The sequence below is a fragment of the Micromys minutus genome, assembly GCF_963924665.1.
Source record: "Micromys minutus genome assembly, chromosome: 11".
Taxonomy (NCBI): Eukaryota; Metazoa; Chordata; class Mammalia; order Rodentia; family Muridae; genus Micromys; species Micromys minutus.
The window spans coordinates 30,544,161-30,616,249 of NC_137980.1; the positions used below are offsets into that span (position 1 = coordinate 30,544,161).

The window sequence follows — 72,089 nt, forward strand, 5'->3', positions numbered from 1 at the left end:
TAATTACAGTCAATATTTGATAATATTTATGGCCCCACCTCAGACATTTTGTGACTCATTTACATATTTAAAATCAGACTTCTCTAGGGGGAAACCCCCCAAAAGCAGATTTCCGTAGCTCTGGTCATTTTGTCATGGCTGGGTTACAGAGCTGCCCTGGCCTTGCTGTGAAAACCTCTGAGCTGTGCGTAGGTCTTATAATAATAATATGCACAGCCTCCTGCTCTGATAAAACTCACAAGGACTGGGAAGATGCTTTAAATGGAAAGACAGTGGAGTCATTTCTCCTTATTGGACGGATGCATTTTTATCCTTTAAGGTCAGTTGGTATCCAATTGCCCTCTAATTAAAAAACAAAACACTCTTAGAGGACAAAATAGTAATATGGAATTTAAAAACTGAGACTTGTTCCAGGTTTTCTAAGGATAATCATACTGTAAGTATTTTTTTAAAGTCAAACTGGAGATGACTAGAAGCCACACATTTTAGGACAGTTTCTATAATTATCACTCAAAACATTTAGTTTTCTAAATAGCAAGATAAATCTCCAACGAATCCCCTTCTCCCTGATGGTCCCATCAGAAATCATTTTACCATTAGCCTGGAAATGTTCCAAAATACAACAGTGTGGTGGCTGCTGGGTGGCCTTGAGGGAGCCGTCAGTTGTCAGTTCAAATGTGACTCTTGTGCTCTTGAGCCTGTGTCTGAAAGTAACGGTGCGGTGTGCATCTGAAAGGGAGGTGCTGAACAGGGGTGCTCTGTCTCTGTCAACCCAGCAGCCTCTGGGGAAGTGCAATCCAATCAGTGGGTTCCTGGGCATTGCCTTTAATCCAGGTCTTTCTGAGGGTCATGAAACATAGCGGGAATAACCAACTCGAAGCAAGCAAACTGTGCGAGCGACTGTCAAGCAGGGACTTGGAGAAAAAAGAAAAAACAAAACCACTTTGCAAGACGTTGTTATCAATCTTCACCACGGCTCTCTAGTATCCTAAGTATCCATTACTGCTCAACTGGGAAATCAGGAGTGTGCCAGAGCCTCAGTGGATCCTGTAATCTAAACTGGGATCAGACCACCAAGATTTGGAAACGATACATCATAATGAGCTTCGAGCCGGGCCATGTTTGGGGCTGTGAAGATGCTGGTCCTATCTGGACGCCCTCGGGGTTCTGTGTCATCTGATTGATGTTGGTGGAAAACTGAACTGTTATTTATGGCTCTGGTCTTTTCTTTCTCTGGCTACAGAGCTCTCTTTCCCGGAATTACTTTTTCTTTCGAGATGGAATCTGACTCTGTGGTACAGGATGGTTTAGAACTCACTGTGTAGCACAGGCTGAGCTCAAACTCATAACTGTCCTTCCTCATCTTCTCTAGCGTTGGGGTCACAGGTATATGTCACCACACCCAGCTTATAATTATTATCAATTCGATCTCCTGAGCTTAGAATACAGAAGCACAGCACTTTAAATCTCTCCATGAAGTTTGCTAATCTCGGCAGCGGGAGGCATTTTTTTTTTGTCAAATTTCCCAACAGTGAAGACAGTCATTTAAGGCAAATGCTCTTTCTTTGTTTTTGTCCTGAAAATTCCGGGCTCCAAAGGGCTTCCCAAATGAATATACGGGCAGAGAAAATGGTGCTAAAAGTCAGGATGGGCGGAGAAGGGTTGTGGCAGTGCCAACGCCCCGTGCAGTAGTGGGGAAGGCTCAGGGATCTCTATGGCCTCTACTTGCTGCTATGTCAGTGACCGGGCACCTTTGACGGGCACCTGTGACTACTCCTCTTCTTCACAGAACAAAACACTGAAGATCATGGTACACTTAAATAACATTCACGAAGTCTCATAATTCTTAAAAGTGCAATCGCATAATAGGACACGACAAACCCTGGACTCTCCTTTCTTACACAGAGTCTGGAAGTAATTGGAGTAATGCCACTTGATAAGTGGGTCAAATTCCCCGGCCTATCTCTTATTATCTTCAGTCAAGGCCACTTAATATTAATTATTAATACAGTTATAAATGTTTTTAATCTGTGAAATCCTAATAATGCCGCTAACCTCACAAGGACTAAATGAGACATTGAATATGTACATGGTTGGTCCATGGCCGAGTGTTGCTAGTCAGCAGGAATTTCACACTTTTAGTAAATATGAGACTTTTCTTATTGAATCACATATAGTAACTTAGCATAGCAAGACTTCTAGATAAGGATGGTAGCCACTGATCAAAAGGGTGTAACATCTTGGGATGGCAGTAAATGTGACTGGGTAATGGAAACTATTTTTTTTTGGGGGGGGTAGGCTTTGCATTGGCATGAATTAGGGAATCTGCTGCAGGAAGGCTCCAGGAAGTCTTCTGTGTGTCAGAGAAATGAGGTGGGCTGGGGAGAAGGCTCAGTCAGTGAGGTGGACCAGAAACCACATGAAACAGCTGGGCCTGGCCACATATCCCAGTGCCAGAGAGTCAGAGACACAACGGTCTTGAAGCTTGCAGGTCAGCCAGTGTAGTTGAATTGGTGAGGTTCAGGTTCAGGTGACTGTGCTGGAACGAGACATCCTACCCTGACCTCTGCGCTCCACACATGGAGATATACAAGGGTGCACACACAGAGAAAGGGGTGAAAAAGAATGCATATGCTATGAGTCTTTTGGATGCATAGGTGAATGACGTATTGAATGCAAAATTAGGTTTAAAAAAGAGCATAGGCTTAATTTAGTGCGTACACACTGATAAGTCTAATTGTCCGGAACCTCGCTCCATCCTGTCCGTATGGACCCTTGGTCGTCTAGTCCGTTCGCACAGTGCATGTGGTTCCACGGAACACGGGGTTTCTCTTCCATCGGGAAATCTACTTCTCTGACTAAAAGGCTCTTTAAAAAAAGATTTATTATCTCTCTCTAATCAGGGGTTCCAAATTTCTTAGCTAGACTGTTATCCAGCAAGCCCCAGCACTCCTGCTGCCCGGAGCTGGGGAGACTCGCAGGGAGTTAGAGGCAGCAGGGACGCCGGGCTTGTCTGGATGCTGAGACCGGAACTCTGATCCTCATGGTTTCAGAGCAAGCGCTGTCACCCACGGAGCCATCTCTTCAGCGAGCCTCAGTGCACTTACAGTCCGTGCTATTCGGTAAAGGTCAGTTTTGGACAAGGAGATGTAAAATAATCTACTGCAGGTTTTTGAGGCTTTTCCTGTCTTAAACAGATTTATAAAGCCATTTCCTTCTATTTTTATGCACCGTGGCACGGAAGCATAGGTTAAGTTAATGGTAGTGTTCTTATGACTGTGAAGAAACCAGTCAGAGAGAAAAATCTCGCGTGCGGAGTGGAGCATCGTAAAAAGGTGGGGGGACCCCGGGTCCTGAAAGATGGTGCTAACCACATGACCTTGGACTTCCGGTTACTTGAAACAATTGATGTGTTTATTATTTAAGCCGCTCTAAGTTGGGCATTTTGCTTACCTCAGTCAAAATATATGAATGGTCTCTTAATTAATCCTTGTCCTCCATTGCCTCAGAAAGGGTTTAAGGCCCCTTGCTATGGGACTAAAGAAAAACGAAGGCGAGTCACTAGACAAATAAGGAAAAGAAAGGGAAACGGAAGGAGGGTTGTCGCTATTACATAGAAGCACGTCATAAAACCCTCCGTGCAGTTTTCAGAAGAAAGTAAAACCTTATCTTGTGATAAGAGACACGCCTCACACAACCCTAGGAGTTGGGGCTGGAGAGACGGCTCTGAGGTTTAGAGCACTGGTTACTCTTCCAGAGGTTCTGAGTTCAGTTCCCAGCACCCACACGGTGGCTCAGAACCATGTTCTGATGAGCAGGCACATGCGCAGGCAGAACACTAGATACATAACAAACAGAATTGGGTCAGAAGCAGACCCTCTCCCTCCCTCCCTCGCTCGAGTAATATCCTGCAAAAAATGAACGATGTTTTAAAGCTAACCACATCTATATTTTATATAATGTCAGAAAAAGCAGACCGGTGAAGGTATAGCTCAAAAGCAGGAGAAAATGTCTTTATTGGCACAACTGGCCGTAAGATGGGAGTCAGTGGTTAGAATTCTGCCAGCCAGTCCCTCAGCAAAGTGTGGTTCCTCTGCTTGCTGGGAAACCTATGCTTCCCTTTGAGTTGACTCTGTAGTTGTGCTGAAAGTCTTAAGTACCTTAGTTTTAATTTTCTTTTTTAATCAAGGGAGATGGAGCTATCAGTAAATTGGTCTCTAAAACAATTGCATTAACCTACATAGAGTTAGCAGTGTCCGAGAGCTCTGTCTTCTGACAGTGGGTTGTTTTCCTAAAGGAATTTTGTTAATTTGATGGGCAAATTGTGGTTTTGTTTTTCCTTTAACACATCCATCTCTAAACACTAGTACATAGAAATATTTTTGCATTTATTACTCCCCCCCATCTTCTCTCTGTGTAAGCTAACATATCCCTTGTCTGTTTCCTCCTGGCATATTTAAGTTTTCCTATACTGTAAAGTGCAGGTATTTCCTCCCAGTTTGTCTTTCTATCTGTCTTTCAGCACTGTTCATGGAATCTTTTGATGTATGGAATGAGATTTACCAATGTCAGATTTGGAAATAGTTTCTGTCATGCTCAGCAAAGCCTTTGCTACCCCAGGGAAGAGCTGTGCTGGGGGCTTGGCCACCTTCAGGGACAAAGGGAGCAGGCAGGGAGGAGCTGAGGAAGCCTGCAGTTAATTCCTGAGTGCTAACACCTCGGAATCCCATTTTCTATCCCCTTCATTTTACAGATGAAGGAGCAGTGGTCCAAGGAGAATAAAAAACCAGTCTGAAGCTGCAGATGACAACATCTCCTTGTGACGTGCTGTCTGTGAGAGGGTGGGTCATACTTTTATAAAGAAACAATTTAGTGGTGGGAAAGGAAAAAGAAAATTTCTCTTCTGTTCTTGTGCTGGCTCTGGCATTGAAATAAGGAATTAAACATGCCTCAGAATGCTGATTACATCTTTACGCCCAGAATTGATGGCTCTAATTTCTTTTTATTGATTGTGTAGCATTTTATAAAAGCTATATGGATGTCATGGTGCTTACCCAAAACAAACTCACCGCAGCCTCCAGCATCCGTCTATAACTGTTAATGGCATCCACAAATTAACCAGAGGCCCTGGCAACATGAGACCAAGAATAACTGTATAGTATTCAAAATGTGGTAGTTTGTTTATTGGCTCAAGGACAGAATCACATAGCAAATAGCTGAATATTCAGAAGAGGGGTGTCTTGCATTTATGAGGGAGAAGATATCGTTGCCAAATTTAACAAGTAAAAATGTGAGCTATCTAGTTAAATTTGAGTTTTAGATAAATAGCAACTATTTTCAATGTAATTATATCCTATGCATCATTTGAGACACACTTGTATTAAAAATTATTCACTTATCTGAAATTCAAATTTAACAAGGCAATCTGTGTTTGATCCAGCAACCTAACAAGAGAGACCATTTGTAATGAATATTAAACACTAATTCCATTCATTGCATCTGTTGGACAGGTTGTTCCCTTTCACTCCAGTGAATGAATGTACGAAGCTGTGGAGAATCTCATGTGGATGTGGAAGTCACTGACCACACACAGGAAGATTTTATGAGGGGCTGGGAGATCCTCAGAGGGCACTTGTTCTGCCGTTAGGACCTGAATCTGAATCCTCGGCTCCATGGAAAAAGCTGTGCAGGCGTTTGAATGTCTGTGACCCAGCACTGTCAGACAGACGAGATACTAATTGTTGCTCATCACTGACCCGAGTTGTGCTTTTAAAGAAAAAATTCACTGTAGTCAGTCAGGGATTCTCAAATGTAACTGATGGTCAGCTCAAGGTTTCTCTGCAGGTCAAGAGGGGTTCTTTGAAGTTCTTTGAGTAATTTCTTGTAAAATTGTCTCAATAAGGTTGAGGGAGAGGTAAAACTTGCAGGAACTTTTACTCTAGAAAATTACACAGTGTTCTTATTTTGTTCTTATTTCTGACGGGACCTTTAGACTTCTTAGTGGTAGACAACTTGTAGAAGAGAACTCAAGGGTCTGAAGAGGTGGCTTAGTGGGTTACAAGCATTTGTTGCTCTTTCAGAGAACCTGAGCTAGGTTCTCAGCATGTATGTTGGGAGGTGCAGCTGCCTAAAGCTACAGAGATTCCTGTGCTTTATTCTGGAATCTGTGGGCACCACACACTTGTGGCATACATTCTCACCCACACACATGTGGCACAATTCTCTAAAAACAACAACAGCAACAAAAAAACCCAAAAAACAAAAAACGAAATAGCCCATTTAGGGAGGATATTAAAATACCTAACTATGAGGCTGGAGAGATGGCTCAGTGGTTAAAAGCCCTGCTGTTCTTCCAGAGGTCCTGGGTTCCATTCCCAATAACCACATAGTGCCTCAAAACCATCTATGGAGTGATCTAATGCCCTCTCCTGGTATGTAGCTATATATGGACACAAAGTACCATAAATAAATAAATAAATAAATAAATAAATAAATAAATAAATACCTATCCATTATCTAATCCATTATTATCTATCTCTCTCCATCTCTATCTATCCATTATCTATAACCTATTATCTACCAATCTTCTTTCTTTCCTCCATTTCTCTACATTATTCATTCATTCATCCTTACAAAAAGATGTTGTGATGGCATTAACGTAAAATTTGGCTTTCTGCCCTAATCTCAGAAACCATCTACATATCACATTTACAATGTAGAATTTAAGGTTAGTCATTTCCTTATGAGAGTAAACATTTTAATAGCTTAAATGCATTTCCTTTGAAAAATACCAGCTAGTCAACTTTAAAAGACATTTTTTTTTGACTTGGGCCTGTCAAGAAAAGAGTTATCAGAAAACATTAGAAAATTGATGAGGTAAATCATGTTGGCTTATTATTGTGAGGGCGTAGGTTTGTTTGGGCAGGGCTGTACTAGTTTCTGACTCATGTGTTACAGGTTTCACTGAAGCTGCTCCCCATGATTTTATTTATTTAAGTAGAAATTGCTTCTTGAAGTAGGTGTGCTGTCAAGATATTATTCTTGGGCAGTGTCTGCTGGTCCCTGGCAGAAGCTATCTCTGAGAGCTGAAGATGGTGTCTTAATTAGGGTTTACTGATAGGAACAGACACCATGACCAAGGCAACTCTTATAAGGACAACATTTAATTGGGGCTGACTTACTGGTTCAGAGGTTCAGTCCATTATCATCAAGACAAGAGCATGGCAGCATCCAGGCAGGCATGGTGCAGGCAGAGCTGAGAGTTCTACATCTTTATCCGAAGGAAACTGGAACAGACTGGGCATCCTCAGGCAGCTAGGAGAAGGGTCTCCAAGCTCACCCCCAGAGTAATACACTTCCTTCAACAAGGCCACGCCTTCTAATAGTGCCACTCCCTGGGCTGAGCATATGCAAACCATCTCATATAGTGAACCCTAGCCCTGTAGGCCTTTAGGTGCTTGGACAGTCACAAGGAGGGAGTTACAGCAGCACATGGCTTTTCTGACTCTGAGGCAAGCCCTGGTTCCTGTATTCTTACCGACCTTCCTTTGGGGGGCTGCGGCGGCTGCCAGCTTGGTCCTGGAGGCTCTGCTACCCACTGGGTGAATATTATAATACCACTCTCGAGTACTTTAAAAATGCCAGGCATATATATTTTAGTTCAATAAACAATACAAATACTGAGGAATTAGTACCTCACTCTCAGTCTTTCTTGACTCTAGATTTCTGGCTGTAGAGTCTTTATGGGTACTATCCTTGATCTTGGATTTGTCTACTGCTCTTTGTCTTGACAGATGATGCTGTTACCACTGTACCCAGCCTGTGTTCCTGTGCTGGCCAGGTCTCTCTGGCTTCAGGTGTCAGTCCTTCCCTAATTCTGATCCAGGCTGCTAGAACCTTAAGTCTCTCTCCACTCTCTGCCGGGCTGCTGGGAAATCCTCATTTGCTTTATAGTGTTCTGGGACGTAAAGTGGGTTATTTCTAAACCACCATGAGTTTCGCCTTAGACTCTTTTCTTTCTGCTTTACAAAGGACTCTGACAGAGACAGCAGTGTCTACAAGGATTTGTTGTCTAGCTAGTGCTGAATAACTGAGAGCACATCTCCGCAACGGTTGGTCAGGTGGAAAAATCCAGCGTCCCAGATGCTGTCTGTCTGAGGTTACCACAGTGGAAGGCTGAAGAGCCAAATGGAAACCTTTAGTTTGACTTCAACGTCCAGAGGAAAATACCAGAGGGACAGCTGTTTGTGCATGGAAGAAATGAGGATTTCTTTCTAGCCAGGCACTGTTTCAACAGTTACACTGATGGGTTTAGACCTTCCTTGTGGGCTTTGCTGTCATTGACTGTCTTAGAAGGATGACTGGGGCCTAGTACATTGCTTCAGATTATGTTGAAAGAGTAATGATTGATTTGTGTGTCACCCAGGCAGCGTGTCAGACGCCCTGCGTGCACACTGAGAGCAGCGAGTGTGAACCCAAGAAGGAGAAAAGTCCTGAGTGAAGGTTTGAGGCCAGATTTATCTCAGGCTTGTGTTGGGTCATGGGGAAGACACAGTGCTTATCAATGGGTCTGATGATTTCTGGTTGAACACCAGGGTGGGCCCAGAATGCAAGTGTATTTTCTCCATCCTACTGAAGGCCTCCGTTTTGGAGGCTGCTTTAGATCCCCTAGTGTTTGAGATACTCTGTGCGGAAATTCTAAATCCAATTTTGTTGCTGATTTTGTGCTCGGAATCCCCGTTGGACTCTAGAATAATGTTTTGGAACACACGAGATGAAATATATAGACTTATGAAGCAAACCAATTTCATCAAAATCCAGTTATCACAATGCGGTAAGATGGATAGCTGCCTCAATTATAAGGTAGTGATGTGTATAACAGTTTGGCAAGGAACCTGTAGCAATATGACAGGTACACAAACACCACAGTTCACAAACACCCAATTGAAGGCAAATTTATAAATGCCGATAGTGCACTGCCCTTTGCATCTTGAGTTTAAATGGAAAAAAAACCCCAGAATTTGGTGAAGAAAAGGTAAGTTTTCCCCAATCCAAGTTTATAGTGCACTCCAAGAGGAACCTGTTATTTCTTTTTGTGGGCGGATGTAGGAGCTGTCTGCAGAGCAGCTGCCGAACACCCATCAACCAGACCTCCCCTAGGTGACAGACGGATCTATAAGGCGATTACTCTGTGACTTGTGAGCTTTCTCCTGTGCCACTGAATGAGACGTGCTAGCCTCATCCTTAGCCGGAGGTTAAATGTAGTGATCCATGTCAAATAAAATATGTCACATGCCTTCAGGTTCTGAGAGGTAAAGTCAATATTTAGTAGGTGTAATTTCATCTAGACAGATGTAGGGGAAATTAAATGGGAGAGATTAGTTTTCATTATTCATGATTTTTTGTTATAATCTAGTTTTTTTCCTCTTCAATTCTCTTCCTAATAAATATTGCCTCATGATGATCATTTGTAGGATTGTAATAAAAATGCTCAGATCAGCTCTATTTCTTCCTTTAATATGATTTGACTTATTAATAATTTCTCCAGAACTAGAGAAATGACTAAGCCATTAAAAGTGTTCATTTTATACTCCTGCAGAGGACCTGAGTTCGGTTCCCAGCACCCACGTCCGGCAGCTGACAGCCACCTGTGACCTCAGCTTTAGTGCCTCTGGTGACTTTGGTGACTGAGAGCATCTGATTACACAGATACACCCCAGCTACATCATTAACTAACACAATAAGTCCCAAAGATACTTTCTTAGATAAGAAACCTAAAAATCAAACAAGTTTACATAAAGTATATGCTTGCATGTGTGTGTGTGTGTGTGTGTGTGTGTGTGTGTGTGTGTGTGTGTGTGTGCTGGACAGAGGCTGAAATACAGAAAGTAATCCTGGCTGCTTGTGGCAAGTCATTGTTTTCAGGGACAGAAATTAGAAGCTCGTTATCTAGGTCGAGCTTCCTAACAATCTTTGATATTCACTTTCTTTGCTCTTTATCTGGGCTGCCAAATTTCCTGAGATTCACTTGCAGTGGGAACGCTTTGGGATACTGTTTGTTTGCAGCAAAAAGTGACTAGAGAAAACCCAGCTACTCAAAATGTGCAGAATGACTGTTTATGAGGTGTCCAACCTCGGTGGATACATCCAAACACATCTCTGGCATCCAAAGCTAAGGGAATCCCCGGGAAGAGGGGCAGAAGGACGGTAATAGCCAGGGGACAGGAAGTCAGCTGTTCAGACTGTGCCTCCCAGCAATGACAGGGAAGCCACCGTGATAACAGTGTGGCTGCCCAAATAAGACCTGAACAACGACAACACAAACAGACATACTAACCAAATTGGGACAGGGGGAAACATCACAGGGCCCTGCCCTAGACAAAGAACTGCAGACAATTAGTGGCCATGGAGAGGGAAACGTACTCTTTCCTAAGCATGGTCCCTAATTGGTCAAGCAACACCAAGAGGCCAGCCCTGAAATAATATTCAAACAACACTAAATGGAATAATCAGGTTGTATGTATAAGAGACCATCTTTTTGAGATGGAGTTGGGAGAATATGGGAAAGGAAAGAGAAGAGGTAAATGATGTGCTACATTTTAATCAAATTAAGTCTAAATAAAAATAAACATTAAAAATATCCTTTAAAGAAAGCAAATAGAAGCCTGCCAAGAGTTTTTCCTACTCTGCTTATTTTTTTTAATACTTTTGTTCAGTTGTAACATGTCTTCTAGGTCCAATTATTTTAGAATTCAAACTTATTAAAATGCAATTTTTCAAAAATAGTCCCCAGTGACCTGATGGATATCGGTGGTATCTGACTTGATCTCTGTCTGTCTGTTTTCTTTCTCTGCTTGCCCGAGGGTTTAACTTTCAGAAGCAAACTCTGTTTGCTGGTGATTTCCACTGTTATTTTAGTTTCCACGTCAGCTCTGGTATTTATCATTTCTTTCCTTTACTGACTTCGGGCTCAGCTTATTCTTTATGTTTTTTTTTTTTCCTCTAAAACTTTGAGGTATATTATCAGATGAGTGATTTGATATAGTTTCTCTGTCACAGAATGCCATTTATGATAGGAAGCCTCAACTACTGAATTATGTTCCCCACTCTGATTTGTTTTTTTTGTTTTTTTTTTTTTTTTTTTTTTTTTTTTTTTTTTTTTTTTTTTTTTGTTTTTGTGTTAGACAAGTTCTCATGTAGCCCAGGCTGGCCTTAAACTCCCGATATAGCAGAGGATAACTCCGAACTTCTGACCCTCCGGTCTCTTTCTCCCACGTGCTGGTATTATAGGTGTACATCAGGATGCCTGTTTTTTCTTTTGTCTGCCTTCACCCCTCCCTCCCTCCTTCCCTCCCCCCTCCCTTCCAGATTTGGAGATATAGATATCGCAGGACTGGTTTTGCTCACCAGCTGCCCAAGTAATAACACAGAGACCTTTAATTAATTATGAAAGCTTGGCTGTAGCTGGCTTGTTCACAGCTTGTATAACTTAAATTAACCCATTTATACTAATGTTCTGTCACGTGGCTTGTTACTTCTCCCCAGTTTTATAGGTCCGAGTTCCTCTGGGTCTGGCTGGTGAAACCCTAGACCTGATTTTCTCCAGAGTTCCTATGCCTGCCTGACGTCCATCCTCTCCTGTCTAGTGATTGGCTATCAGATCTTTATTAAACCAATCGGAAGGTGCCTTAGGAAGGTAAGGAAAGGCAGACTCATCTTCAAACAGAAGACTATCCCAACATAACGATGCAGGGACCCTCTGGACGTCAGGTTATATGTTAAGGCCTTCTTATGATGGCTCCCTGATTATAGCATCTCTGTCTGAGGCGGAAGGGATAGTCAGAGTCTGCTGTCTTAGCGTGAGTGGGAGCAACATGCCCGCGATAGGGAGACTGTGGGCACTTCCCTTCCGTCCTGCGTCTGTTGCCCTGCTAAAGAGCATCCACTCCTCTAGGAGTGCGGCAGAGCAGTGGCTCTTCTGTGTTCCTTCTATAGTTCTGAAGTGTGCGATTCCCGAGTTTCACTTACGTGTGTTGGCTTCAGAGTGAGGTGGGTTCCTTTAGTACAAACTCTTCTGTTACATAAGTTCAGGTGTCTTACCTGAGTTACTTTCTCACTGCCGTGACAAAACCTAACAAGACAACTCAATGCAAGGAAATTTTACTTTAGCTCCTGGTTTGAGGGCACAGGCCATCCTGGCAGAAAAAAATCATGGTTGTAGGAGGAGCTTGGGGCTGTGGGAAGCAGGCTCACATCTGGGCACATCAAGAATCTCTGGCCTTCTCTCTCTTCCTTTTTATTCAGACTGAACCCCAGCCCATAGGATGGTACTACCCATATTTAAGGTCATCTTTTCTTGGCTAAACCTCTTTGAGACAGCCTGACAGACACACCCAATGGAATGGTTCACCAACTAAGCCCTAGGTGTTGCTTACTATAAATTGACAATGGATGGTAACTATAACACGTCCCTTCCTTTTGCTTCCAGAAAAAACCTTACAATGCCTAGGGGCATTCCAGACTATCCCTTTAACCTCTTAACCAGTAACTCTAAGACATAGAGCTAATCAGCTTCAAAAGCAAGTCTATTGTCTTTTTCTTTTTCTTGAACTGCGATCTTGAACTGAACATGGTCAGGAACACATTCCTTACCTGAGAATGCTCTGGAATGTGTCTACCCCTAAGGTTCACTCCTGAGTATGCAGGAGGTTCTTTTGTTGAGGAAGACATTGCTTTGGAAATGACTCCCACCTTTTCTTTGCCTTCCTCCATCCCTTTGTGGTTTGGTGCTTGTTTTGGTTTTGCATTTATTACTGTGGAAACCAGTTCGTATCTGCCCACTGCTCCTGGGTGTAAGACCTGCCCTGGGATATGGTTTATGTTCCATGTATGTACCTACTGTGTCAGCCATTCTAACTGACTTTCCCTTTACACAGCGGGGGTCAAATGCCAATGGGCTTCTTGGCCAGGGGAGGGACTTGTGCCCACCTCCCCTCTAAAAATGTCTTAAAAAAAGAACTTTATATTAAAAGTTTTTTTTCTTCCTACTAAGCTCGTCTGTTTGAAACCAACCAAACCTTTTTGCAGGAACACAAAGTTAGCAGGACACAGTGGCACCTGCCTGTAAACCTATTCCGGAGGCAGAGGCAAGAAATTGAGAGTTCAAGGCTGGCCTAGGGTTCAGAGTGAGATCCTGCATCAAAAAACAAACCAACAAATAAAAGCCAGTTGAGTGTGGTGCACATCTGTGGCCCAGGGTGAAATGAAGTGTTGTTTGAACCTGTCTGAGCTCAGAGCCAGTCTGAGCATCATAGCAAGGTCTCATCTCTTAAAAAAAAGAATGACCACACCCCCCATCAGATACGAGAAACCTGTTCACTGTAAGAAGAGGACTGACGGAGATCACCCACAGCCACTTCCGTGGTCGTGTGTGTGAAAATTATCTTTCTACCACAACCAGGCTGAAGGTATTGGAGCGATTGCTCAGCAGGTAAGTGCCTGCTAAGGACCCGAGTTCAGTTCCCACCTGTCTGGGTAGCACATAGCTCTCTGCTGGTCCTGTTGGGTACTGTACACACATGCATACAATCCCCAATCCCTGAATGCTCGCACCTGTGTGTGCACAAATGTACACATGGTTAAAAAAAACCCTATGGCACTGAGCAATCAGGTGTGTTTTGGAACCTGTGCTTTGTACGTAGTATGTTATGACTGTTTTTCATCCCAGAGGTTCTACAATCACTCATTAACCCGGCTACATGACATCTAATAATTGGGATAGTATAATCTAACATTAAGTATCATATTGTAGAGATTAGATACAGAATAACATATTTGGTACCTTTAGTTAGCTGTAAAGCTCAATGTTTTTAAAATGTGAGTCATAATAATTATTTTTACCTGTTGAGCAGAATTATGAAGTCTGTGGTTAGTTTTCCTGTGTGATCTATTATTTTAGTCTCTCTTTTTTTCCCCCTGACTCATCTTTTCATAAAAGGTTAAGATAGTAGTAATTTAAACTAGTGAAACTTTTTCTGCCTCAGTGCGTGGATTTTGACTCCTGCTGCATGCATCAAGTACAGGAAAAGGGTTGTGCGCATTAATTCCTCTTGTCTCGTTGGAGGGCTGGCGAGGGTGGTTAATCAGTCAGCTTACTTTGGGTAGCTTCTGTATGCATCTTCTCTTCCACAGCCGATGCCTGGCTGCTGCGGGCTCCTAGGGAGCCAGTGTGCAGTGTGGCTTCAGAGTGAGGGTTTCTGACACTGCCTGGTGATTCTGCTGCATAAAGAACGATATCACCTTGAGGGGTCATATTAATGAGAGACTCCTTTATCAATAATAGATAGAACTCGTCAGTGCCAGCTTTCACATTTGTAAGTAAATTGAGCCCCGGTCCCTGGTGGTCACTGTTGTTTCTCAGGATTGTTAGGGAAGAGTTTGGAGTTTAACTCACAGTGTGGACAGAAACCAGGCCAGGCGCTCAGGTTTGGGTAGGAAGCAAGAATCCTTACACGAATCTCCATGTCACTAGGGTGTAGCTGAGAGGACTTGCACACAGGCACACACACACACACACATGCATGCACACACACGTGTGTGTGTGTGTGTGTGTGTGTGTGTGTGTGTGTGTGTGCATGCATGTGTGCTCACCCTTCTCATCAAGAGCTAGATAACATGAGACATTAACTGTTTGGTAGTTTAATGGCTGGTTTCATTTGACTCAAATATTTGATTATGATTTCATAATAGTTGAGGCATTTTAACTGTGAAGATCCTCTGAGAATTTTGACTGAGTGTGAGACATCCCTGAAGAAAACAAAATGTGTTCCTTACAATTAAGTACTTCTAACCTTGGCTCAGAACAGTGTGGATCTTTCTGTAACAGCATATATCTTTCCTTTCTCCCTCCCTCCCTCCCTTCCTTTTTTCTTTTCTTCTTTAAAAGGCATGTTTAATAATGATCTCTATTTTATTCATACTGTTACCTAGAGAAAATGCAAGGCTCTTGTTTCAGAAATATGTCCGAGGAGTCATAAAAAGTAGTCTCTTGTTCCAGCTGACGCAGGCGTAGAAAGACCCCCGAAGGCTTCCAGCCTCTCTCACTTTCCAAGCTGTCCTGGAGAATTGCCGCAGCCAGACACCTACTCTGACCCAGCCTCATCAGATGTTACGGTGGAAAAATCCATGTGTGAAGCTAAAACTCCTACCAATTCTATGGTGTTCTAAATATAGACAGACCCTCAGCAACATGCAGTGAAGTCAGGAGGCAAGGAGGCACATGGGCTGATAGGACTCCAAGAATTCCTGTAGCAAAACACGAATCTGCATCCTGTGGTGCTGAGTAGATTGTTCACGTTTTTATTAATCCGTCAAGTACATCTTACTCACTTTACAGGAGAGAAGAGATGTTAGGAGATGGGGGAAGAATGGTGGTGTCTGTTTCAGGTAATAGTGGGTAGTATGTTGAATTTGACTCTGGAGTTCCATCCTCTTGGGAATGAAATTCTTGGAACCTTGATGGCTCGTGCTCCTGCGTGACACTCACTGAGGTCGTCACCAGCAAAGCTGCTTTTGGTGTAGTTTACAGTGACCCTTCACACCCCTTCCTCTGTGAGCCTCAGAGAAAGCACGGTTCTTTCTGCTGTCTGTCCAGTGAGGCCCTTAGGAGACCGAGAGGCAACATAAGGGGTGCCTATGCAGACACATCACCGTTATCGCACCCCCATATCCCAGCTAGCCATTTTCGCTACCCCTTTGGCTTTTGTGTTTCTGTTTCACACCATCGCCATGTTCTCGCTGTGACCAGTTACCAACCTACAAGACACAAGGAAGCGTTATTTCTCTGTTCTCTTTGACGGTGAGCTGTTGCTTCTGTTCTTTCTTGATTTGACGTGAGTCCTAGCATACTAAAGCAAAAAAGAAATGCTCTCTAGTTAATTTTATGTTTTGGAAATAATGCCACAGTTTTGCCTCCACTGACCCCGAACTCATAAGTTCAAGTAATTGTCGGCCAGCTAGGTACAGGGGCTACAGGGGTGGGACTCCACACCCTGACTCTTCAGCTGTAGGGAATGGTGTATATCATGCCAGGCACATGGTAGTTGCTGAGAAATACTTGTTAAATTGTTCAAGATAATACTGAGCTTTGTGTAGTACTTATGACACGCTGGGTACTTAAGCACTAGATGCACAGTTGACACAGAAAGCTCAACTAAAGAAAGAAGGTAAGAAGTTGTCAGCGTCCTGACAGTCTTAAAAGTACATTCTGAAGGCTGAACAGTGTTGGTAAATGCCTTTCATCCCAGCACTTGGGAGGCAGAGGCAGGCAGATCTCTGTGAGTTCCAGGCCAGCCAGAGCTACAGGAAGAAGCCTTGTCTTAGAAAAAAGAAAGTCATTCTAGATTCCTAGCCTCATTTTTAGTTAATGGAGGGTAATAAAAAATATTTCCTAAATGTAGCTTTGTATCACTAAAAAAAAAAAAAAAAACTTCACTGTCATAAGACAGGTTTGATGATCTAGAGATCTGAGGGAACAAAGACATTTTTTATCTCTCTTTTTCTCATATTTGATATTTAGAAGTTGTTATCAGAACCTGAGATCACTGAGTGCTAATCATCATATTTTCTTCTTCAGACTTAAGAATGGATTTTTCCATTTTATAAACAAGAGCACGCACAATAGCAAACTCCAAAAGAAAGGTTTGTGATGTATCATACAGACCTCCCTGAGAAGTCTTCCCGGCAGAAAATAACCATTTAGGTGAGGAAATGCTGGCAGCCCATGTCTACTAGGAGAAGGAGTGTCATTCTTTGGTGCGTGACCACTGGTGGGTTGTCCATCATGCCGAGGCTAGCCCTTTATCCCGAGGCTAGCCCTTTCTCCATGTGTATATGAACAGTACTGATAGGGTTCAGTGGATTTCTTTTTTTTTTTTTTAAAGCAGGAGACATGATGCCTGAGGGCGTGTCCTGGGATAAGCGGAAGTGAGGGCGTGTCCTGGGGAAGCGGAAGTGAGGCGTGAGAATGGTCAAATATATTCTATTCATGCTTGGAATCTCCGAGAGCAAGCACAAAGCATCGTGTAAAATATATCCGCACACATTTGTGAGCGCCATGCCATCCCCTTGTACGTCTTTGCCCTGACTCAGGATCTGAGTAAACGTTCGCTGAGTTCACTAGAAGTAATTTACAAAAAGAACAAAAAGCCCTCTGTAGTCTGTCTGATCGCCCTCACTGCTGCTGCCTGGGTTATTTCATTCAGGTATCCCCCAAAGGACAGCATGCTTACTCTCCCACAGGCATGAGCCCTTTTCAAAATGGAACAACTTTCATATCTTCTCTCCCATTACAATAGTAAAGCTAGCAGCCCATCCTACCTTTCAAAGTTCTTTAAACACCCAATGAAAATGCTTTATACGTTTCTACGTCCCAGACTCTAATGTGTTGAACTATTTTGTCCTAAATACTTATTTGGCTCCCAATACTGATTGGCAGAACCACAGCTTATTTTGAGAGTTTTCATTATTACTGACCATTTAAAAGTTTTCATCTAGTTTTTCTGTTACAAATCACATGCCACCAAGTGTCAGTCCAATGAAGCTTAGCCTTTTTAAAGGGAAGCAGAACGGAGTCTGTGGATCAGAGCTGTGAATGAACTTAAGGCATCTTAGAACAGTTTAAAGTTCTCTGATGTTCAGAACGAACGGGCCAAGCTCGTAATACTTGGGATGGAAAACTGTCTCGCAGCAAGGCACTCCCCAGTTTCGTCATCACAAGACTAACCCATTTACTGTGTTTTATTTTGCATTTCTTTCATTTCCATGGGAACATATTCCAATGTTTGTCGGTTGTGTTTTCTTTGGTGGATTAGGCCGTAATAGCGTAATTGCCGACAATTTGCATAAATGATGCAACACCCTAATTGTACATAAACATTGCTAGTATAGAAAATCATTTATCTACTGCATAAACAAAATGCTAACAGTTTATACATTTTACTTTCTTAATTTGGAGAAATTTCAAACTTATAGTAAACTGTTGCTATTTTGTTCATTTTATTGGTTTTTAATGTAGTGACTCCCCTTTTCCACAGAGGCTTTCTCGTTCCCTATACAGTGGATTTGTGTATGTGTATAAATGCAGGTGCCCGTGTGTGTTCTTGCACACACATGTAGAGGTCAAAAGACAACCTTGACTCTTCTTTCTCAGGCACTGTCAAGTCGGCTCGAAACTTACTAAAAGGCCGGGATATTCTTGTTCCTGGGTTCTGAGATTTCATATTCAGCTTTAAACTCATTTAAAAAGTATTTTCATTAATTCTCTGAAAACTGAAAGCATGCATAAAATGTATTTTAATAATATCCACCCACCCCTCCCCCAAACACCTTCCAAATCTATCTCCCATCCCTAACTTCATGTCATCGTGATTTAAAAAAAACCTCACCAGCTACAATTTATGTTGATCGTTGTTCATATACACAGACATACAGAATATCAAATATTAAATTAGAAAAGGAGCTGCTTACATCTATGAACACAATGTCATTGCCCTTCACTTTTTTGTCTTAGTTCAGGTTATTTAACGGAGGTGTCAAAGCTCCTGAGCCAGGGGTAGGGACTTGGGAGCCCTCGCCCTCTCATTCCCGAATACTGTGCAGGTGGGCACAGGGATATGGGTTCCTGGGTGCAGGGATTTTTTCTTGTCCAGGAGCAGGTTTCACTCCGATCCTTAACAACGTCTTTCTTCCCACTCTGCTGAGATGGTCACCGAGCCCCACACTGACATACAGATGTTTCATTTGTGGATGAGTGTCAGATATTTATTCTGTACAATTTTGGCCAACTGTCAGCTTCTTCACCAACTACTATCCACAGGATAAGGAAGCGTTTCAGATGAGAGCTTTCTAATCTATGGTATAGAGATAAGAATTTAGAGAGCAGTTTGGTTTTATGTGTATTTAGCAAAGCAACAGAAGCATGTCCACCTTGGGGCCTAGAAGCCTCCCACCCATGGGCCCCTGGCCAGATTTATAGCACACGTATTTCCTCCTGGAGAGCATGTCTTAAATCCAACCAGGAGGTGGTTTGTTATCCCTATAACATGCATGCTACTTCTGTTGGTGTATCTTTTGTGTATGTGTGTGCACGTACACATGCATATATGTGTGTTTGTGGAGGTCAGAGGGCAACTTTTGGGAACTGTTTCTTTGCTCTACTATGTGTAATTCAGGTATTAATCTTAGGTCATTGACAAACACCTTTAAATTTTTTTAATTAATTTTTTGAGAATGCCATACATGTAAATAGCATGTTTTGATCATAAGTACCCTTTTCAGTTCTTTCTCTCCAAACTTTCTCTCTCTCTCTCTCTCTCTCTCTCTCTCTCTCTCTCTCTCTCATCTCTATCTCTATCTCTCACCCCCCACCCTGCCAAGTCCTATTTGTTCTGCTTAGATGCTCATAGGTGTAAAGTTACCATTGGGGCATGGTTGACCTATCTGGGGTCACCGTTACAGAACCCTGGTTTCTTTTGAAAAGGCTGTATGGAATCCTACTACTATAGAAGATTCCTAAAGCACACACACACACACACACACACACACACACACACAAACAAACACACATACATGCAGACAAACACACACACACACATGCACATTTTTTATGGAGTTATTCTACACTGAAGAGAGATACCTCACATAGATATCCCAAGCACCAGGAATGGGTTTGCCTGCTGCTAGGGCTTTAACTTAGAGTTTAACTTAGAGCTTTATTCATTCGAGGCAAGTACTTTACCAACGAGTTATGCCTCTAGTCTATCTTTGTTTCATCCTATTTGCTAACCTCATATAATATTTTGTTGAATTATATTTACTAATTGCTATTTGCAATTTAATTATTTTGTTCTTAGACTCGATTTTTTTTTCTACAATACCCTCTCTTCTCTGCATCTATGCATTTCTTCCACACATACAGGTGTTTGTTTATTTGTTTATCTATTTTTGGGTAATGTCTCTTTTAGTTTTTCATATTTGGGGTATGCTTGCTTTTCTAGAATTAATTAGGTTGTTTTATTTGGTTGTGTTCTGGAGCAGAATCCACTCAATGTGAGATTGAATGTGTGTAAGAATTCACTTATAAAACGTTGGCAGAGAACACAGACATTGTGGCAGTAAAGCCAAGTGGAAGAACAGCAGCCCATGGATCTTCTCCGCCAATGCCGGATCTTCTTTGTAAGTTAATTTCTCTTCACAAGTGAGTAATAGCAAGGACCTTTGTATCTTTGAGATTAATCAGTATCTTAAACTGAAATTGTCCTGGTTCAATAATTACATTTGCTGCTCCATCGGTTCGGATTTGATAGTCTGTTGACATTAGTGGTTCCTGAAAAGCCTGATGATTTATTATCATGTTCCCATTTGCCCAAGTGACAAATCCACTTATTTCTCCCTTTTCTGCCGTCTTGTTAGGAATATTTCATTGTATTAGAGGAATAATGGCTTCCTACGCTGGGGAAGGCACAGCGCAATGCTGAGAGCATCAGGCTAGTTTGAAGACAGATGGGTCTGACTTTTAAAGTCAATTATGCTACATATTACTGTCCAAATTTCCAAGTCTTAACTTCTTCATCTGTAAAGTGGGGCTGGGGATAATGGCCAGGCCATTGGTTTTGGGGGTAAATGAAGTGAAGTTCTTTTAAAATGCGGAGTGTAGGTAGATTCTAGCATAAAAATCAAATATTTTCTCTGTGTTTGCTGAGATGACCACAAGGGCATCGCTCCTTACTTGTTAACACAGTGAATTGCACTGGTTGATTTTCTCATGTTCTGAAACAAACCCAGCTGGCCCATGACAGTTTACTTTAGGTTTACACATGGGTTTAATTCTGCCAATTGTTTATTGGGTGGAGGTCACAGCTCACATGAGCACTGCTGAGATCAAGCATGAGGCAGGGTGCCGGGCAGAGCAGCGCCTTCTCTACAGTGAGCTGGGAGCCACAGACCCGTAGGTGCTTTCTTTGTTCTATTGTCATAGTATTGAGTGACGTGAACCCAAGCTTCCTGGTTTTTTTTTTTTTTTTTTTTTTTTTGATAGATTTTTATAAGCATAGGAAGTGCATAGTGAATAGAACGTCAGGAGAATTCTCCCTTTCCAGTTGATGCTGTCAGTTGGTATTGCAGCTCTTGGGACACAGAAGCTTTATAAATGGACTTCAATTATCCTGCCTTCCCCGAGAGCTGACAAACTCAATAGCCCCGATGTTTTATGTGAGATCTACAATCCAACATCAAGGCCTTGCTTCCCAGTAGAATTTAAGCAATGAAAACACAACAGGAACTGGGGAGGAATGAGAATAAGTGGAGCCGTGTCCTTAGGAGTGAGTCGGTTCTGAGTGACGATCCAAGGGTTAGGCTTATGACACCGCCGGGGATTGTTCTGAACTGTGCTATCTGCTGCAGAACTGTAAAGAGGCCTTTATGGTTGTCACTGGATTTCTCACAGCAGAATCTCCCTGCTTCCGGTAAGTGATATAGCCTAGCTGTAGCCTCTAGGACAAATGTGTCGGGAATAAGTATCAATATACACAGCAGACCTCTTATCTCAGTGTGGCATGCTTGCCTAGAATCCTGGCACCCAGGGGCTTGAGGCAGGGTCGCTAGAATTTAGAGGCCAGTCTGGGCTGCACAGTGGGATTTTGTTCTGAGTTGCCCACCCCCATGACTTATATTCACACAAAAATCTATATAGTCGTCTTTTTGGGGTACCGTTGTCCTTTCCCAAGGAACTTCAGCCTCTTCTAGTGCTCTGTGCTGCATATGTTTATGGGAACTGACAGCAATTCTAACCAAGCAAAAGTCCTGTAAGCATCTTGTGACCAGAGATTAGTAGTGACGGGTCCTGCATGAGTAAGAATCTGGCAAGTGCTTATCTGAGCCTTTGGAGGTAGCTGTGCACAGGGTTCAGCATCTAAAGCATTTAGGGGCTCAGCTCAGGCTTCTGATGCATGAATAGTTATTTACTGTCTTAATTTAAAAACTATTATCATTCATTTATCTTCTCAATGGCATTTTTGAGGTTACAATATTACTGCATCATTTTTGCCTTCCACTCTCTCCTCCAGATCCTCCACGCCTTGCTTTCTCTCAAATTCATGGCCTCTTTTTTCTTCTATTGTTGCTGCATATATATGTGTGTATATGCAATAAAGACTTTCCTTTTGAAATGAAATATTTAGAATTTACACATGTGTATAATGTGTTCGGATCCATACCACCTCTATCATCTCCCCTCCAGTTCCTTCCTTAACTTTTAACTTTCCCTCTCAATCTCTCTCTTTTAATACCTACTGAGTTCTTGTCATGCCGCCTGTATGTGCATGGGTGTAGGGCCATCTCCTGAAGCATGTGAGGTCCACATCTCTGGAGAAAAGCAACTCTCTATCTTTCAGGGGACACCAGCTGTCAATAGCTCCTCAGATACGGATGGATTATCATCCTTACAAACTCTTTTTCATCCACAATGTGTATGTGAATATTTAAGCAACAGAATGTTTGACCACCACTATCTGTATGTTATAAAAGCAGACTTAGTCCAGTCATTTCTGGACTATGGACTTTAAATGTGTGAGAACCTTTAAATCAGGGACAGAAAGAACTAAATGTAACAAATTTAGGCTCACAAGAAAGCCAACAAAGGCCAGGGTTTCTCAGAATGTGACTCTGTTGATTAACCACATTGGCAGGACTCTGGATGCAGAAGTACAGACTCAGACCCTCTGAGTGGCCCAATCACCGGTGTTTTAACCAAGTGTCCAAATAAAACAGAGCATTCATTAGCTCTTAGCTCTGGCGGAAAAGGACTTATCAACATGAAGATTTTTTAAACATGTGGATGGCCCCTGACATGCAGTGGTTCTGTTTAGAAATTTTTGTCTTTATGATGCTGAGAAAGCAATAAGTAGCCTGCAGTTAACCTTATGCCAAATTCTGACTTTGATTGTTTCCTAGACTATAGTAGGATATCCTTCCTTCCTTCCTTCCTTCCTTCCTTCCTTCCTTTCTTTCTTTTCTTTCTTCTTTTGTATAAAACTGCATCTTCTTTATTTTTTTATACTTTTAATTTCAGAACAAAATAAAACAAACAAACAAAAAACCCTACAATACACAACACCCAACCCTGCTATTTTGTAGGAGGGGATCTTCCTGCCTTAAGGCACAAGGACAGGATAGAAGAGATTCTTGTAGACATGAGCAGACCCAGGTGGGTCAGGGCCAGTCAAGGCTGTTGGGGGAGCCACAGGGATATTATACAGAGGGCACAGGCTTCCTAGGAGCCTTTAATCCACTTCTTCCATGCAAGAGGCATCCTCATTAGGGAGATCTCATCAGGAACAGCAGCACTGGGCTCTTCTGTGGTGACCTCATCTTCATCAATGCCCAGGCCTAGTTTAATCATGTGGTTGATACAGTTGGAGTGAGTTTGGGGATCCTCAAGTGAGAAACCAGAGGAGAGCAGAGCAGTTTTGAACAGCAGCACTACCAGGTCCTTAACAGATTTGTCGTTTTTGTCTGCCTCAGCCTTCTGCCTCAGGGTCTCCACAATGGGATGGTCGGGGTTGATCTCTAGGTGTTTCTTGGCCATCATGTAGCCCATTGTAGAGTTGTCTTGAAGTGCTTGGGCCTTCATGATCTGTTACATGTTGGCTGACCAGCCATGGGTGCTTGTCACAATGCAGCAGGGTGAAGACACAAGCCTATTGGAGATTGTCACTTTTTCAAATTTCTTGTCCAAGATCTTCTTCATAAGCTTGCAGAGACTCTCAAACTTTGCCTTGCTATCTTCCATTTTCTTCTTCTCTTCCTCATCCTCTGGTAGCTCCAGGCCCTCCTTAGTCACTGAGACCATCAAATTCCTTGAGCTGCTGCACGCAGTACTCATCAATAGGCTCAGTCATATACACCACCCCAAAGCCTCGTTTCTACACACGCCCCACAAAGGCAGAGTTGGCCATTTGCTCTTGGCTCTCACCAGTGATATAATAGATGGACTTCTGGGTCTCCTTCATCTGAGACACATACTCTGACAGGGAGGTCATCTCATCTCCAGACTGAGAAGTAAAATAGCGAAGGAGCTCAGAGAGGCGGTGACGGTTAGCTTTAAATTCTTGGAGAACGTCTCATAAAATTTCTTGTAGTTCTCTTTGTCTTCAGGCAACTCGGAGAAGAGCTCAAGGCACTTCTTCACAATGTATTTGCAGGATCTTGTTCTGCTGGAGCGTTTCTCGGGGGATGTTCAGGGGCAGGTCCTCAGAATCAACCGCACCATGGATAAAATTGGGGTACTCAGGTTATCAGCTCATCACAGCTGTCCATGATGAACACACAACGGACATACAATTTTATGTTGTTTTTCTTCTTCTTGGTCTCAAAAAAGTCAAAGAAAGCTCACCAGGGAATGAAGAGCAATGTCCCGAATTCCAAATGACCTTCTGCAGAGAAGTGCCTGACTGCCAAGTGGTCTCCCCAATCATTGGTGAGGCTCTTGTAGAATTCTCCATATTCATCTTGAGTGATGTCATCTGGATTTCTGGTCCAGATAGGCTTCGTCTTATCCAGCTCTTCCTGGTCAATGTACTTCTCCTTTATCTTCTTTGTTTTCTTTTTCTTATCTTAGTCGCTGTCATCCTCCTCATCAGATCCCACATCCTCAAACTTAGGCTTCTCCTCATCTTCCTTATCTTCCTCCTCTTTCTCACCTTCCTCTTCCTCATCATCACTGATTTCCTTCTCTTGTTCCTTCTCCAAGTAGAGGGTGATGGGATAGCCTATGAACTGCGAGTGCTTCTTCACCACTTCCTTGCCCCCTCTCTCCTCCAAGTACTCTGTCTGGTCTTCTTTGAGGTGAAGGATCACTTTGGTACCCTGCCCAATGGGCTCACTGTGGTCTGCAGGGACGGTGAAGAATCCACCAGCAGAAGACTCCCAGGCACACTGCCATTGTGCTTCGTGATCACGACCAGGTTCTCCGCCACTAGATAGGCCGAGTAGAACCCGACACCAAACTGCCCAGCCATGGAGATGTCTGCACCAGCCTGGAAAGCCTCCACGAACGCATTCGTACCAGACTGAGCAATGGTTCCCAAGTTATTTATCATGTCAGCCTTGGTCATGCCAATGCCTGTGCTCACCCAAGTCAGCATGCACTCCTGAGGTTTGGGATGAAGTCAATTTTCAGCTCTTTCTCACTGTCCAACTTGGAAGGGTTCATCATACCAAATCTTGTCCAGGTCATCAGAAGCATTAGAGATGAACTCCTGGAAGAAAATCTCCTTGTTTGAGTAGAAAGTATTGATGATGAGGGACATGAGCCGGGTAATTTCTGCCTGAAAGGCGAAGGTCTCCACCTCTTCCTCTCCATGGTGCACTTCCTCAGGCACCTTGATGGGAAAACCAAGTAGTAGTACAGAGCAGGGTGTGCATGGGAAGCCTAGTCTGTGCGGGGGTGACTCAAGAGCAGGATATTCTTTCTTGATACAGAATATTGTGTTGTCATTACTTTTTAGGAGAAGGCTAGTTGTGATTTGATTTTCTGTTGCCGTAATAAAACTGATCAAAACAGACTTTGGAAGGAAAGAGTTTCTTTGGGTTCGAGGGTACAATCTGTTCTTGAGGCAAGCCAAGAAAGGAACTCTATGCAGTCGCTGAAACAGAGATCATGGAAAAATGCCACATTTTTTTTTAAGAACAGGAGTTAGTGAATTACAGGCTCTTTTGCACTTCATATTTAATCCTGGAGCTAGGAATAGTTTTTACAGTTTATAATGTAAAGACAAAAAAACAAAAAAACAAAAAAACAAACAAACAAAAAAAAACCAAACCAAAAAAACAAACTCTTCTGGCTTTTCTATTACAGCATTTATTAAAAAAAACAATGGACATTTGACTTTTGGTATGTGTGTGGCATATATGTTTACATGCATGCATGTGTGTGTGTGTGTGTGTGTCTTCTCATATATACACTAGGGTGTCTTCCTCTATTGCTCTCCAACCTTATTTGTTGAGACAGAATTCTTATTGAACCTGAAGCTTGACAGCAGGAATGGCTAGTCAGTGAACTCTCAGTATCAGCTTGTCTCTGCCCTTCAGTGCTAGATATCAATGATGTTTATGCAGGAGTCAAACTCCATTCCTATTGCATAGCAGGTACTCTTACTCAGAGAGCCATCTCCGCAGCCCTAGACACCTTGTTTCTTTGCTAGCAAAGCCTGAAGTGCCTACTGTCTAGTCCTCTACAGAAGACTTGACTCTTTGTTTAGGAGATAATTGTGATGCTGCACAGGTTCCCCATCAGGCTGATAGGCTAGCATCCTCCATAGCAACACATGTGCATTTCCAAGGGCCTGTTTATTTCCTCCTGGAGAGATCTTACCAGCATTCAATAATTACTCATAACTATTCTATGAAATCCAGTGTAAGACTCTGTTGCCCTATCTCAGGAAAGCCTGGAGCTTGTTGGAAGAAATAAACTTTTCTAAATTACTTGCGCTACATGTTATCTAACTTAATCCTCTCAACTTCCCTGTGAGGCATTGTTACCTTCCTTCTGCAGATGAAATAAATGCAAGACACAGAGGCTTTCCACATAGGGCTTGCCTTGGGGTCCCGGACACGTGATTCGGGGATAAGGGAGCCAAACAGGTGTAGGCAGAAACAGAGGCAATCTCCACATTGAATAATGAGCCAAGAGAGCATTATTATCATAATGTTTGATTAATCTATAAGTAGGAAACCTTTCTTTCCTTGGGAGTGTGCAAGCAAATTAAAAACCATCCTTTATGCACAGCAGAATTTCAGGAGCACATGCATGCGCTGCTGCTTGCTGCTCATGTTCAATTTGTTCTGCAGGTCATGGCCACAGGCCAGCACTGTATTTAGGTGAAATAAGAAAGTGCCTGAGTGCCCAAATTTTCTGCAGCTCCAATGTGGGATTTAAAGATTTGGGGGAGGAAGCTTCTTTCCATCCCCCAGTCCCTCCTATTTACTCACTGATGCTTAAAATACATTGAACAAGACACAAAGGTTTTCTTTCATTCACTATTGAAGATCTGCTTCTCTTCAGTAAGTTCCCAAAGCTCTCTTACTATGCTGTATGTCTTAATCACCACACTTATGACATCTTACAAACAGGGGCTGAGTTGTATTTTTATATCCCCATATCTACATAATGACAGGCTTAAAACAAGCCACTCACCAGGCATTTCTTAAGTGAATGAAATCTTTTGTTTTCTTAGTGGCTATTGTGTAACATTGTATAAAGTAGTGTAACATTGTAATATTAAAACATTCTATCAAGCAGGGAAGCTACTTAATCAGGAAGGTAAACAATTCAAAATCAGGAAGTCCCTGAAACTGACCAGATTCACCCTCCCTGCTATAGTAAGCAATAAAAGCTGAGAGTCCCTCTCAGGTAAAGCAAAACTGAGCTACAGAAGACTTTGAGACAAGCCAGGCTGCAAAGAAGACTCTGAGACCAGACCAGCTTTCTGGAAGAAATAGAAACCAGCCTAGCTGCATGGAAGAGGTTTAGACCAACTGAGGCACCTGGAAAGACACTCTTTGATCTTTTGAGCTGCCTACACGAAGCACAGTATGCACCAGGTTCTCAGCTTTGTGAGTTGTCCTGTCAAAATGTCTTTGAGTAATTTCTGCTCCTGTAACCCCACACTCATATTGCTGTAAGTGGCCCTTAACCCACATTCCCATAAATAACCTCACCAGAACTTATTTGTTTACCAACTGAAACTTTGATGGTATCTGTTATGGGTTGTCTACTTGGGATGTGTTGGGGCTCCTCAGGAAAAGTTTTGTCGCATAACAGTGGGAAATGACCAATATCAGAAAATTCTCTAAAAGACCTGTCTGGTGCTGAATTGGCGAAGAAAGGAAAGATCCAGAGAGTTTACAGAAGAAGCACATTCATCTCTTTCATACTTGTCCTTGTAGTCATTCTCTAATTTGGTTAGCTGAAAACAGAGCTTTGAACAACAGAGGAACAATATTTTCAGTTATTCCCATGCAAAATGTAGGCAGGTGGATATGGTCCTTCTTGTGTCCAAAGTGTAGAGTGTGCTGTGTAGTTCTACAGTAGGGCCACCAAGGGAACGTGTGCCACCTCTATTAGACAACATTGAGTCCTAAGACAGTTTCTAAGGTGTGTAACTCTGTGTGTGCCCCTATTGATCCAGGACCATCTGGTAGAATGGAGATAAGGCTGTGTCCCAATTTTTCCACAGAATTAGGGCCTAGTCACCTGCCCCTTCATAGTCATAGGGGTAATGATATGTTATGGTAAAACATCTTTTACATTCTAGGAGACTGGAACATTTGCTGGACCACACAGTTAATAACACCTTGAAGTCACTTAAGATTGCTATCCTACTGTGTACTCAGACTATTTCCTTAACTTGCCTTTGAAAGAGTTAAAATTTCAAGTTGGCCCCACTGACCTTGCCTTGAGGACAAGTATGCTTCAAGGCTAAGAACAAAATAACTTGTTTAAAGAAATGTCCCAAACCCAGACCGACTAGACTTGATAAGGTCTGGGCTGGCCTTGCAGTCCTGAGAGAAACAAAGTATGAAGGTCAGTGTGCCCCAAAATAGAGTGGCCTAGAGTTGAATTGTGTACAAAATGGACAGAGTGTGCCGATTTGAAAAAAAAAAAAACAATGAAATTGCTATGTGCTCGTTGCTAACTGCCTATGTAATTTTCCCTATATGTCCCCCCAATTGAGTTCAGGGTCAACTCCTCTATCTCCTGTGTGAGATATGTGTTGTCCCCAGAGCTCTGGTCTACCCCCTTCCCCTCAATAAACCTCTTGCCTGATTGCAGCAAGATAGGCTTTCCGTGAGTTCTTGGGTTCGAGTATCCTGGTACTTGAGTGAGGGCCTTCCCCAGTCCGGGGGTCTTTCACCTTTATGAGAAGAACATAACGCCCACCCTTCTTTGCCCTGGATTTCCCAGGTAATCAACTTTTCAACCTAAGGTAATACACAGCTGTAACGGGGGCGGGGGGGAGAGGTGGAATACTTATTCACTTTCCATAGCAAAAATAGAGTCTGAAAGCATCTTATAAAGTGAATGTTCACAAGAAATGCTGAATATTGCTTGACAAATGCTGCTGTAAGTTGTTTGTTTGCCATTTGTTATCTGAGTCAGAGCCTGTGACTTAATCTCTTAAGAGAGGGGTAGAGGCCAGCCATGAGCACGTGAAAGGAGAGAGGGGAAGGGAAGGGGAAGAGGAGGGATAGGGGTGAGAGCAAGGCTGCAAGAGGCCAAGAGGTCTAGAGAGGCAAGAGAGGCCAAGAGAGAGAGGAGGGGGCAAGCAGCCTCTTTTATGGTGTCAGGTCACTGGGGCAGAGCATACCTGGCTACTGCCAGGTAATTGAGGGGTGGGGTTTACAGAGTCCCAACAGGCACAAATGTGTGGCTACAAACCAGGGAGAGAAAGGAAGGAAGTATATAGGTTTCTCTTGACACTTGACTGTGGCTCACCTTGGGCTTTTGATTCTTTGGAGTTTAGGCTGAGAGTCATTCAGGTTTCCAAGTAATTGCATCATTCAGGAAAATGTCCCTGGCTTCAGAGTCTTTCACAACTATCCCATATATCAGACTGGACACTGCTGATGTGGAGGGCACAATGTAGCAGTGTCTCTTCAGAAAAGCCAGGGAGAGCATCCATTCATTTAACCTCCATTTCAGCCAGGCACCAGCTCCCTTTACCCGCATCCTTGTGCATAGACCCCCCCCCCTTTTTTAACAGGAGGACTGTTTATTTAGCAGCAACAGCATGTGGCAGAGCAGAGGCTTAGGCGAGGCTGCTCTGCTCAATGCCATATGTCTCCTTGAGGTACACAGCAGAAGCTGCAAACCTGTAGTAGCGAGGGACACAATCAGACAGCAGTGTCGGAGCATTATGAACGTGTCAGGATGATGAATTTTCTATAACAATGTCACCGTTGGCAGCACATGTAATGTGCTGTATCTCAATCAGTCATCTCTCATGATTTTGCATTGTGTAGAATCAAGCCCCCGTCACCCCCTGCCCTTTTCGGTCTGGGGGATGCTTATGATGGTGGTTGTTAAAGAAGCAGGAGTCTGCGATAATTTGAGTAAGCTCATTTGAGTTAACTATTGGCAGGAGGGAAGGGCGTATGTATGCAGGACAAGCACGTAGAGACAGAGGAACATGGGAGTGGGGGCTGGAGAGGGAAGGAGGCTGGAAGAACTAGAACGTTTACATCTTGGAATCTTTCTTACACCATCTAGGAAATGTATACAATTTACCCACAATCCTTTCCCAGGGTCAGCTAGCTCAAAGCTGGAATCTATTTGTAGCCCCTAAAGGCCCAACAGCTTGCAAGACAATCATTAGTCTCTCGAGTCCTTCTCTATTGTTTTCAAGTATACCACAAAACCCCCACTTAGCCTGCATCTGTTGGTCACTTCCTAGAACTAAGACACATCTCACTAATAAAAGGGTGTGTCCCTCCAGGTGACATTCAGAGTTTGCCTGGACAAAGCACCCTTCTCTATTCTGTTTACTGCTTCATGTAGATGAGTGTCCAGCCATCTCGGCTCAAGGTGGGAGCCCATTAAAGGGAATTAAGATGTATGAGTTGAAGATTTACATCTGTGAAATAAATGCTACCCTGTTGAGAGATTACAAGGAAGATGGATAAGAAATGGAATCAATCCTTCATCAGAGCAGTCATCAGCAGGCTGAGGGATGGTCGTGGAAACATATCAGGTCTCAATTTCTAGAATCTATAAATGTTACTTTATGAATAGAAAGATAGCAACCACGAGATGAGACCAGGAGCTATGCTGGGGAGCTTTACTAGGGAGCCACGTTCTGAGCCCGTTGCCTGTGGATATCGGCATGTGGAGATTATCTTGGCACACCCAGGAGGGCTCTGAACCTACTTACAAGTATCTTGAAAGAGAGTTGGAGGATTACACACCAGAGTAAAGGGGTAAGGCAGAAGCAGAGACTGGAATGGTGGGGGTGGTGTGTGAGGTTTCAATTTTATTGTAACTGAATTGGTTAGTCTTTCTTAAGTCTTATTTTTTGTATCTTATTTAAGAAGTGTTTGTTTTACGCTTAGATCATAATGATATGTTCTATACTTTTCAGCAAAAATATCTAGATTTTTTTCATATTTAAGTTGGTCATATGTATTGTAGAATTTAAACACGATGTAAGTAGACAACTAAATTATGCATCTTACATTATGCATCGATTATAAGTATATTTGAAGCTTGTTGTCTTAATGTTATTTGGTATTTCATTTGTTTGCATATATAAATATACATGTGTATATGTGTATATATGTGTATATAATCGTATTGTACATGAAGTATCTATTCTAGTCCATTGGTCTGTCTGCCTCAGCCATACTACTCACACATTAATAATTAAATAGTAGAAAGATGATACTTAGAAAGGGTACAGTCCCCCTCCTTCTTACCCATTGCTATCTTTGATCAGTGCACTGGTCAGTTCTTGTCAAATTTGCACAAACTAAAGACATCTGGGAAGTGAGAGCATCAGCAGTGGAACTGCCTCTATCAGACTGTCCTGTGGGCATGTCTGTTGGGTATTGTCTTGATTTTTGATTGATGTGGGGGTGGTACATTGAGTGGTACCACCCTTGGACAGGTGGTCCTGCCATGCATAGGAAACTGGTTTAGTACCTACAGGGGAGCAAGCCAGTAAGCAGCGCTCCTCCATCCATCAGCTCTGCTTTAGCTCCTGCCTCCAGGTTCTGCCTTGAGCTCCTGCTCTAGCTGTTCTACATGACTGCCTATAGCTCTTATGCTGAAATGAAGCCTTTCCTCCATTATGCAGCTTCTGGTCCTGTGCTCAGCACAGCAATACAGAACAAACTAGGAGCAAAAACTACATATTTGCATGATTGTAATTGGGAATGTAATACGCACAAATTTTATAACCTACTATTTTTATATAACGTGATACCATAAACACTTCATAGCCCAACCCTGAACATCACAAATGCTAGGTGATTTAGCACTGAGCCACACTTCAGCCAACACAAAACTTTAAATAGTCTTAAAGCTCTTGAATTTTAAGATGGGTCATAGCATTTTCTTGTGTCCTGTATCATATTAACCAAAACTATACCCATACTGCATGGTATTTACTCTATTTTCAGGTTTTTCTATTACAAACAACAGTAGCATAATTATATTTTTAGGATTATTGCCCTAGTATATGCTCTCAGAAACAGAAGGTAATTGATTGTATTGGCAATAGAACTTCGCATATTCTCCAGTACTTTTTGGAAGTGTTCATAAATTTAATTAGTTCTTCATTAGCAATAGCTACTCCCATTTTAAAAATGAAAGACAAGCTCATTATATTTAATAATTTGGCCTCCAGTAGGCTCTGTAAAATGAGGTTTAAGTATTCGTAAGTCATGAGGTAGGGAAGGACAGCATTTGGAGAAAAAGAAAGAGGAAGGATGAGCTTAGAGAATTTGTCCTAAAGCACTTCTGATTTTGTGTCAGGACAGAGGCTATTTCTGTGGACTCTGCTCACTGTACCCTTGTTTTCCTACAGGTCCCCCTCCCCCACACTGCATACGGATTTTTAGGAGATGCTGTTTTTTACAGATTGTTTAAATGCCTGTGAGGTGGAACCACCACCACATTGTTTATAAGGACCATCATCAGTCTCATTAGTTTAGCCTGTCTCCCTTTATTCTTTTTGACAGCTTCATGTTTATTTCACATCACAGAGGCTGAAAAGGGAAGCATGCAGAGGCAATTTGTTTTATTATAAATCAGTCACATACATTCGAGCTTGGTCAGGAATGTGCTTAGGATACTCTTCTCAACACTGCAAAAGGAAGTCAAGCCTGAAAGACAAAGCTAATTAGTATATACATTATAGTAATATAACAATTATATTAATGACATATAATATATTAATATTATAATTGATACAATAATATCTTATATTAACAATAGAATATATTAATATAAATATATTTAAATACCTATGTATATGAGTACACCAGAGCTGTCTTCAGACTCACCAGAAGAGGGCATCCGATCTCATTACAGATGGTTGCTGGGAATTGAACTCAGGACCTCTGGAAGAGCAGTCAGTGCTTTTAACCGCTGAGCCATCTCTCCAGCCATATACATTGTTTTCCTATGTTTATTTCCCACATGCTGGTTTCTTCTCTTTATTGACTTCTCTTTATATTTGTATAAAAGGAAAATGAAGAAAAAGATAAGTCCTGGTTATTGCAAACCATCCACAATTGCTTTGCATTTAGAATCCACTGCCTGAGTCCCTGGCATTCTAGCAGTGAGCGAGCTTTAGTAACTGATGAGCCTTTATCTATTGCTTACTGCTACTACAAGGCTAAGAGTAATTTTAACTTGGGCTGGAAAGATGGCTCAGTGGTTAAAAGCACAGTCTGCTCTTGCTGAGGATCCAGGTTCAATTCCCAGTCCCCACATGGTGACTGACAACCATGTGTAACTCCAGCAGAGGGGATCCCACACAGTTTTCTGACCTGTGAGGACACAGGCATACAAATGGCACACAGATGTACATATAGACAAAATGCTCATACAAAATACAGTAAGAAAATTTATAAACTAAATCACCTGAGTGTGCTGCCTTTGTATTACATCCCGACAGACATTTCCTTAAGACCCTGTCTCACTAGCTGGCCAGCATTTCTGAGGAATGCACAGGAATGTTGGTAGTATGAACTGAACACAATCAGCAGGAGGGAAATCTGCTAGTAGGAAACATGCTATAATTCCATCCCAGTAATCTGGCCCCACAAAGGGAAGTCCAGTCCCTACCTCGGGATCTACCCTCACCAACCCAGAAACACAGCCATCACCGAGCTTACATGCACAGGGAAAGGTGGAGAAAAGAAACCAAGATCTTTTCCACCGAAGACTGCCTTACCTTGAGTTCTGGCATTACTATGTACTAGCTGTTTCCTGGTCTACACTTTCAATTTGAAAGGTTAATTTAGTCAATGTATAATTTTTGAGGGAGGGCACAATTAGATAGATACTCAGTAACGGAAGGTTTGTATCTGGGACTTCGAACAGAGCCTAAAGGCTGCGACCATGTTGAGTATTATGAAGATGTCTCTGGCTTGTTCTTTTTGAAAGAATTCTATTCAAGAGTTTCAAGTTGGATTCTTTGGGAAGCAGTTTCAAAGGCGGAACCCAGAACACCGGAACAGTTTTGGGATGGACACTGTGAGGGTTTTGTCTGTGGCTGGGCACACCTGTGAGGACTTTTCTTGATCGAGGTGGAAGATCTCCCCTAATGTGGGTGGTGGAGTCCATGGCGTCCAGATATAAGGAGGTCCAGGCAATGGGGTAAATGATGGAATTAATGGCTTTTTGAGAAAGCTTTGTATTTTGACTACTTCTATTACTCTGGCAGGCTCATCCACCCTGTTGCTGCTGCTTCCATTCTCCCTGACTTCAGAAGCAGGTTCTTCAGTCTTCCAATGTGGACCGAAGATGACGCCCCAAGAGCTGGGCTTCTAGGCCGTCAGCTCAGCCTGGGGCTGCTGAGGCAGTCCACCACGCGGACTGAGCAGCTATCAGGATTTAGGCTGTTCAGTGTGAAGATCATAGCAATCGTTGAAGGAAGGACCCAGACTAAGTGCCCTTCAGAGATATTCCGGGCTGGGAATAGAAGCCAAGGCTTTTAATTTAGCTTTTGCCTGCAACAGGCAATTCACGGATGTAGGATTTCCCAGGAAGTGACCAACAGAGAAAAGGCTGTAGCGAGGTCAGTTCCTAGAAAGGGCTAACAGCTGAGTACAGATTTCCGATGATGTTTCTAGAGCTGGGGCTTAAGTTCTTTTATTCTGACCGCACGTCTCGGCGGAGCCTCAGTTGTCCGCTATAGCCTGAGTTCTGCTTCCTGTGTTCAAACCGCGCAACTCCCAGCATGCCTCGTCACTTCTGCCACATCACTTCTGGTCCCATCTAGACTCCGCCTCTTCATCCTTTCCTCCGACTTCCTTGGCATTTTTGCCTTTCTGAGTTTGGCACTTTTGGCTTAGCCAGTTGATCCCAAGTTCTATTTTCTTGCAAATGCTACAATCTACTCTCCCTTATTATGAGCTAAAACTGCTTTTGTGTACAGAAGCTGCCTTTTTAAAGTTTACTCATCACTTGGCCTGCAAATAGACTGGGTCCATAGCGAGAAGAATGCTCCCTATTGTAAATAATGCTTCAGGCAATAAGCGTGGATATTCCTGGTGTATCTGTGGCATGTGAATTTAGACTTTTAAACGTATATCCCAAGTTAACACAGCAGGATCATATGGTAACTCGTCTTCTAGTTTTTGAGGAAACTATCCTGTTCTGTGACAACAGCACAAATTTACATCCTGCTAACAGTTTGTAAGGATTCCCATCGGCTGCATCCTCAACAGCATTTATTGTTTGCTGTTCAAAGGGATCTCAAGGTAGTTTTGATTAGAGTTTCTATGATGGCTGGGGACGTCGAACATTTTATATCTTCTTTCAATACTAATCTTTGACCTCATTTGCTGATTTGTTGACTGGATAATTGTTATTCCTGAATTTAACTCTTTTTTGCCTTCTTTATAGATCTTAGGTGCTTACTCCCTATAAGACGTAGCTGGCAAGGATCTTCCTCTCATCCTATAGGCTGTCTTTTCCTGCTAGACCCTGCCGCCTTTGCTGTGCAGAGGCTTTTAAATTTCACACCGTACAGTTGGTCAGTTCTTAAAATAGTTTCTGGAGCTGCTAGAGTTCTGTTCAGAAAATTTGTGCCTGTGCCTATGTCTTAAAGTGTGGCCTCTGTTTTCTCCTAGCAATTTCAGGGATTCAGGGACCATTTGCTGAAGAGACTGTACTCTTCAGTGAGTATTTGCTGCCCTTGTCAGAGATCAGGGGCTGCAGCTGCATGGGGTATTTCTGCATCTGTCCTGTTCCATTCCCGGCTGTTGGTGTGCTGTGCCGTTGCTGGTTTTGTGACTGCGGCTCTGCAGGGTAGTTCGAAGTCAGGTACCGTGTTTCCTGTCACTGCTCTTTCTGCTCAGGATTGCGCTGGCTCTTTGGGGTCTTCTGTGATCACATTTAAGTACTTATTCTATTTTGGCAAAGAATGGAATTTTGGCGAGGATCTTATTGAATCTGTGCCCGATTCTAGGGCCATTTTTATATTACTAACTTGAGGATTCATGAGCATGGGGTTGGGGGTATTTCCATCTCCTAGTGTCTTTTTTTTTTTTTTTTTTAGTTTTTTTCACCACTTCTTAGTTTTCACAGTAGAAGTCTTTGTTCTTGAGGGTATTGTGAATGGGATTTTTTACTGAAATGTTCATAATTAATTTCTAGAAAACCTACTTGCTACTACAAGTTGCTATTTTCTTTTTTTTCAATAGCCAACAAGAGTTATTTTTATTAGATATTCTGTACCATATGTATACCATGGTATATACACTGCATACCATGTGTGTTCTTTTGTGACTGGGTTACCTCACTCAGGATGATAGTCTCTAGTTCCATTCATTTGCTTACAGATTTCATAAAGTCATTGTTTCTAATAGCTGAGTAGTACTCCATTGTGTAAATGTACCATACTTTCTGTATCCATTCCTCTGCTGAAAGACATCTGAGTTCTTTCCGGCTTCTGGCTATTATAAATAGGGCTGCTATAAACATGGTGGAGCATCTATCCTTGTTAGATGTTGGAGCATCTTTGGGATATATGCCCAGAAGTGGAATAACTGGGTCTTCAGTTAGTACTCTGTTTTCTGAGGAACCACCAGACTGATTTCCAGAGTGGTTGTACCAGCTTTCAATCCCACTAACAGTGGAGGAGTGTTCCTCTTTCTCCACATCCTCGCCAGCATCTGCTGTCACCTGAGTTTTTGATCTTAACTATTCCAACAATCTTAGGGTTGTTTTGATTTGTATTTCCCTGATGACTAGGGATGTTGAGCATTTCTTTAGGTGCTTCTTAGCCATCCTATATTCCTCAGGTGAGATTTCTTTGTTTAGCTCTGTACCCCATTTTTAATAGGGTTATTTGATTCTCTGGAGCCTAACTCCTTGAGTTCTTTGTATATATTGGATACTAGCCCTCTATCAGATATAGGATTGGTAAAGATCTTTTCCCAATCTGTTGGTTGTCATTTTGCCTTTATGACAGTGTTTTTAGCCTTACAGAAGCTTTGCAATTTCATGAGGTTGTATGTTGCTATGTTCTTGGAAGTGCTTATCAGACGTAAAATCTTTCTGACCTTTCTATAGTCTCTTTGTATATCAGAGATAGGATTTTTAATTGAGACAGGGCTAATAAACCAAATGCATAAGTTAGCTGGGATCAAGAAATTATGCTTCATAAAGTTAAATTTTTCTAAGGTTTCTTGTGTTGTTTCATGCTGTATTTGTTGTGGTTTTCTTCACTATGATCAAAATACTTGAAGCATTTATTCTAAGCAACAGTTCAAAGGATACAGTCAGTCATGTAGGGAAGGCATAGTTGTTCCCAGTGATGTACATCCTGCAACATCTACTTCCCCAAATAGTGCCACCAGCTGGATATGCATTGTTCAAACTCATGTGCTCATGAGGGACATTTCACATTCAAACCATAACATTTCTGCCCTGATCCCATAGGCTGGTATCCATCTCATGATGCAAATGCCTTCAGTTCAGCATGAAGTCCCAGAAGTCTTCCATTCTAAACGCTGTTCAAAAGTGCAGTGTTTCTTCCTGAGACTCAAAGCAATTGTTTGGCTGCAAATCTCTAAAAAGCAAAAACAGTTACATACTTCCAACATACAGTGGTCCAGGGTAAATGTTCCTGTTACAAAAGGGAAGAACAGAAGGATAACAGGAAAAGGACAAACCTAACCAAGATCAAAATCCAGAAAGGCAAACATTGAACTTCATCAGTTGTGACACAGTGGGCTTGGGTAAGCCTGCTCCTGATGGTATTGTCATACAGTGGACTTGGCTTGGCCTGCTCCTAATGATACTGTCATATTTTGCGCTAGGCTTAGTCTGCTCCTGATGGTACTGTCACACAGTGGGCTTGGGTAAACCTGCTCCTTCAATCCCATGACCTGCAGCATTTGAAGCCTCCCAGTGGACCAATTTCCTGTCCTCAGCTTTCCTTGGCACATTTGCCATGTCTCTGCAATAGCTATTACTCTGGGGTCTTCATTACAATCTAGGTGTTATCTTCATAGCTTTGTGAGTGGCTTACTCTAGAAATCAATTTAGGGAACCTGATCTGGCTTCAGAACATTTCTTGAACCTTGGTGTATGCCTCCAAGACCCCTGACTCTTGAGTTTTTCATGCCTACAAAACTAGTATCACAGGGGTGATACCAAGGTCAACTTCTATCTACAGAAACAGTAGGCTCTGCATACCTTTCAGATTTGAAAATAACTCCATCAGTGTCCCTGCTGGAAGACGTACGGGGGTGGGGGGGATGGGGGGATGGGGTGGGGTGGGTGGGGGGGGTAGGGGGGGTGTCTCCTGATTTAAGCTGTTACTTCAAAGGAATTCACCTTGTCCCATCCTCCTTGGGCAGAGTCTTTTCTCCAAGGTACTTCCTTTATTGTTGTAAAGTCTGAATGTTCTCCTTAATGATGCTAATCTGATAGGCATGGCCACATGATCTGTGTCCTTGTCTCCTTAGCTTTAACTAGCTTCAACTTCCCTTTCTTGCTTACTGTAAATCTGATGGAAGTAAGTATTGGCCACCAGAGAACCAGAGAACCACAGGACCTGGCTATCATTCTGTCTTGAAATTTCCCCCACCAAGCAAGTTAGTGAATTTGGCTTAGCTTGTGTTTTCAGGACATGGGCTAACAGCCAGGTTTGTGGCCAAATTCACACAATGGCCTCTGAAACCCCATGGTAACAGATCCTATTGTGAAAGCTTGTGTTGGCATTCTGGTCTTTTTGTCTTTTTTCTTTTCATTTTAATCTTCCTGGATTTTATTTTTCATATGAACATGCTAATATGTTGAGGGTGGATTGGTATGAATTGCTAATTAACAGCGGTTACAATCTTTCTCAGTCCCCTGGCTGACTCAAGAAAAGACTGTCAGTCAAACATCAGGTAACCCCCTTCTTATAACCTTTTATTGATTCTTTGTGAATTTCACATCATTCACCCCAATCCCACTCATCTGCCTGTTCCTTCGCATCCACCCTCTGCCCTTGCTGCCTTCCCACCAAACAAAATTATAATGATAGAATAAAAACTTCTTGTCATGGAAGCTGTAGTTTGTCACACAGTAAACTCTTTCCCCCACATATCTTTACCTGCAAATGTTCATCGCAGTGAGTCATTGGTCTGTTCTGAGGCCACTGGCTCCTGCTACACTCTCAAAACTGGATCCTCACAGGGACTTCTTCCAGATGTCCTGTTGTTGCCCTGTGTCATGGAGATCCTGCAGCTTTGGATCTGCAGGAGTGGCCCTTTCACTTGCTGCAGCGGATCATAAATGGGGTAGGTGTTGGGGTGAGCCAGCTCAAAGCCCTGGATCTGAGCCTGGGCGGTAACTGAGTTGGTAAACTGGCCATCTCTCGTGCACCCCCAGCACTAGTGTGAGCTCTTCCTGGCTAGCTCACTCAATGAACAGCCATGAAAGGTCAGGGTCAGCTCTCAGGTCCTCAGGACTGGGCCATCTGTGCCTTCGCCACCAAGGCCAGTGAGGTGCAGGGCCCATTCTCCCAAGTGCTGGAACTGCTGAGGGGCAGGGCCAGCTTTCTGGCTCTCACGACCCCAGGGTCAGCTCTCCCACCTGCTGTTGGTGGGACATTCTGGCCTTTTAAACATAACTTTAGGACCCCTCTAGAACCAAGGCTCCAAACTCCTCAACGTTTCTCTGTCACCGGTGGCATTCTGTATTATTTACCTGTTTTGTCATTGTGACCAAGTACCTGACAGAAATAATGTAAGTGTGGTAAGAAAGTCACAGTATGGCCTATGGGGACATTCCACACTAACACCATAGCACACCCCACTTTAGCCACAGCCTGGGGCCAAACGAGACAAATCTTAGTTGTATCCACATTGGAGCCAAATATTAAACATGAGCAGCTCCCTGAATGTTGGGGGAGCTGACACGGGATGTCATTCCAGAGCTGACTTTCTGCTCCATTACCGTGGGCATGCTGTTTCCATGAAGCTTTTAAAAAAACTTATGAGGAAAGCTCATGGTGGATTATATCATCATTATCATCATCACCACCATCGTTACCATCATCATCACCATCACCATCATCACCATCAATTATTTTTACCGTCATTCCCACCATCTGTACCATATTATGTCATATTACATCCGAGTGCTGTCATGGGCGGCTGTATACCATCAAACCGTACAGGTGATTCATTCTTCCTGCCTTACCAAGTCTAGAAAATTTAGGGTGTGGTATTTTAGGAGACAAGGGGATTTGGAAATAAGCAAAATGTTTAGAAAGCAAGTCACACTTGGTGGCTCACATTTGCAGGCTGAGAACAGGGAAAGTGGACGAAGGAAGGAAGACTGCCACAAATCTAAGGCCAGCCTAGGCAAAGCAGTGAGACTCTGCCTCAAGAATAAAAAAAAATTTAAATCCAACTAGAAATTGAAATAGTGCTTAATATTAGCAATTACTCATTATTTATAAATAATTGTGTTTATAAGTCCTATACTCTAAAGATATGCTGAAATATACATAGATGAAGTCACATGTCTTGATTCAAACCAATAGAGAGCACATAAATAAAGAACAGGCACATAAACAACGCTGGTCAGACACTGTTGGTAGTTGGATCCTGTACGGGGACGAACGTAGGAGTTCATGGCATCCTTGCTTACGTTTTTACTGGCTTGAGATATTTTGTAATAAAGTATTTCAAAAGCATAGAAAGTATCATTTTTATTTTAAACAGCCAGACACACTAAACCGGAAATGGTTGTAAAACTGGCCGAGTAGATGAGATTTTAGAGCAGACTAGAGTGAAGGACTCCGGTGTCCCTCTGTGGGTGTGTTGTCAGCGTTTGGAGTTAGATAATTTAATAAGACTGTTTTCTGCTCTCCGTGGCAGAAGACACAGCACATTTCCAGTCTTTCGCTTTGTAATATTTATGCTCTATCTTCTGAGAAGTGTTTTCATGTTCTATGAAGTATGTACACGCATGTTTCCATGTTCTGTGAAGTATGTACATGCATGTTTTCATGTTCTGCAAAGTATGTACACACATGTTTTTTATGCTCTATGAAGTATGTAGACACATTTCCATGTTCTATGAAGTATGTACACACATGTTTCTGTGTTCTATGGAGTATGCACACATATGTTTCCATGTTCTATGAAGTATGTACACGCATCCAGCCGTCCACACAGCTTCTGATTACAGTGGTCACTGATAATGCATCCTGTGTGAGCTATTTTCATTTTGTAGTTAATACATGTACATCGTGTTGGGTATTTCTTCGGTGTCAGTGAGACAGTACCTCGCTGGCATTATGAGATGTTCCTCTGGAATTATCCAACCTCTCACAAAGAAATGAGTCAGGTTATAGAATTACACCAAATCCCCTATCTTTTCTCTTCTCTGCCTGTATATATTCATTATACCCGAGACAGACAAATGAAGCTGTGGGTATCTTAGTCTTTGAAGCTTTATTACAATTTAGAAGCATAAAAACGAAGAAGAAAATGGAAAACTCTTATCAAAGGTTGTAACAGATCATCATGTTGAATAGCTGAATTTTCCATTTAATGACAACGAAGAATAAAGATAGGTATTATAAAGATATGACTTCATTACTGGTATCACCCAGCACCCTCTATTCTAAAGAACTGAATGGAGCTTTTAAAGGACTCTGTCATAATACAGAATTGATGGTTGAGCAGATCCCCGGGGAAGCTGAAAAGGGGTCCAAGGCCTTCGGATTCTATTTAAACTACAGAGGCCAAGCCCACAACCCACTCGCTCCAGATTTCATGGCTCCCCTTGTTGCTGTGGCTACGGTTTTATTTTCTGGTCCTCAAAATCTGGATGGACAGAGGCGGGGCCAGAGCAGATAGAGCTGCTACAGGATGTACAGGCACTGCATGTCTTCAAACATCTCCCTTCCCCCTGAAAACACCCTCTTTTAAGATGCAGGGTTCCCTCCTTCAGCTCCCGGGAAAGATAAGTTCCCCCTTCCCCCAGCACTGATGGGTTTCTGAGAGACATAACAGTGATCCAATCGCTGGTGGAACAGATGTGGGTCATTTTCACAGATGCTGATGGGAGGCTGGGAGAGAATCATTTCTTTACTCTAAGAGAGGCTATGGGATAGATGCCTCCTCTTCCTGATGTGTTTGTAACATGGAAAAAGGTCTGAAGAGAGGTAAGCCTGAACCTTACCCCTGCATTTCGAGATATAAGTTAATATATTTTCTAAATTGTTCTTCTAAATAAGGCAAACTGTTCTTTTTTTTTTTTTATATAGCAAAACAAGACAAAGAAATGAAGTCCTTTTCAAACCCAAGTGTCTCCTAACCATGGGTGGACCTTCCACAGGGTCTGGTTCAGATCCCTTGGTCTATCGGAGCTCTCAGAGAGCTACAGAGATGCTCCTACTACACCAGAACTGCTTTAAAACTGTGGCTGTGTTCCTCAGCCTGCAGGCGATAAGCTCTAAGCATCCCTCTGAAGGCTGCCACTGATAGGGATGGATTGTCCAGGAGCAAGTTTATTTATAGTTGTCTATTGATTAAAAATTTAAAATACATTAGCTAGAAAAGAGTGGGTATAGGATGGGAGTGGACTCTGGTGGACCAGGATCCAAGGACCGAAATTAAGTGACATATAAACATTACCTTGTTAAATTAAGAATAAGTTGAGCGATTCAAACTTAGACCTAATGGCCCTAGACTATTTTATTCAGGGATACATCCCAAACTTAAGTTGGCAAAGCAGCCAGCGGCAAGAAGCGGCGGAGGGAAGCACTTTACTAGTGTGCTTCTGAGCCTGGGACAGCTGTGATTGAGAAGCTCAAGAAGGGCTGGAGAGACAGCTCAGCAACCGAGAGAGAGCTTGCTGCCCTTCCCAGGGATTCAATGTTGGCTCCTAACACCAGCTTCAAGCAGCTCTCAACTGCCTGTTACTCCAGATGCAGGGGCATCTCATACCCTCTTCAGGAGTCTGTGGGCAGTTGCACGAAAGTGGCATGCACACATGCACATGCAAAAAATGAAAATAAATATAAACCTTAAAAATCAAGGGGTCATATTTGCAAACTGGCAAATGGAAGCAAAGTCTCCTTCCTTGATTGTAATCCAGAGATTTTTAAGTTCCTCCAGGACTCGGATCCCACTGATGGCTGGGATGGGCTTTACGTTTGGGGTCCCATGTGTCAGACTCCCCTTGCTTAATAAGGAGAGTGACTAGCAGCTGTGGAGAGAGCAAGGTTGCTTACTTCCCATGCCTTCCTGATGGTTCTGATACTTCATGCTGTCCCAGTTACTTAGTTACTAAACACATCACCACAGCAGAAGCACTTCCACCATCTCGCTCCTGTTACTGTTTCTCTTTGCTAGCTACAGTCTAAGAGACTGGCCACAAGGATAGTGTAGATCTTCCCCATGGGTTGGGCATGCTGGCACCTAAGATTGGGAGGGTGACATGTGATTCAGACAACACACTGTTATTTTTAAATGCTGACACTTCTAGTAGCATTCAGTGAACAAAACAGAAAAACCCTGTCGTGATGCTTATGTGACAGTGGGAAGCAGGAGGAGGATAAACATTGTCAAACTCACACTGTGTCAGAAACACTTGGGGTTTTTAAAGCTCTGACCCTTTGTCACCCAAGAAATTGTTATATGATGCCTGGCATACAGGTTGTACTGGCTGGTTTTGTGTATCAACTTGACACAAGCTGGAGTTATCACAGAGAAAGGAGCCTCCCTTGAGGAAATGCCTCTATGAGATCCAGCTGTAAGGCATTTTCTCAACTATTAAGGGTGAGAGGGCCCATAGTTTGTGGTACCATCTTGGGCTGGTAGTCCTGGGTTCTACAAGAAAGCAAGCTGAGCAAGTTAGGGGAAGTAAGCCAGTAAGCAGCATTCCTTCATGGCTTCTGCATTCACTCCTGCCTCAAAGTTCCTGCCCTGTGTGAGTTCCAGTCCCGACTTCCTTTGGTGATGAACAGCAATGTGGAAGTGTAAGCTGAATAAATCCTTTCCTCCCCAACTTGCTTCTTGGTCATGATGTTTTATGCAGGAATAGAAACCCTGACTAAGACACAGGTATATGGGGTCAGAAAGATCCCAGATTCTCTGCCAGAAATGCAGGATATTGCCTTTCCTCTTGGCTGTCCACAACACTAGAGGATAGGCCACGCTGCTGGGGACACCACACACCTTGGTTGCAACTGGGATGGGGCCTCCTCCTTCCCAGTCTGGAAGGGGCTCTGCTCTCCATCGTCTTACCAAGATGTGAACCCTGCAAACGCTAATGCCAACCTGCCAAGGAAGAGGTGCCCGCTGGTGCAGTAGTTGCGCATCTGCTTTGGGGGTGGTAACAGCTGTTCTCTGATTGGATTTAAGGCCCACTCCACAGGAGCCTAGAATTGTGGACTTGTTCCAGATTTCGTGATTGAGAGTTTAGGCCCTCGCAGGGAACTCAGTATTGTTCTTTAGCTGAACTGGCAAGAGCACCAAGTGTTCCTCTCATCTTTAACCAAGAAGCTCCTCTTTGCAATAGACAGTGGTAAATGCACAAGATGCTTAGAATACCCTGAGACAGAACATTTACGCCACCTTTCCAAAGGCTTGGGGGACACTGTAGGGAAGAGTAGAAGAAATGTAGTAGTTAGAAGACAGAGCAGGTCTGCAAGTGCTGTCTACAACGCCTCCATAGCCCCCACAAGCAGGACCTCATGGCAGCCACCTTTGCCTGCTCAAGACTGAACCAGCTAACAGCTAACTAGAGCTCGGGAAGGGGTCCAGAGATCCTAACCCTCCGTTCTAAACTATTAGCAACTTGTGGGTTCTGGGGGAGGGACAGCTATCGCCTTCAGTTATGTTCCAAATGGGGACCCTCTAGGCACCAATGACCCTGATTAAAACCAGTAGCTCACAAGTCAAAACAAAAGGGCATACATGTGGCAATGGGGACCTGTGGGGAGGATGATGATGATTGAGTGGGAGGGAGATGAGAGAGGGTGGGGGCAGGAGGGAGAGTGAATGGGACATATGGAATGTATGTATGCAACTCTCAAGAGCAAATGTGACCATTAAAAACACTCCCGAGAAGTATTTATCATAAAGAAGCTGAGCACTGCATAAGCAAGGAATAAACATGGTTGGGGGCTGTGTGACCCAGCTCATCCAGGCTTGCTATGACCATCTGCGATGCACTAGTTCTGCTGGTGCCTTTATGTCTCAAAGATGACGTCCGAGGCACAGCAAATCATCTGAGTCAGTGGTTGGTTTCTTACCATGGCCTCAGTGTTTCTGTTGCTGGAGACATGAACAGCAGCATCACAAACACACGTGCACATACTGTGTAAGTGTGTGAGCACTGGAAAATGAGACATTCGGGGAAACAGGATTTACAATGTGTTGAAAACGAGGGCAGATAGGAATCACAGCTCTTACCTCTGGTGTTGTATAAAGGCTCAAGTAAGACATGAACTTGCTTTTGTATTCCATGAGCAGACACAGTTGGGGGCCCCATGATAAGCCCCCATGTTTCCAACTGCTGACTGTTTAGATGGAAGCTCTAGTGTTACCTCTGAAAACTCCATAGCAATTCCATTCCATTTAATGACTGAAAAATTCATTGAGAGTGAATGTGATTCATGGTTAAGCCTATCATCTGTCTGTCTATTAATCTAATCAATTATCTATCTATCTATCTACCTATCCATCTATCCATTATCTATATTCCTATTTGTATGTATGTATGTATGTATGTTTCTATCTATTTATCTATCATCTATTTATCCATTATCTGTTTGTTTGTCTGTCTATCATCTCTGTGTATAACTATCATCTATCAATCTGTCTCTACCATCTATTTACTTATCTATCTATCTATCATCTATCTATCTATCTATCTATCTATCATCTATCTATCTATCTATCTATCTATCTATCATCTATTTATCTATTATCTGTCTGTCTGTCTGTCTATCATCTGTGTATGTTACTATCATCTATCAATCTGTCTCTACCATCTATTTACTTATCTATCTATCTATCTATCATCTATCTATCTATCTATCTATCATCTATCTATCTATCTATCTATCTATCATCTATTTATCTATTATCTGTCTGTCTGTCTGTCTATCATCTGTGTATGTTACTATCATCTATCAATCTGTCTCTACCATCTATTTACTTATCTATCTATCTATCTATCTATCTATCTATCTATCATCTATCTATCTATCATCTGTCATCTATCTATTTTTAGTAACATATGAACCTCACTTCTGCTCATTTCACACATTCACCCTCTGATCGACATCTCTCTAATGTTCACAATTTGTATATTTACTGCTTTAGTTTCTAAGCTCATTGGTGGAATATCAAAATCAAGTCAGTCAAACAATTAAGTTCACTATAACAACTTTGGAAAAATACACATAATAGCTTCTATTTTTATTTGAGAAGGTAACTGAAAATGATCATTTAGCATTTTCTTCAGACATATCATCACAGCATAGGCAGGGCTTTTAAGATAAAAAGCCGATGACATGCGACCTTAGGTACACTGTCACCATCCTGTCTGCCTTCTAACTTCATTTGTTAATTACTCTCCGGCCTTCTCTGTGAGACGGCCATCTTCCTGTCAGCCCAGATTCTGGGCATGCACAGGGACTTGCCTGCTTGCTAAACAGGTCACTGTTTTGTTTTGTTTTTCTTTCACGATATGAAATAATTCACCCACCACATGGTCAGCACTGGTAAGGCGGGGGCGTTGCTCTATTTCCATACCTCTCAGTTTCTCTGCGTTAGCACGCAGTCTCCTTATCAGTTAGATGTCACATGCTTTTAGCGATATCCTGGTGAGAGAACATGCTACTTGCGACATCCCACATGCTTTAGATTATTTTCTAAATTATTATTGTCAATAAGTTCTCTGTGTAATCGCTGTCAGAACATCCGTTACCAGCAGCGAGTATTCCACTGTTAAAGTGTATTTGCTCTGTGCCTATGTTTCTACCTTTGTGCATCTTCTTGCAAATCCACTTTCAGTGGGATGTGCATTCACGTGTGTGTGATTTTAGACACATAAAGATTATTAATATTATCCTTCTATTGTACCTTAATGTCTTTAACCACCATTTGTTGTCTGATGCTAGTAAGAACTTGATTCTTCGGTGGAACTATAATACCTTAAATGATAACAAGAGATTGTAAGGAGGAGAAGAGAGCACTTGACTCGTTAGGGAGGAGCTCAGTGCTCTCACTCTTCCCAGTGAGTCAGGATCACAGTTCTCAACCCTGGGCTTGCAACCCCTTTGGCAACCTCTGTTTCCAGAAATCTTTCCATTATGATTCATAGCAGTAGCAATGTTAGTTATGACATAGCAACAAAAATAGTTTTATGGTTGGGGGTCACTACAACAGGGGGACCTGTATTAAAGCGTCACACCATTAGGAACCACTGGTCAGTCATGAAGGGTGCATATTGAAAGGAATGAAGAGTCTATTTTCCACTGTCCTATGTGAGTGTGTGGCACAGCCATATTTACCACGGTCAGCGGAAATCCTAAAGCCAGCACAGCTGCTTGACAGAGTTCCAGCAAGGCTGAGAGAGTGATGCAGCCCGTGTCTCTTAGTCTTCCAGTGTTTGTCTTGATCTCCATGTTCTGCATGTGTGTGTGTGTGTGGGGGGGTCTTTTAATCTTTGTAGAACATGGGATATTGGATCGATGGAAGTTTTCTTCTTCCAGGAGTACTGCTCCTAAGCTTCCCTAGGAGAGTGCTGAGAAGACTCTCCCTCCAGCATTTGGGGAGCTATCCTTTCTGGCTCTGCTTGAAGGTCTTCATTACACCCCGGAAGTTAGGAAATATGAAAATACCAGAGATCTCCTTAGTAGGCTCTGACTTCAAGAAAGTCGTGAAGCATCTGCCCTTGTACTTACTCAGGAACAAGATAATCAGAATAAAGTAAACTTAAAAGGGTGAACAAGCTTCAATGCTGAGCTAGAGGAGCTGGCAATAGACCAGATTAAAAGTCTCTTCTTACTATGTCTACAATGTGCTCATGAAGAGCTGCTGATAGTACACTGCTCAGGACAGGGCAGTTTCCCCAGGCTGGCTTGGAGATTTTCTTTCTGTCTCGTGTCCTTGAAACCTTGAGATTCTTAAGTGTTGGTTTATGGGTTGATGAGGGAAATGCTCGTGAAAGATAACTTTGTTCTTTTAAAGTTTATCAATAATGACTAAACTTATGACCAAGAGGAAGTTAAAACATATGTTGGGGACAAAAATGATATAGCCTATGATTTGGAACAACATGCTCTTTCCCTGTCTACTGAGTTCTGTATAAATGAAGAAGCACACTGGTCCCATTCTTAAAGAGAGTCTGAATTCTGCTATCCAATCTATTACGCAGTTGGTACTTCCAGAAACTGTGACTGACCCTGTGGTCCTGGAGCTCCCATGGGTGGGATGCTATCTGGTTGGTCAGTCTTGTGTTCTTGAATGTTTAAACTGGATTTTCTTGTTTTGTTCTGTGATGTCTGGTGTGAGTAAAATAGTAATAGACAAAAAATCGAACTTCCCAGATATTACATTTATCTGGAAAATTACTGATTTAGACCATACCATATAAAATGACTCTCAAATCCCAAGGGATAAAGAATCATCTTAATTATAAATTTTGGCTGATTTTTCTTTGACAGATGGAAATGTCAGTGAACCATTCATACACTCTCCAACGAAATCACAAAGAATATTTTGTTTTGAGTTGGGTTTTGATTTGTAAGTGTGAGGATATCTGAGTCTAGCACATGGTGCTGTTTTCCTGCAGTGTGTCAGCAGGCGTGTCAGCTGGGGACTTGGCCATAGGACAGGCCCCCTTATGTTTTCCAGCCCACAACAATCTAAGCACTGATGTCTTTAAAATAATGACGGATTTACTCCTATCTGGGCATACGTGAGTCTGAGTGAATGACATGCATGTGCAGGTGTTCCCAGAGACCAGAGGAGGGTGTTGGATCCTCTGGACCTGGAGTTTCAAGTGGCTGCAAGCCACTTGATGTGGGACTTCTGGAAGAGCAGGAAGTACTTTTAACTGCTGAGCCCCCTCTTCAAACGCCAGGAGTGATATCCTAACTTATAGATTCTATAGGTTTAGTCCTTCTAATTTTTAAATTAGCCCTTATACATCCTGGACAAGATGATTATAATGGTTAGCATTGGTTATCAACTTGACTGGATCTGTAATCAGCTAAGCAATAAATTGCTGGGCACACCTGCTAGGAATTGTCTAAGGCTAGCCTCTAGGCATGCCTTTGAGGGATTAAGCTAGTCTCCAGGATTGCTAGTGAGGGATTGTCTAGATTAAGGCTAACCTTTGGGGGATTGTTTAGATAAAGGCTAGCCTCTGGGTATGCTTGTGAGGGTTTGTCCTGAGAGTGTTAATTGCAATGAGGAGACCCACCGACTGTGGTGGGACCATTCCCCGAGTATTGATTCTGGACTGCACAGAATAGAGAGGATGAAGTCAATGCAGACGATCATGGCTGTCTTCTGACAGGCTGCTTTGAGCTGCTGCTACCTTTTCTCCTTGGCCATGATGGATTGATGACACTTTGAACTGCACATCAAAATAAGCCCAGCCATTTTGAAGTTACTTTTGTCAGGGCATTTTATCAGAGGTATAGAAAATAACTAAGACAGTGGGCTTTGTAGGGGTGGATGTCGACTCCCGAGGAGGTGAGCACAGAATTGCTGGAGCAGCCGTAGGTTCTGTGTTTGTATTCTTGGAACCCAACCCCCGTGCAGGTGAAGTTGTGCGCTTTAGTTATAGAGTGCTTTGTCAAGTATGCCTATTGATCCCAACCCTGCCTTATTTATTATTATTATTATTATTATTATTATTATTATTATTTTCCAAATGTTCCCATTTGGTTTTCTAGATCACATCCAAGCTACCAACATTTCTTGGGTACTACCATAAGAGAAAAGGAACCTAGTTGTCCAGGAATCAGTAAAGAAATATCTCTAGAGCATGTGAGTGAACGTGACCTTGTTTGGCTTAACTCTTCTCTACTTTCCAAATCCTTGTCCTGAGATGGTTATCAGGGGCCCAATGGGAGAGGATCTATATTATATACTTATTAGTAGATCTTCGTCTGTTTCTCAGGTCTAAACAATGCTAACATGGGCTTCCTTAATTATGATGTTGGAAGTGACTGGTTTTAGAGGAAAGATGTTTGCCATTATGCTAAGGATGTTGAGTGGAAGAGTGTTTGCTAAGTAAACCCAGGGTTCCGGGTCTAATCTTGTACCAGAGACCAACCAACCGATTAAAAAAGCTTTGTTTCATGGGATATCTAAAACCACAAGATAAACTGATACAGTTACTCAAGATCAAGTTGTTAGTTCAGAAATTTCTACTGTTCAGATGGAGACTTGGGGGAGGGGAGTGCCTGGTGGCTGTCAGAGAATATTTATAGAAACTTATCTACTGTTTGATACTCAGCTTCAGGGAATGAAGAAGTTGGCAGTTCAGTCAGGCTTTCCCTTCTCCATAGCATTTCCACCTGGGTCCAGGACCATTTTACAGGGTAGCTCAGGACACCAAGTGGAAATATCTATACTTCCCAGGCTCCTGAGAGCACTATACTTGTGAGTGTTTCCTGCTCCAAGGAAGTCACATGGCTAGACAGAGTCCATCTGGAGACAGTGGAATGCTGCACGTGTGGCTCATCATGGGTCCCTGATGAAACATTAGGCCAAATGTGTGCCGACTTCAAAGGTGAGTTCAGGATAATTTCTGTCTTGTGATGGCCCAAGACTTACTTGAACTGGTTAGGAGATTGCCCTTTTCTGTTGTTGAGAACTGGGTTAAGCCATTTTGGAATCTACAGCTCTTAGTCTTTTCTTTGGATCTTGAGTTGCTCATAGCTGAATGTGATGATGGTTAGCAACTTTCAATCCTGCTTCAGTGTAGGGAAATAAATCTCAGACTGAATTCTGCTACTCATGTAAAATATTAACCCACATTCAGGCACAAACAATCACAAAATATACATTCAGAGATCTAGCTAGGGCTCCATCCTTAAGAAGTAAGGTTCCAGTTCACTGGTTTGGGCAAGTCTGCTGGTAGCTGAGAGGATTTTACCCAATTTCTACTCTCAGTTTCATTTTCCAGATGAGAGCCTCATTTTTTCCAGTTAAGAACACACTAATTCTACCAGTAAAAACCCAGTAATACAGCAGTCTTTAAGAAAGCATTGTCATCAAAACAGTGACAGAGGACCATTTTCTTGTGACTCACCCTTCTGATAGGGCTCCTCATTAGAATAGCATCCTGTTCAGAAAGTGTACCTGGAATTGCTATACACTGTGCTAAAGAATGTTGAGATGAGGAGTTGTAAATCACATAGTACAAAGTCACAGTTTCATAGGATGCACGAGTTCCTAGGCTCTCTTGTATTGCAGGGTGATAATAATCAATAATAACCCGCTGGCTACTTGCAACTGCTGAGAGTAGATCACCTGTCACAAAAAGGTGAGGTAATGAACATGTTAATTATCTTGACCCAACAATTTCAATGTATACATATTTCAAAATATCACACTGCATACTATAAGCATATGGTATTTTCCGTTAAGGCATAGTAACGATGAAGTAGTTGTCAGCCTAGATTTTAGAGTTCATTGGTGGGAAAACTGAAAGAGCAACTCTCATAGTATGGAAAAATCAGAAGCCTAAGGATTATGTGTTGTGGCTTCATTACTTCTAGAAATACCCAGAATGTTGGGCAGCTCCCTACTTCATAGGTGATCATTTACAAATGCCTTCTATGTTTTACATACCACAAAAGCTTACAATACATTTTACGTGAAGTACAATACATAAAATATTGTATTAGTTGTAATTATTTACTTTCAAACATCCACAGCAGTAGAGGTCGAGCTGATCACCGGAGTTCAGCGACAATCAGAGTATGACCAATCTCTACCTCTCCTTACCACTGCCTTCCCTGTTCTTTATTCCGGACACATTGTTTAAAGGCAAACCCTGTAACTTTAATTTTTTTCAAGGCTTACTTTTAATGATGGTTCTTAAATGCTTTAACTTCCCATTTAATCCACTACCCACCAGAGGTGATGAAAAAGAAAAGATGGGGGGAAGTGGACCTGTTTAGGAAGGTTCTTTGGAGCAACTTCCATCTGTGTTGTCTGGAAATTGGCAGTTCAGTTCCCAGGGCAGCAGCGGCAGTTCGATCCACTCACAAACACTTCATGGATACACCAGCAGTCCAGTTCGGTAGAGTCGGGATAGCAAACACAAATCAGCAGCAGTGGGGCACAACCGAGCAGAGTCAGCCAGGCCTCACCTCGCATGAATCAGCAGGAAGGACCAGGAGGGATACAAGGAGTTCTTGTCTGTGCCTCCTGCAGTGAAATGAAGATCAGTGAAGACTGGAGACCAAGAAGCATTGCACAGCGAGTTCTGTAAGCAAGCCTAGCCCAGGCTAAGTCACTGTTGAGTCCTGTTTATGTCTCCAAACATCATGTGTCCTCCAAAGGTCTGGCCTCAGCACACGAGTCTGTCTCTGCTAACATCACTCTGCCAATCACACCACCAGAAGGTTTTTTTATGCGTTCATTTCTCTCTATGGAGTGTCGACAAATGTAACTCAACTACGCAATATAAGGCAGATCAATAACTGTCATTAGCAAAGAACCCTTCATCAAAAGCCCTTCTACAAGCTTTCATTAGCAGAATATCCTTTCTCCTGTGTCCACTTCAGGAAAAAAAAAACCCCTCCACATGATTGCCCAGCAAAACACTGTCCAACACAAATGACTTTCCAAAGAGCTCTTAACATTTTCACCTCAAACCCCTGGCGTGTTAGCCTTTTATTACCATGACAACTACCTGAGACACTGAAAAGAAAAAGATCTATTGTGGCTTATGATTTCTGAGTTTCAGTCTGCAGTCACTTGGATCCATTCTTTTGTGTCTGTGGGGAGCCAGGCTCATTGTGACAGGGGTTACATAATAGGGCAGTGTTGCTCATGTCAAGGTGTCAGAGAAGCAGAGAGAAAGAAGGAGCAGAGGAAAAGCGATTCTCCCCAACCTCTTACCCTCAGTGACCCCATTAATCAATGGTGAATCCATTGATTAGTTCAGATCCTTTATAATTCAATCACTTCTTAATGAGCAAAATGACATCAACATATGGTCCTTTAGGGGAACACAAAACCACAACATCAAGATATCAAGTTACTGGGGACCCCCAGTGAGGGTGCTATGGGGGGGGGAATGAAGGAGCTGAAGGGGGTCGTGGCCTCATGGGAAGAACAACATTGTTGACCAACCAAATCCTCCACAGCTCCCATGGACTAGAACAGCAACCATCGAGCACCCATTGAGACGCCCATGGCTCTAGTTGCATATGCAGTAGAGAATAGCAGTGTCTGGCATCAATGTGAGAAGAGGCCTTTGGTCCAAGAAGGGTATGTTTTCTCAATGTAGGGGAATGCCAAGGCACTGAGGTGGAGAGGGTGATTGGGAGCTAGTGCATTTTTTGTGAAGACAAGTAGAGGGGGAGGGGGATGGGAGTGGGGTGGGCAAAGGGGATAACATTTCAAATGTAAATATAGAGAGTATCTAATAAAAATTAAAAAAAGATATCAAATTACTTCATCTGTAAATATTTCATTGTATAGTTCAGATAAAGGTTTCCCCACTACATACAAAAGCAGTCACTTTAATATACCATCATTGTTCAAAGTTCCCTGAGTCATAAATATATACCCATACGTTGATCCAAAACTCAAGCAAGGTTCAAACAAAGACTCAAGGAAGTTTGCATTTGGAGGATATGCATCTTGTGTCCCATATTTCCTATTGATTCTATCCAGGTAGACTTTCAACTCTGGTACCATTAGCAATTCAGGTGGGTGGTTTTTGCTGTGGGTGTCCTGTGCATTGGCAGTAGCCCTGGCCTCTGCTTACTGTGTGTTAGCATTTCCCAGCATTCCCAGCAATGTGACAACTAAAAATGTCCTCAGACATTGCCTAATGTGCTCTGGGAGAAAAACTGCCTCATTTAGATACTGATGTAATTGGTTGATCTTATTTATGTTTAATTATTTTTTGGCAAGAATATTTTGAAGTTGATATTACAGTTTCATTCTCATGGTATTCCCAGGTTCTGCTTCCTTCCTGGAGCCAGCAAAAGAGGAATAGTTCCTTAATTTCTTGTTCACCACATTTGTTATTGATACATGGAAAAGTTATTGAATTTTATATGTTGATTTTGACTTTACTTAAGTTTCTCATCAGTTCCAGAATTATTTTTGGTGGAGTCTGAGAGTCCCTTTGGCTATAACTCATGCCCTCTGTGAGGAGGGATGATTCTACTTCTTCCTTTCCTATTTGTGTTTCTTGTGTGTCTCTTTCTTGTTCTATTGCTCTGCTCAAGACTCCAGGCATAGTAATGAATTAGTGGAGAGAGAGAGCATCCTGACTCATTCTGAGATTTTATAGGAAATTCTTTCAGGTTTTCCCATTTAGATAATGTTGGCTGTGCTGCTGTAAACACAGCCTTTATGATGCTGAGATAAGCTCTGTATGTTCCTAACTTCTTTTTACAAATTTTTATTTTATGTACATTAGTGATCTGACTACATGCATCTCTGTGTGAGGGTGTCAGACTCTTGGAGTAGGAGTTATATACAGTTGAGAGCTGCCGTGCAGGTGCTGGGAATTGAACCTGGGTCTTCTGGAAGAGCAGACAGTGCTCTTAACTGCTTAGCCATCTTTCCAACCCTAGTTCTTAACTTCTTTGGGACCTTCATCATGAAGGTATGTCAGATTCATGATGATTATTTTTATTGATTTTCCTTCTTTATATGACGTTTAATTTCATGTCTTTTACACTGAGCATTTTATGTCTAATGACACAGTTACTAATTATTTTATATTATAGCATTTATAACAGTTTCAAAATAATGCACTATTGTTGTTAACAATGTGGTTACTGGATTTTGTATAAAACTTTGCTATAGTTATTTTTAGTCTGAGGCTATAAATCTTCAGATATAGAATCAGAGGTCTATTTGTCCATTTATTTTTTTTATTTGTGGGCTTTGGTTTTGTGCCTTTTTTAATCTTAATAACAAATTGTATAGAATATTTACTTGAATCCAAGTGCTATAAACAAAACAGTATGAAGAGAAATCTTCTTGCTTTAATTCATGCTGCCATGTCAAAATGCCTGAATCTGGGAAATTTACTGAAGTTTATTTCTACAATTCCAGACCCTGAGAAGTTCAAGGTCCAGGCTCTGGTGTGTTTGGCATTTTGTGAGGGCCAGTCTTGGCCTCACCATTGGTGAGGGCTCCTGAGATGGGCACTGGTTGCTGTGTCCTGTGGATGAACTAAGTTCTGTGTTCCACATGGAAACAGAGGAGAGCAGTCATGCTCTCAAGCCCATGTCATTTCTATCTTCTTTCCTTGTAGCCCATTACAGAGTCACACAGGTCACCTTCGTTTGAATATATGATGTATTCTGAGCATATCACACACACTATTCACCCCCCCCCCACATGAGTCTCCTTTGTCCCAGAGGTGCCTTCAGTTTTAGATCATCTGTTTGTACAAGTGATTTTAAAAATCTATTAGGCCTGTGTCCTTGTTAGATGTTGAAGCTTCTTTGGGTATATGCCCAGGAGTGGTATAGCTGGGTCCTTAGGTAGTACTATGTCCAATTTTCTGAGGAACTGCCAGACTAATTTCCAGAGTGGATGTACCTGTTTACATCTCACCAATAGTGGAGAAGTGTTCCTCTTTCTTCACATCCTTGCCAGCATCTGCTGTTACCTGATTTTTTTGATCTTAGCTATTCTTACTGGTGTGAGGTGGAATCTCAGGGGTTGTTTTGATTTGCATTTCCCTGATGACTAGGAATGTTGAACATTTCTTTAGGTGCTTCTAGGCCATTTGATATTCCTCAGTTGAAATTTTTTTTTTATTTATTTAGCTCTGTACCCCATTTTTAATAGTATTATTTGATTCCCTATAGTCTAGCTTCTTGAGTTCTTTGTATATATTGGGTACTAGCCCTCGATAAGATATAGGATTGGTAAAGATCGTTTCCAAATCTGTTGGTTGCTGTTTTGTCCTTTTGACAGTGTCCTTAGCCTCACAGAAACCTTGCAATTTCATGAGGTTTTATTTGTCGATTCTTGATCTTAGAGCATAAGCCATTGGTTTTCTGTTCAGAAATTTTTTCCCTGTGCCTAAGTGTTCTAAGCTCTTCCCCACTTTCTTTTTTTTTTAATTTTTTATTTTTTTAAAAACTTCAGTAATTTATATCAATTTTAAGTGATACTTTATATAAAATGGGGAAAAAACACATGCATAGTCCAAATATAATGTTGAAAACAGCATTTTCATAACAAAAAACTCCTGAACACTAAGTGTTAATACCATGTACATGAATTCAAGAAGGACCACCCTTTTTGTCTGTTGCACACAGTTTATTTAACAATATGATATAAGAAATGAGTTGGTACGTTACCATTCTATACAGTGATAGAATCTTCTTGAATTTTCTTATTTATAGTAATTATAGCGCTTGCATGATTTACACTAGAATTGCTTTTCCTCATTTCAAGTTTCACATAGAAGAAACTTTAGCATTAGCATGGTCTAAGAGAGTGATCAACCCTATTTTTGTCTAAGACCAGTTTTATTAGAGAAACAAAGCAACAATTTCTACATCTGCAAGACAAGAGGTTGGCTTAAGCCAGCATGTATAGATAGATGTGTGTGGGTGTGTACATGTGTGCACGCCGGAGTCAATTCCTATCGTCCAGGGGTAATACTTGGAGATGCCCACAGAGTTCACTATAGAAAAAAATCTTCCCGCAACATCAGCCGTTATTGGGACACATTATAAGATGCATTATTTCTGGAACCAGTTTCTGAGTATTATTTTTCTTCTCACTTTTAAACATAAATGTTTAAGTCTTGAAAATACAAATAAAAAATATGAATATAATGAACTTGTTTTTCCCGTTAAAAAAAGGCATGAGTCACCAGCAATGAAGAATCCAAACAACCCCCACCCCCCAAAAACAAAACAGAAAAAAAAAAAAGAGAGAGAAAAAAGCTGAGAAAAAGAGAGAGAAAGACACCAGATATTTAAATCAACTGGTTTTTAACAAAAAATATATTCTTTGTATTGTTTCTTTAAACATCAATCTGCCCTTCCATGCTTGGGAGCCACGATCCCATCTAGACTTAATAAAAAGAGCCCAAATGCCTGGATTTTCAGTACAAAAAGTCCAAAAACATGAAAGGGAGCTGGGTTGGGGAGGTGGGGGGAAGAAAAACAACAAAACAAAAACCCAACAAAAGAAAAACAAAACAAAAAAGGAAAAAAAAAAAAAAAAAAAGAAAGAAAAAAAACCCCAAAAATCCCCAAAACAAAAACAAACACCCAATGCTCTCATAATGCTACAAACCCTCCACAAACTTTTCTAGCGTGTCTCCCATGGTATCACCAACCAGGGACAGTTCACTGGACAGCGCACTCCTGTTGGGGGTATTCAGCTGGGGGAGCATTGCACTCTGTTCAGGGTTCCCCAGGTGTCCCTGATCCATGGAGCTGGCCATGGTGACTGCAAGTCCAGGGTGAGGGGAACCAGTCTGGGGTGAAACATGGTGTGGTGAAGGCTGGGGCTGTATCTGTGGTGATGGGCTGGAATGTGGAGGTTGGGATTGGGGCCGTGGAGACTGCACAGGGGCTGGAGACCGCACCTGGTTACTAAGGGATGTGGCGATCTGCTGGCCAGGGAGATGTGAGGCCTGTGGCTGTCCTGAGAGCATGTGCTGCTGGGGGCTCATAGGGTTCGGCTGGCCTGGTGACCCAATTTGTTGCTTCAACTGCTGCTGCTGCAGAATCCAGCTGCAGGGCCTGCTGGATATTAGGGGTGCTGTCTGCTCCTAGCCCAGGCTGCCCCATCTGGCCAAGTTGTCCCATTGGAGCCGCCATCTGGCCCAAGGAGCTGCCCTGGATGGGGAGGTGCTGTTGCATGCGTTGCTGCTGCATGGCTGGGGCGTAGCCTCCAGGTCCTTGTGGCTGCTGGAACTGGCTATGTCCCGCCATGCTCCCGGCCAAGCTGGCACTGCTTTGTTGTTGTTGCTGCTGCTGCTGCTGCTGGTGCTGCTGCTGCTGCTGCTGCTGCTGCTGCTGCTGCTGCTGCTGCTGGTGGTGCTGTAGCAGCTGTCTCCTCACCATTTCTCGGTACTGTGGATTCATGTTTGCCATGTTGGGGTTGTGTCCCCGGTTCATGATGTTTAGAGCCTGTCCCTGGGGGTTCAGGCCTCCCATTGCCTGTTGTGGTGGAGGCACACCAGGCCGTGGCACACCAGCTTGCATTGCGTTCAGGTTTTGCAGGCTGGGCTGCTGGTGCATGCCAGGCTGGGATTGAAGTCCTGGCTGGGGCTGCATGCCAGGATGATTGGCCACATACTGCAAATTGTGATATTTTGACTTCTTCCTTTCCAATTTGTATTCCTTTGACCTCTTTTTGCTGTCTGATTGCTCCAGCCAGTACTTCCAGTGATATATTGAATAGGCAGGGAGAGAGTGGGCAGTCTTGTTTAGTCCCTGATTTTAGTGGATTGGTTTAAGTTTCTCATCATTTAGTTTGATGTTGGCTACTGGTTTGCTGTATATCGCTTGTATGATATTTAAGCATGAGCCTTGAATTCCTGATCTTTCTAAGACTTTTAACATGAAGGGGTGTTGAATTTTGTCAAATACTGTCTCAGCATCTAGAGAGATGGATAAAACACTTTCCTTGTAAGTGTGAGGGACAGTTCTTCTGCAATTCCAAACTGCATTACAGTCCCATCTGTGGTCTGTGATCCCAGCACTTGTGAAGAGACAAGGGATCCTTCAGGGTATGTGGGACAGCTAGACTAGCTGAATTGGAAAGCTTTGGGCTTGAGAAAGACACCTAGTGTTCTGGTTAGTTTCCTGTCAACTTGACGCAAGCTATCTGAGAGGACAGAATCAGGATTGAGAAAGTGCCTTCATAAGATCTGGTTGTAGGTAAGCCTGTAGCCCATTTTCTTAATTAATGATCGATGGCTTGGGCTCAGCTCATTGTGGTTGGGGCCATTCTTTGAGTCCTATAAGAAGGCTGAGTAAGCCACGGGGAGCAAGTCAGTAAGTAACATCCCTACATGGCCTCTGTAGCAGCTTCTGCTTCCAGGTTCTTCCTTCAGTGCTAAACAGTGAGATGGAAGTGTAAGCAAAATGAATTTCCTCTTTAAGTTGCTTCTGGCCATGGTGTTTCATCACAACAGCTGTCACCCTAACTAATATACCCAGCACTAATAACTTCACATCCATGAGCATATGTGTGCATACACAGTCACATGTCAATGTACTCTCACACACTTAAACACATAGTACATGCTAAACACCCCCCACACTTTAGTTATTGTAATAAACTGGGGTCCTTCAAATCTCAAACTTACACACACAAAACAATCTTAATTTCTTTACATTTTTCATCCTTTTAAACCTGGAGCTTTCCTTTGCCTTCTGGTGCTAACACCATACTGAGTTGCAGCCCCAAGTCTTCTTGTTCCACAAAAGCAGCATTGAGGTTATGTTATCAGAGAGGACTTCAGCCATTAACATTTTCTTCTTAGGTAATGATAAAAAAGACGGAGGAGTGATTTTCTGTAGGTAATATTCTTATTGTTCTTTTGAAATTTTTTTCCTTTTATTGAGACTGATTCATAATACAGGAATAAGAATGTATGTTAACTGTACACTCATGTTTTTTTCTAGGGAAAGGTTACACATGCCTAATGCATGGGAATGAGCAGTCTTCTGGTTGCTTTGTCAACAGCACAAGCTGGCGGTATCAGAAAGGAGGAGCCTCCATTGAGAAATTGCCTTCACAGATCCAGTATTTTCCTTTTTTGTCCCCAACACAATATTTTTATTGATTTTTTTTGGGGGATTTCACATAATACACTCCACTCACCTCCCAGCCCTCCCAGGTAGGTCTACCTCCACCCTTGTGACCTCACCTCTCAATAAAAAAAAAGGAGAAAGAAAAGGAGGAGGAAGGAAGGAGGAAGTGAAAGAACAAAAAGAGGGGGAGGAAGGAGAGGAAGGGGAAAGGGGAGGGGGAGAAAGAGGGAGGGGGGAGGTGAGGCAAGGCGAGGAGAGGGGAAGAGGGAAGAAGAGGGAGGAAAGGGGAGGAAAGGGGAGGGGAGGGGGACAAAAGGGAAGGGGAGAGGAGGGGGAGAGGAAAGGGAGGGGAGGAAGAACAGCAGCAGTAAGTCTCATTTTTGTTATCCACTTAGTCACTGGAGCATGGTCAAACTCCCAGTGGCCAGACCCTTGAAAGTGAGTCCTTCCCCACCTCTACCCCTTCCAGAAGACACCAGCTGTGGATCGATACATTTCAGCATCCTTATGGAAATTTAAAAGAATCTCTTTGATGGCTTCCTGTCTAGGTTGTTACTTCCTTGGGGGTGGGATAGAGGTAGAGATGTCACAGAAGCCTTCTATGACTCTCTCTCTCTCCACTGTGAGTGTGCAGTCATCGATTCCACTGCAGAAGAAGAGTCCTCGCCCTTTACAGTCAGCAGGAGTACGAATCATGGAATTCCACATGGTTTCTGTTCACATAACACGGAGCTCAGACTTCCACATGGCCTCCAGGGTCAGCACATGCCACGGACCTCAGCATGGTCTCTGGTGACAGCCCAGGCCACGGACATCAGCATGGACTTCAGCTGCTGTATGGCTCACAGACGACATCATGGTCTTTGCAGAACATGGCCTCTGGCAGAAACACTGCTCATGGACATGGCTTCCTGTGGCAGCACAGATCACGGGCAGCCACACGGCCTTTGGTGGTAACATGGGACCAGAACAGCTCCTGGTTGTAGCAGAACCACTGACTCCAACATGGCCCTTAGAGGCAGCAAGGTCCATGGACATCAATATGGTCTCAGCACAGACCAATCGTGTCAATGTGACTCTGGTGGCAGCTTGTCTCACAGACATCAACATGCTGAGACCATATTGATGTCCATGGACCATGTCGCCTATGTTTTTTATTTTAACAAGATACTTGCTTTTCTTTTTCTGTGAATAGTATCACTTGCCCATTTTCTACTGTGTTTTCACATCAAGAGTTCTTTACTCATTAGGGATGGGAGCATGCTGTAAAAGGCTGAATTGGTAAATCTTCTACCCAAATCCCTGGCTATTGTTCATTCTTAATAATGTTATCTTTATGTTAAAATTTTAATGTTTATGTGATGAAACTGATCAGTGTTTATTTATTACTCCCAGGTTTTAAGTCACAGAAAGGAAAAGAGTTGTTGACTTCTCCCTCCTACTTATGCAGTTTATTTACTTAATGTTCAGACCCATTTGGAGTTAATTCTGGTGTTCCTTGTGAGAACTGGCTTCAGTGTGATCCCTCTACACAACCAGCAGATGTTCATTAGTCCTCTTTCCTCTTGTGATCTGAGATACGCAGCCTTTACGACATCCTAAACTGCCATGTGCAGTCTGGTGTATTTGGGGGTTTCACTTTTCCATCTCTTGGTCCATCTGTTATCCAGCCTGCTCACAGAGAAGGCTTCGTAACACACTTTAATATCCAGAGGGGCTCATCTCCCCTCCTCACTGTTCTACTGTTCCCATGGTTACTCTTGTTCTTTCGAATAAAATATATAATTAACTTGTCTGGCTTGGAGAGGGACGATATATATTTTATTGAAACGATGCAAAATTCATGAAATCTTTTAGGAAGAACTGACAATTTCCCGGACATTTTCTCATTGAAAACCTGATGCACAGCTACACACACTCAAGGCCACTATTTTTCCGAGTGTGTCACAGTGTGTAGGGTAAGTATCAGTGTAGAGAACAATGCCATCCTCTCAGGTGTCCTGCCCCTGGGACACACGTGTGAGGCTCATCTTTTCATCCTCCTAGCCATTGCCAGTTAAGCCTGTTCCCCCGTCTGAAAACGGGGCGAAGGGAGACTGGCTGCAGCGCGGTAAAGGTATGAGCATTAGACTCAACCTTTGACTTGGATCTGGCATTCACATTTAACATCCCCTTGCATGACCAGAGAGTGTGTCTCAGTTTAAAAACAAAATAAAACAAATAAAACCAAACAAAAATCCCCCCAAACAAACCCAAATCCCAAACCCCATACTTTTACTTTCAGTAAAATGAAGGATTTGGTCCGACAATATAGGAAGAGCCCTGCACACAGCGTGGCGTTTGCCAGAGTGCACTCTAAGTGGTATTTGACTCCTGTCGCAGGCATGGAGTTTTCCCAGTCGCTATTCTGGTTGTGCATATCTGCTGGTGTGAATTTCAAACCATTCCCCAGGCCTTATAATGTGTTTGTAATCTGACCATTTTTTATATTACATATGCTTTGTTTTCAAAAGCAGATCCATCCATCTTCCACCCACATTAATTTCACTGGTATCTGGCAACAACACACTCTGTCCAGCCTTTTTCTTTATTTCCCATGAGTTAGCATTTCTTTATACTTCATATTTTGTCTCACTTTTACAAAATGCTGGAATGACCTACACATCCTGGCAGAAACTTCGTTCATCTAAACAGTGATGGATCATCTTTCTCTGGAAGCCATCAATCAGCCGACGCTAACAAGAATATGGAGTTGGGCAGGGATGGGAGGGGGCGTGAAGGTCGCTTTACTCGGGTCACTGACTACTTGCTGTGAACCCCTTTGATTGATGTAGGAGAAATTTCTGCTGATTGCATGACTATTTCAGGACAGGGTTGACTTCCTTCTGCCCAGCCAATTTCTGATTTTAGGTGAAGATCAATGTTCCTAACATTTAAGATTTCATATAGACAGCAGCATTAATTGAGCACCCACTGACTACAAGGTACTACACAAGGTTAGAATTAAGTACTGGCCTAGTTCTCTGGGTTATGCTATGGGAAGAGGGGACCAGCAGACTTCTCAGTTTAGAGGTTCAAAAAGGTGGGCTGAGTAGTGCTCAGTCAGCCACAGTGCCAGGGTGAGGTTTATCATGGGGAAACCGAGGTAGAGAGCAAGTAAGGATTCTTTGTTGGAGAGCAAGAGATAAAGTTTGATGATCCAGGAAATAGGGCAAGAAGAGGCAGGGCCATCACACAGGGTGAAGGCCTTTGCAGGTTGTGGAATAAAAGCATTGATCGGGTTGAATTTAAGCACAGGTTAGAGGTAGGACATGCTAATAGAATGCCTGGGTGCAGGACCATCATTTCATGGGGCAGAGCAGGATGTCTGGTAAGAATCTTAAAGGGACCCTGACCTCAGAGAGAAGAGGCTGCATAGTTGGAACTGGGAGCAGGTATTCACAGCAATAACACTGCCTCAAGTTAGCTAGTGAGCGGGCTCTTCCACCCCCACAAACCAGCCATTCGTGAGTGTGCACTTTACTCCCAACAGAGACATCCCATCGCCTTTGTGCCATTTCCCAAGAAGTATGTGTAGACTCAGGTCTGACATAACTTACAAGACTTGGAGGTTAATATGTGTGCATCTTTCTGTGAGACACGTGCAGCTCAGCTCAAGTGCTTGTATGTGCACTGGGTCATGGGTACCACTTTAGGCTGTGGTCTGTAGATGCATGAATACTCTCTCTTCCCTCGCTCCTCTCTTCTCCATTCCCCTTCGCTCCCTTTCTGAAGTCAGGGATTCATAGCCCAGAATGGCTTTGAATTCAAACTCAAGAGTAGCAGAGGAAGGGTATGAGTTCCTGATTTTCATGGCCCTGGAGCAGGGGGATTGCAAGCATGTGCATCATATCATATATATCAGATGTACAGATATTTTTTGTACAAAAGACACATTTCTGACTGCTGGTACTCTCACTCCTTCAGAACACAAGTTGGCAAAAGACAGAGAGATGCCGAGGCTGCCCTGCTCAGAACTGTGTATCACATGCAGACAGAGAAGTGGGGACTTGTGTCTCAAGAACTCACAGATGACAGTGGTGAGAGAGCTGATGGGGTGGGAGGTGACTGCAGCTGAGTGGGAGAGGCTGAAGGTGGAGGGAGAAGCTGACAGTTGAGGAAGAGACTGACAGTGTGGGGAGCCTCTGACAGTGGAAGGAGCCTCTGACACTGGGGGGAGCCTCTGACAGTGTGGGGAGCCTCTGACACTGGGGGGAGCCTCGGACGGTGTGGGGAGCCTCTGATAGTGTGGGGAGCCTCTGACAGTGGAGGGAGAGACAGAACTTTAAAATTCTCCTGTGAGTCCCTCCTAGTTTAGAAGTTAAAGCCACAGGGGCCTGAGGCCTCAACTGTATTGCATAGCAAAGCACCGGTGGTCAAACATTGCTGGACCCCAACTCCCTCTCACCAACACAGTTCTTTCTAGCATATCCACTCCTGGTGGCACCCTCCCCCAAGATATCTGGAGGACTACAGCTTGCTGCTCTCCTGCCCTTCTGATTTTCTGGATCAGGATAGGGTGCTGTGCTTTGATTCTTACTGTTTGCTGCTGATCTCCTTAGAAATCATTGCCCTGATAGGTATGTGTGACCTATTGTATTATTGTCTGTAGTTTCCATTGTTTGTTTGATTGGTTGGTTTTCCCCTTGCAAATTAAGAAAAGAGGTTGGGATGAAGTGATTGATGACTGGGATTCAGATCTGTAGAATCAATATAATCATCTGCAGGGACCTAGTAACACTGGCATGTAATCCTAGCATGCCTATGAGAGGTGTGACACAGGAGAATCACAGGAAGCTCATAGGCCAGCTAACCTGGGACACACGTACACATACACACTCACACACACACACAAACACACACGCACACTCACAGAGGCCAACAAATATATGCTCACACAAGTCATACGTTTACACACACAAATACTGAAATACATATACACATACAAGTCATACACATACATACACACAGATGTCAACACATACATGCACATACAAGTCATATACATGCATACAGATATCAACACATATATGCATATATACAAGTCACACACGCACATGAAAATGATAGGACTTACTATAGGTTTTGGTTGGAATTTAAAACCCAGTTGTTTCTGCTCCTTTAGGAACAATATGTGTAGCGATTCTCTTTCTCTGCACAGGATGGATGGGGTTTTGATTATGTTCAATCCCAGTAACAGTTAGGACATTTAAATAAACACAAAGAGATTGGGGTGACTGGATAGAAAAGGGACCACAGAAAAGGCAGGGCTCGAGTGACGGAAGCAGGTCTGAGTTGTATGGAAAATACCCAGGAGGCAGAAGAAGCCTGTGGGGCTGACATCATGGTCTTCTGTGAGGAGTGCTCCCCACAGTCAGCCCGGACTGGGTGCACTCAGTCCGACTCCACTCTTTTAGGACTGCTTCCAGCTTGCCTGTGTGAAGTGGGCTGCAGAGCTTGCTCTGCTGATGCTTGTGTGCCGCTGTCCTTCCCAGTGCTTCCCTAACAGTGTCTTCCTTCCAGATCCTCTCTGAGCCAACCAGAGAGTCACAAAAAAGCCTTCTTCCACGGGATTTCTACAGATACTTCAAAGAAAGCCCCAGAGCCTGCTACATCTTTTCCTTCTAAGACTGTAGGGGCTGCTGCTAGTGCCAAGCTGAGAGCCAAACCCAGCTCAGTCAGGAGAGCAAACCACTGGGGACATCTTAAACTGATGTATCATGGGATCGAGGCACTTATGAGTGTGAAGTCAGAGACGGCACCAGATTCAGGTTCTTGCTGTAGGAAGGCGGACAACTGCAGCCCTGAAGACTTAGGAGCCTGAAGAGAAAGTAGGTGGTGTCCTCAAAGCTGCCCCCAGCCTGAGATGGAAATGGCAGGGAAACTCTGTGGCCACTCTGCATTTGGGAAACCCCCACACTAACCATCCAGGTCAGTCAGAGGCAGTCTGACCGTCTGCCTGCTCTCTGCAAACCTTGTAAGGATGCAGTCACACTGTGAGGCCTACACCTTTCCTGGCTCAGAAAGCAAATGGCAGCCAGAGTGTGTGTCACTGCTCAGATGTGACTATGGCTTCCTACTGAATCACCAGTGTTGGCTGGGTGTGTGGCCTCTTGGGAAAGAGGAGGTCTTCACAGCTCATTACTGAGCCCCTGAGCTGTGAAGTCACAACTGTGTTTGCAGTTTCTGTCTTTGATTTTGCTCGACAGATATTAATGAGTTATTGATTGTATTTTTATTTATAGTAAGCCACAGCTCACAAGAACCTTGCTAAAGTGGAAACTCCCAGTAATTAGATTCACTTCCTACTTTGAGGCTTATTTGAAAAGAAATTTTACCACTGGAAAAATAGACTTAATGAAGTTTTGATTTTCAGTCCCACAAATTAAAACATATACCCAATACATATATGTACATTGTACAAAAATGGGAAAAGAATACTGTTGTATGATTTTTCCCCACAGGAGAGATGTGGACAAGCATCTATTTGCTCCAGATAAGGAATCAGGGATAGGCCAGAGAAAATGATCCCACCCAAGTCTAGCTTAGTGAACCAAGTTTACTGAGGTCACTTAAAGCACTGTTTAGTGCCTTAGTCAGTGCTCTGTCACTGTGAAGTGACACCATGACTACACAGTGCTTACAAAGGAAAACATCTAATTGGGTCTGTCTTACAGTTCAGAGGTTTAGTCCACTGTCATCATGGCAGGAAGCATGGTGGCATGCAGACAGACACGGGGCTGGGAGAAGGAGTGAAGAGTTGTGCATCCAGATCTACAGGCAGCCAGAAGAGAGTAATACTGGGCCTGGCTTAGGCTTCTGAAATCCCAAAGCCCAACCCTAGTGACACACTTCCTCCAAAAAGGTCACACGTCACAGTCCTTTTAAAGTCTCACTCCCTATGAACCAATGAGGGCCATTTTTATTCCAACCAGCACAGTTAGCAACTCAGAAAGTTTCAGCACAGGGGTGACTTGAAAGATGTAACTCTGAAGCTCCCTGTAAGACCTGCAACTGTAGGAAGGTGTCTATCTGCCTGCCTGCCTGCCTGCCTGTCTGTTTATCTGTCTGTTTCTTCTTCTTCTTCTTCTTCTTCTTCTTCTTCTTCTTCTTCTTCTTCTTCTTCTTCTTCTTCTTCTTCTTCTTCTTCTTCTTCTTCTTCTTCTTCCTCTTCCTCTTCTTCTCATCTTCTTCTTCTCCTCCTCCTCCTCCTCCTCCTTCTTCTTCTTCTCTCTCTCTCTCTCTCTCTCTCTCTCTGGTGTGTGTGTGTATGTGTGTGTGTGTGTGATTGTGCAAGTGTGTCTCCAGCTTATATGACCTCAGGGAGGCATTCTGAATGTCTACATTTCATGAGCCTTGTCATCTGTCTTAGCTAGGGTTTTACTGCTGTGAACAGACACCATGACCAAACCAACTCTTATAAGGACAACATTTAATTGGGGTTGGCTCACGGGTTCAGACCATTATCATCAAGACAAGAACATGGCAGCATCCAGGCAGGCATGGCGCAGGAGGAGCTGAGAATTCTACATTTTTATCTGAAGGCTGCTAGCAGAATACTGACTTCCAGGCAGCTAGGATGAGGGTCTTAAAGCCCACATCTACAGTGACACACCTATTCCAACAGGGCCATACCTTCTAATAGTGCCACTCCCTGGGCCAGGCACATACAAACTATCAGGCCATCCCTCTAAGTTTTATTTACTTCCTTAATCTTGTCAGCCTCACCTGGTATAACAAATAGACTTGTACATATTTATGTAAGTAAATATATATATATTTGTTTAATATGCTCTTTATTGTTTCGAGCTGGTTACAGTTTTTGATTTTTGGCTTTAATTGACAATACTGATATATATTGCTTCTAGGACCTCTTAAGTATCAAAACCTATGGATGTTCCAGTCTCTTATAAGGATGCTTTTGGCAGGGTGTGTAACTTAGATTCACCCTCCTTACTTTACTCATTGCTATGCCGCCTCTATTCTATAGCAAAGTGTCTGTGTTAGAATAACGAAGAGGAAAAGGTCTGCATATTCAGCGAGATGCAACTTTTGTGGATTGAGATATTTTAAGCCCACAGTTGGTTGAGTCTGTGAGCACAGACTTAGCATACACATTTTATAATAACCAACATCCTTGAGTGAATTCCTAGAAGTGGATGTTCAGTGCCTAAAATGTGCTTTTTGCACCAAACCCTGTCACTATAAATGATCCTCTGTTTTGCTTGCAGACAGGAGGCTAGCATGGCAGGCCTCTGAGAGTCCCCATCTACCAAGGACACAGACACATATAGATACCCACAGCACTACAGCACAAGGAGCTTGAGGACTCTTATGGAAGAATAGGAGGAAAAATTGCAGCCCCTAAGGGGATAGAAACTACATATGTGGTCAGGTCCAGCCCATGTTGTTTGGTTGTTTGGTTGTTAGTTCATTCTCTGAGACCCCCCAAGGGTCCATGTTAGTTGACTCAGTTGGCCTTCCTGTAGAGTTCCTACCTCCTTAGGGATATGTGCAGGGGTTCCAGAGGGACAGATGAGGTCCTAGAGGAGAAAGAGACACATGTCCCCGTCATAGAGAATACCTCCAGTTAATAACATCATGCAAACAAAAAAATAAGTTTTTTTTTTCTTACAGGAGTACTGTTGAGAAAACAAACCACTCTTTTTTTTTCTTTAGGTTTCCGTTGTTATTTTAACTGAAGCACTGCTAATCACTCTCTTTAAACCTTTAAAAGCACCGGATTTTAATAACTTAGTCAATTTGGGGGTGAGAGGGGAGAAACACTATTAGAACTTCTCTCCAGAACAAAACAATGATGTTCAAATTTGGGGGTGAGAAGAAAGAAACACTATCAGGAACTTCTCTCCAGAACAAAACAATGATGTTCATTCCTCCATTGACAGGTGGAGAAGCAGTCTGAGAAGCTCCCATGTGGAATCTTCTGGAGATGCCAAGACAGGGACAACTGTGAAATTATAGTCAAACTCTCTCCCTTCTTTGGCGTACCTTTTCAGTACTGGGAGACAATATTTCTGTAAGAACCTGATCGCAGCGTCCTTTAAGATTGTCTAAGACATCCCACAAGTTCTCCGCATGTGTTTCTTACATCCATCAATTACCATTTGGTCAGTCTCTACCATAGTAACCATCTTTGCTTTCAGTTTGACAATTTCACACAATATATCTCCATCTCCATGTCCCAGAATCAGTACATCTTTACCAGTGTGTCGTCTTCTTCACCAGTGCCCATGATGGTCCGGGTATATGCCAAGTCACTCTCTGCCAGATTAACATCCCCACTGAGGATGAGAATATTCCCAAACTGTTTTGAGTGTAGAATTTTAATGTTCTGATAAGATGAATCTTCATCATATACCACTTCATCTAAGTCCTACTCAACCGGGCGCCCATCAGCAGTCGGCCAGTGTCTGTCACCGGCCCCTCCTCGAACTATGGGTGGTAATTGCTTCACCAGCCCAGTACTGTCTTGACTCAATTCTTTCATTTTTTTTCCTGCTATTTCATTCAAAAGGCTGTCAGTTGCCTGTTTGCCTTGCACATCACTGTTGTAACTCTGAAGGTCCAGCAACACCAATCCATGTGGATAAATTCTCAAATTGGCAAAGCTGCCATTCTTGTTGGTGTAAGTTGCTAAATATCCAGGTGTGCACTGACTCTGCCATCCCCTGCTCCTGAAAAGTGAACTGAAGGCCTTTCAGAATGGCCTCCCCATCAGCTTTGGAGTGCGAAGTCGAGCATGCTGTGCTTTGCTGCTGCCATAGTGTAGGCAGGCCCTGTGCCATGCCTGGGAAAGTGACCGAGGGAGACTGAGGGACCGTGCGGTGTGCCAGGCTGTGGGCTGGCGGGGAGTCCAAACCCCTCTTAAGCGTGGACTCATCAGTAGATGCTCAGTGGTAAATGGCCAATAGAAAATGAAATGAAAGTGGTGTCTTTGGAGATTCTTTGTCTTATATTATATCATGTCATGCCTTTAAACACACACACACACACACACGCACACACGCACACAGACATTCTTACAAGTCCTATGCAGATCCAGTGTTGTGTTTTTATGAAATTCCTGTGTGTGCAAACGTGTGTTCTGCATCTCTGTGTTCTTTATACTTTTTTTTTTTTTGGTCCTAGCCCACCTTGTTTGTTTTTGGGTTTATTTGATTTTATTGTTATTTCTTACATTCCTGTTTTCAAAGGAGAGACAGGAAGGGTGTGGATCTGGATAAGGAGAATGTGGGGAGGAACTGGGAGGAGTTGAGGGAGGGAAACTGTAACCAGAATATAGTGACCTCACATTGTTCTGTTTAAAAATAAATAAGTAGAACAAAGCACAGGGCCCTTCTCGGCACCACTCAGCCCGCTGAGACAAGAGAGATGGGGGCAGCACGGGCTGCTGGTTCAGTTTGCATACGGCCTCTCCACTCACTCTTGATGACTTTCACAAAATAATTTCATGTTCTTCATCCTTTCCAGGAGTAGACTATTAGGCAGGTAGGTATTTATAGTTTTTAGTATTTCTGACCTTGTACATAAAAATCAAAATGATAGTAAAGTATTGGGGATTTCCTACTTTTAAACAGTCCTTTGCAATTTTTTTTTCTGACCAGGGCCTATGAAATCAGCGATGAATACAGCAAGTATCTGAGTTCGCTATGCTGCAGCGACAAAGTGCTCTGGAAAAACTCGAGTTCTCACAGTCTAAGGCATGTTAGTCCTGACTTGTGCCTTTATAGTCTTTCTTTTATGTGTCTATAAACTTTTCTTTTGGAGCAATCCTGGGAACATGGGGCCTCATGCACACATGCTAACCAGCATGTTAACCAGAATACCCTATTGCTAAGCTATACAAAACCCATTTTTTTTTCCTCTGTGTCTTGAGTAGGATCTCACTAAGTTTTCCAAGCTTGCCTGTTCCTTTTCCCTTCAGCATACTGAGCAGCTGAGCACACAGGCCTGTACCACCGAGTCTGGCCCAAATTTTCTCTCGTTGTAAGAGAGCCAGCTCTACTGGATTAGGGACTACCATAATGATTTTATTGTGTAGTTTTACAGACACATGACAATCTGAGGTTGGTGGTTGGTTTTGACCGATAAGACTGTGTGGGTAGCATTGTGAAGTACAGCCTGTGGCAGCATCTGTAAAAAATTTATTTCTGTGGACACATTGCTTGGACCTACAAAAAAACATGGATCTCACATAGTGGTGTTTCTCTTTTTTTATGAGAGATACCATTGAGAATATACAGTAGGGGTCCACTATTTTACCAGGGAAAAATGAAATTTCACATATAGAGTTCACAGACATATTGAAGCCACAATCTTCCATGCATGTGGGTCCCCTCAGCTCAAGAATCCTTGCACAGATGCTATTAACACAGAGAATTCAGTGATAGACTTCATCAAATAGTTATTGTAAGTCATGAAACATAACAAGAATCTGAAGTGGAAACTTCCGGTTCTTTGGGAAAGTATGTCAAATGATGGTTCATTAAGGCACACAGGTGAAAGGATGTCTTGCTAAAGCAAACACGTGAAAGACTGTTTTCTGAAGCAGACACAGGCGAAATGTAGTTTGGATATAGCAATCACATGAAAGGACCCATGATTCAGGAGTATAAATATGGCCCACAGACAGTAGGAGATGAGCACTGAGCCTTGGTTTGGTTTGCTCCACCTTTTTATTCTTTGCTAAAGATATATGTGTATTTGTTCATTTTATATAGCATTGTTGAGCTCAACTTGTGATGATGCTGCCATTTGAGA

General features: G+C 42.8%; 2 pseudogenes across 2 annotated transcripts; both read right to left on the reverse strand.

The window, feature by feature from the left end:
* Positions 1-23,336: 23,336 nt before the first annotated feature.
* On the reverse strand, positions 23,337-57,946 carry LOC308427383 (heat shock protein HSP 90-beta-like; annotated as a pseudogene). The gene is made up of 3 exons: positions 57,796-57,946; positions 51,584-51,804; positions 23,337-25,436 (listed from the first exon to the last, which is right to left on the reverse strand). The product of its transcript is annotated as a heat shock protein HSP 90-beta-like (transcript).
* Positions 57,947-69,196: 11,250 nt separating this feature from the next.
* LOC308427384 (spermine synthase-like) lies at positions 69,197-70,115 on the reverse strand (annotated as a pseudogene). The gene has a single exon. The product of its transcript is annotated as a spermine synthase-like (transcript).
* Positions 70,116-72,089: the final 1,974 nt, after the last annotated feature.